The following is a 72,089-nucleotide window of genomic DNA, read 5'->3' as shown; positions in this document are numbered from 1 at the left end:
TGTCTGTTAGCTGCCTGAATATCTTCTTTAGTGAAGTGCGTGTTCATATCCTTTGCCCACTTTTTGATTGGTTGTTTATCTTTTTTGTGGTTGAGTTTTAACAGAATCATATAGATTTTAGAGATAAGGCGCTGGTCGGAGATGTCATAGCTGAAAATTTTTTCCCAATCTGTAGGTGGTCTTTTTACTCTTTTGGAGAAGTCTTTAGATGAGCATAGGTGTTTGATTTTTAGGAGCTCCCAATTATCTGGTTTCTCTTCTTCGTTTTTGGTAATGTTTTGTATTCTGTTTATGCCTTGTATTAGGGCTCCTAACGTTGTCCCTATATTTTCTTCCATGATCTTTATCATTTTAGTCTTTATGTTTAGGTCTTTGATCCACTTGGAGTTAGTTTTTGTGCATGGTGTGAGGTATGGGTCCTGTTTCATTTTTTTCCAAATGGATACCCAGTTATGCCAGCATCATTTGTTACAAAGACTATCTTTTCCCCAATTAACTGACACTGGGCCTTTGTCAAATATCAGCTGCTCATATGTGGATGGATTTATATCTGGGTTCTCAATTCTGTTCCATTGGTCTATGTGCCTGTTGTTGTACCAATACCAGGCTGTTTTGACTACTGTGGCTGTATAATATGTTCTAAATTCAGGTAGAGTGAGGCCTCCCACTTTCTTCTTCTTTTTCAGTAATGCTTTACTTATCCAGGGCTTCTTTCCCTTCCGTACGAAGTTGGTGATTTGTTTCTCCATGACATTAAAAAATGTTACAGGAATTTGGATCAGAAGTGCATTATATGTATAGATGGCTTTTGGTAGAATAGACATTTTTACTATGTTAAGTCTTCCTATCCATGAGCAAGGTATGTTTTTCCACTTATGTAGGTCCCTTTTAGTTTTTTTCACTAGTACTACAATTTGTAGTTTTCTTTGTATAGGTCTTTTACATCTTCGGTAAGATTTATTCCTAAGTATTTTATCTTCTTGGGGGCTACTGTGAATGGTATTGATTTGGTGATTTCCTCTTTGATGTTCTTTTTGTTGATGTAGAGGAATCCAAGTGATTTTTGTATGTTTATCTTGTAACCTGAGACTCTGCCAACCTCTTCTATTAGTTTCAGTAGTTTTCTGGAGGATTCCTTAGGGTTTTCTGTGTATAAGATCATGTCATCTGCAAATAGAAGTAATTTTGCTTCTTCCTTGCCAATCCGGATGCCCTTTATTTCTTTGTCTAGCCTAATTACTCTGGCTAGGACCTCTAGCACAATGTTGAATAAGAGCGGTGATAAAGGACGTCTTTGTCTGGTTCCTGTTCTCAAGGGGAATGCTTTCAGGCTCTCTCCATTTAGACAGATGTTGGTGTTGGCTTTATATGTGGCTTTGTATAGATGCCCTTTATTATGTTGAGGAATTTTCCTTCAATTCCTATTTTGTTGAGAGTTTTTATCATGATGGGTGTTGGACTTTGTCAAATGCCTTTTCTGCATCAGTTGATAAGATCATGTGGTGTTTGTCTTTTGTTTTATTTATATGGTGGATTACATTAATGGTTTTTCTAATATTAAACTAACCTTGCATAAATTTTTTTTTTTTTGCATACCTGGTATAAATCCCACTTGGTCACGGTGGATTATTTTTTTTGATATGTTGTTGAATTTTATTGGCTAGAATTTTGTTGAAGATTTTTGCATCTATGTTCATGGGGGATATAGGTCTGTAATTTTCTTTTTTTCTGGTGTCTTTACGTGGTTTTGGTATCAGGGATATGGTGGCTTCATAGAATGAGTTAGGTATTATTCCATCATTTTCTATGCTTTGAAATACCTTTAGTAGTAGTGGTGTTAACTCTTCTCTAAAGGTTTTGGTAGAACTCTGCAGTGAAGCCGTCTGGGCCAGGGCTTTTTTTTTGTTGGGAGTTTTTTGATTACCTTTTCAATCTCTTTTTTTGTTATGGGTCTGTTTAGTTGTTCTACTTCTGATTGTGTCAGTTTAGGTAGCGTAGCGTTTTTCTAGGAATTCATCCATTTCTTCTAGGTTTGCAAATTTGTTAGAGTACAATTTTTCATAATAATCTGATATGATTCTTTTAATTTCAGTTGGGTCTGTTGTGATATGGCCCATCTCGTCTCTTATTCGGGTTATTTGTTTCCTTTCCTGTATTTCTTTAGTCAGTCTGGCCAATGGTTTATCAATTTTGTTAATTTTTTCAAAGAACCAGCTTTTGGCTTTATTAATTCTTTCAATTGTTTTTCCGTTCTCTAATTCATTTAGTTCAGCTCTAATTTTTATTATTTGTTTTCTTCTGGTGCCTGATGGATTCTTTTATTGCTCAGTTTCTATTTGTTCAAGTTGTCGGGACAGTTCTCTGATTTTGGCTCTTTCTTCTTTTTGTATGTGTGCATTTATCGATATAAATTGACCTCTGAGCACTGCTTTTGCTGTGTCCCAGAGGTTTTGATTGGAAGTGTTTTCATTCTCGTTGCCTTCTATGAATTTCTTTATTCCCTCCTTAATGTCTTCTATAACCCAGTCTTTTTTCAGGAGGGTATTGTTCTGTTTCCAAGTATTTGATTTCTTTTCCCTGATTTTTCTGTTATTGATTTCCACTTTTATGGTCTTGTGGTCTGAGAAGATACTTTGTAATATTTTGATGTTTTGGATTCTGCAAAGGTTTGTTTTGTGACCTAATATGTGGTCTATTCTAGAGAATGTTCCATGTGCACTAGAAAAAAAAGTATACTTTGCAGCTGTTGGGTGGAGTGTTCTGTATAGGTCTATGAGGTCAAGTTGGTTGATTGTTGTAATTAGGTCTTCCGTGTCTCTATTGAGCTACTTACTGGAAGTCCTGTCTTTCTCCGAAAGTGGTGTGTTGAAGTCTTCTACTATAATTGTGGAGGTGTCTATCTCACTTTTCAGTTCTGTTGAAGTTTGTTTTATGTATCTTGCAGCCCTGTCATTGGGGGCATAAATATTTAATATGGTTATGTCTTCCTGATGAATTGTCCCTTTAATCATTATGTAGTGTCCTTCTTTATCCTTTGTGGTGGATTTAACTTGGAAGTCTATTTCGTCAGAAATTAATATCGCTACTCCTGCTCTTTTTTGATTGTTGTTTGCTTGATATATTTTTTCCATCCTTTGAGTTTTAGTTTGTTTGTGTCTCTAAGTCTAAGGTGTGTCTCTTGTAGGCAGCTTATAGACGGATCGTGTTTCTTTATCCAGTCTGAGACTCTCTGTCTCTTTATTGGTGAATTTAGTCCATTTACATTCAGTGTAATTATAGATAAGTATGTGTTTAGTGCTGTCACTTTGATGCCTTTTTATGTGTGTTGTTGACAATTTCATTTTTCCACTTACTTTTTTGTGCTGAGACATTTTTCTTTGTAAATTGTGTGTTCCTCATTTTCATAGTAGTTGAATTTATGTTTGCTGAGTTGTTATGTTTTTCTTGGTTTTTATTTTGATTTATGGAATTATTAGACCTCTTTGTGGTTACCTTAATATTTTCCCCGATTTTTCTAAGTAAAAACCTAATTTGTATCATCCTATATCACCTTGTTTTCCTCTCCATATGGCAGTTCTATGCCTCCTGTATTTAGTCCCTCTTTTTGATTATTGTGATCTTTTACATAATGACTTCAATGATTCCCTGATTTGAGCATTTTTTCTTTTTAAAATTAATCTTAATTTGTTTTTGTGATTTCCCTATTTGAGTTGATATCAGGATGTTCTGTTCTGTGACCTTGTGTTATGTTGTTATCTGATGTTATTGATTTTCTGACCAATTTCCTGTAGTATTTCTTGTAGCTTTGGTTTGGTTTTTGCAAATTCTCTAAGCTTGTGTTTATGTGTAAATGTTTTAATTTCGCCTTCATATTTCAGATAGAGTTTTTCTGGAGAAATGGTCCTTGGCTGGCAGTTTTTCTCCTTCAGTGCTCTATATATGTCATCCCATTGCCTTCTTGACTGCATGGTTTCTGCTGAGTAGTCTGAACTTATTCTTATTGATTCTCCTTTGTAGGAGACCTTTCTTTTCTCCCCGGCTGCTTTTAAAATTTTCCCTTTATCTTTGGTTTTGGCAAGTTTGATGATAATATGTCTTGGTGATTTTCTTTTTGGATCAATCTTATATGAGGTTCGATGAGCATCTTGGATAGATATCTTTTCATCTTTCATGATGTCAGGGAAATTTTCTGCCAACAGATCTTCAACTATTCTCTCTGTATTTTCTGTTATCCCTCCTTGTTCTGGAACTCCAGTCACACGGAAGTTATTCTTCTTGATAGAGTCCCACATGATTCTTAGGGTTTCTTCATTTTTTGAAATTCTTTTATCTGATTTTTCTTCAACTATATTGGTGTCAATTGCTTTATCCTCCTACTCCTCCACTCTGCATTCCAATTCCTCGATTATTCTCCTCTGACTTCCTATTGCGTTGTCTAATTCTGTAATTTTACTGTTAATCTTTTGGATTTCTGAATGCTGTCTGTCTATGGATTCTTGTAGCTTATTAATTTTTCCACTATGTTCTTGAATAATCTTTTTGATTTCTTGAACTTCTTAATGAGTGTGTTCCTTGGCTTTTTCTGTAGATTGCCTTATTTCATTTTTGAGGGCATCTCTGATGTCTTGAAGCATTTTGTAAATTAATTTTTTGTATTCTGCATCTGGCAATTCCAGGATTGTATCTTCATTTGGGAAAGATTTTGATTCTTTAATTTGGGGAGTTGTAGAAGCAATCATGGTCTGCTTCTTTATGTGGTTTGATATCTACTGCTGTCTCTGAGCCATCTATAAGATATTGTAATGATTTATTTTATATTTGCTCACTGAGTCTTATCTTGTTTTGTTTTCTTTCAATATACGTAGATGGGCTACTAGATTGCGCTGTCTTGATTGTTGTAGCCTTTGAATCACTTATGTCCTCTTACCAGCTGGTTTGGGCCATTACCGGAAATATGAGCCTAAGAGTCCATTCACTATTCTTGAGTGGAATCTGATGTTGGGTCACCAAGTGTGTGGGTTAGAATGTCACCTATTCACTTAGAGGAGTAATGGTGATAGTTGTGTGCACCAGATTCTAGTAGCAGCTGGGAGTCACATTCCGGGGGGGCAGGATGCTGACAGACTTCCCCCAAGTGCCAGTGAGGTGGGTGTGTCTCTATTCCTAAAGCACTTTGGTGGGTGGGCTCTGCAGCTGTCCCTTAGGCACCCAGTGTAAGTACCTCTACAGATTGATAGATGTCACTATCCTCAGACCCCTGTGGTAGGAGGTTAGGTGGTTTGGGTGGAGCTCCAGCCCTCAGGTCCCCATTGTGGGTCAGTGAGGGCTCTGTTTAATAGGTAGAGTTATCAGACCTGGGAAACTTGTCTTTCCAGTAATCTGCTAAAACAATTACAGTCGGATCCCTATCAAAATTGCCTTTGCATTATAATAGTCACCTTGTTCCCTGTAGGGATGAAAGCCCAAGACTTTGGATCTCATATGCTTGGCTGGAGCTGGTTCTGTATTTTTATTTCAATTTCGGGAAGTCAGGGTAGGATTCTTGGTCCCTGGGTTTTTTGTAGCTGCTTCTCTCAGGCCTAGAGAATGGGTTAGGAAAAGACAAAACAAACAAAAAAACTGCACAGCACTTCACTCTCTGGCCCAGGAAATTCCAATGTTAATGAAGCTGCCTGGGAAGGGGAGGGGAGGGTTCAGATAGGAGAGAGTAGCACCCAGGAATATAGACAAAGCGAGTTATCTTGCTTGGTGAGGACTGTCTTATCTGAGATTCCCGAGGGGCGGGTAGCCTGTGTGCGTTGGCTGCATCGAGATTGCCCCCGAGGTTCAGGCCTGCATCCTGTGCATGTGCTGTCTCAGAAGCCATGGTCAGTTCCTCCGCTCCCGGTCCAAAGCCCAGCACCACGGTTCCCCGGCTGGGATGCTGCACTCCCGGCTCCAAAACCAGTCGCTGCCTCATGCTGACTTCTCCTCCTTTCAGCCGCGTCACTGCGCTGCCTGCGTGCACTGCGCTGCCTGCGTGCACTGGCTGGGCTTTCCTCAAGGTCACTTCAGGGGGCTAGGGCTGCATCCTTTTTTTCGCCCTCTCAGGATGCCATGCTCAGCTCCCCTGTGCCCAGTCCGAAGCCCAGCGCCAAGGTTTTCTGACTGGGACGCTGACTCCAGGCTCCGAAAACAGTCGCTGCTTCCCCGTGGTTGCTCGTTGGTTCTCTCGTTAGCCCCGTTAGCGTGCAGCCTGCTTGCGCTGGCTGAGTCTGTATGGAGGTTACCACAGGGGGCTAGGGGTTAGGGCTGTGTCCCTTGCCTGCCCCACCTCAGCAAGCCACAGTCAGCCCCGCTACTCGGCACCAGGGAACCGCTAGGGCTCAAGGCTCTGGAGTGGGTCGCGGGTTCCAGAAGCAGTCGCTGGTTCAGGGCGCAGCTTTTCGCTCACCTGTCACTCAGGTCAACTCTTTAGATCTGTGTTTGATGATAAGGGTTTGTAGATTGTCATGTATGTGATTGATTCACTTGTTTTTCCGAGTATTTGTTGCAAGAGGGATCCGAGATAGCGTCTACCTAGTCAGCCATCTTGGCCCCCATTTTCCTCTTTGTTTATGATCCTCTGCTTTACTGAGCATGATGTCTTTCGCCAGGGACTGATCCCTCCTGATAACATGTCAAAATACCTCACTTCCAAGGAGCCCTCTGGCTGTACTTCTTCCAAGACAGGTTTGTTCTGTTCTGGCAATCCATGGTATTTTCAATATTGTTCTACAACATCATAATTTAAAGGTGTCGGTTCTTTTTCGGTCTTCCTTATTTGTTGTTCAGCTTTCACACTAACACTTTTTTTTTAAATCTATTAAAAAACAGAAGAATCAGTAGGACAAAAAAGTGTTAGTACACTATAGCCCATTTGCTGTTTTGGTTTTGAAAGATAAAAAACATATTATATAACTAGTATCTTTCCTTGGTATTCTTTAGCAAAGATATTGGTTGGTGTTTTCAAAGAATTTAAGTGGTAATAACGTGTATCCTAAGGATAGGTGGTTAAACAGCTTTCCACCCCTTGACTCTTTTTTAATAATGCCATTATTGAATTACAATGTTTGTGAATTTTCACACCACACAAACCCATGCCAACAACTTGGCAAATATTTCATACGCATCAAGTTAAATGTAAATTGTATTCAGTTTGCTCATAATTTGTATTCAATATCTTTGCTAAAGAATACCAAGGAAAACATGTTAGGTTATACAATGTGTTATTTGTTTATCAAAAATAAATGGGCTGTAGTGTACTAACACTTTTTTGGCCTAGTAACTCTTACGTTTTTCCACATCATATTATCAGAATAAAAATATTTTTGAGCATATAATAACTAGTAGGACTGGATACATATGGAAGGGTTAAGTAATATCAAGTATCTAAGTAGCTTTTGGAAACCCAGGTTGCGTAGTGGTTAAGTGCTATGGCTGCTAACCAAAAGGTCAGCAGTTAGAATCCACCAGGCCCTCCTTGAAAATTCTATGGGGCAGTTCTACTCCATCCTGTAGGGTTGCTATGAGTCAGAATTGGCTTGACAGCAACGTGTTTGGTTTTTTGGTAAGTAGCCTTTAGTGATTTCAGTAGCTCACTACTCACTACTGTTTGTATTGTTTGAATTACTCTAGGGACCCTCAGATATCACTGTTGGAAAGGGCACTAACACTGGCAGTTAGTATGAAAAATGTAAGCCTTCTAATAACAAATGTTGGGATGTATGGATGATCCTATGGTGATTATTGTTCAGTAGCAGAGAAATATTCAGGTAAAATTTAGAAGCCATGCAGGGTGAAACTAGGGATGAAATGTCTGCAACTTCAGGCTTCCCTGTTAAAGAATAACTCTTCCCCTTCTGCTTGGATACTGTCCTTGGGATTATGAGCCGTCAGTATGCAGACGTCATTCAGCTCATTTTGTTAAAGGTAGCTTCATAAATGATTCAACATATTTACCCAAATATCATGTAGCTTAAAATTATATTTAATTCTGACAAGCCTTCCATATGTAATTCTGTCAAAACACTTTGTTGAACTAAAATGTGTACAATTAAATCCTACACAAGGGGTCCTTAATGTCACCCCCCACTGCTTAATGCCACTCTATACTTCTGCCATCATTGTCAAGTGATATCGGTAGATAACAAAACAAAAAGATAGACTGCTAATAGCTACGGTTTTACTGTTCTGTAGATAATAGAAACATTATGTGATGATTCTTCTATGAATATTTTTCTGAAGTACACAAATGATATATAGAGTGGGTCACCTTTGTTGTATTGAGTTTGAAAATGAATTCAAATACAACATAGGTATACTTTCAGTGCAGTTAGTATTGCAAAACCTGCTAGATCAAGGTATAACATGTTAGCCTACATGTATATTCATTTTCCCCCTTTTTTCATCGTTCACTCTATTAGGATTTCTATTTTTCTGTTTTACTCTATTTAATTCAGGAATTTTCTTCCAGCCATTTTGTGTCATTTCCTTTGTTTTATGTCATGATTAAAAACGTGACTAACTTTTGCATTATGTTTATGTCCTTATTTTAAGGAGGTCGCATTCACTTGGAGATCAGACATGGCCCTGGTACTCCAGTGCATTTCCCTAACTGTTGGGAATTTATGCAAACTAGAACCGAAGGAGTCTCATAAGTAATTTTCTCTACCAACGAGATAAATGAAGGGCTGAGAGAAGGATATTGTGCTACTTCCCTGATGTTCAGTAAAGCTAAAGTCTATTTTAATGCAATAAATTGAGTTTGCAAAACCACAATATTTGATCTTAGCGGCAACTACTTTGTCATCTTCATGCTTTTCCTGTCTCTATTTGCAGCTTTTAGCATTATTCTTCCCACTTAAAGATCTACTTTAAATCTTGCTCTCATACACACAAATGGTCAGCACATTCTTATACAAAACACTTTTGCTCCTTCATATTTCCCATATTCCAATTCCATATTGTTATGTTTGATATTTGGTAAACGTGTGCAAAGATTTATGCAATGCCCTGCAAATGGTAATTGCTCTCTGTACGTTTGATTCTGAGTCCGAATTACTATGTATGGGCTAGCTCAGACAAGTAGGAATTGTTGTCCATGGGTGTAAGGAGAAATTACCTGGTCAACTCATTTGGATCCCCTGGAAAATGAACTCAAATGTCAGGTCTCCAATGTAATGGTTGAAATGACTTTTTAAAATCAGTGCTTAATAGGGAAAACTAAAAGGCTGGTTGAGGAAAACTGAAACCACACTGAACTAATGGAATGCACTGCATCCTCTTTCAGACCTGGTTGTCATGCATAAATGTATACACCTATATCAATCAGGTAGCATTGTAGGAATGTATGAAATAGAAACCAACCCAACGACTTATCAGGCCATTTTTCATTTCTCCTTCTCGGGGCATGTCTGCTTTTTTCAACATATCAAGTTTCTCTGCTAAGACCCCTAGCATCAAATCGTGTCTTTCTTATAGCTCCTGTGTTTGCATGCTACATGTCCAGCAGCACACAAAGACTGACTTCAGTCATGTGGCTATTGCTGTCAGGTTGATTCCAGCTCATGACTTCCCCATGTGTTTCAGAGTAGAACTGTGCTCCACGGGGTTTTCGGTGGCTAGAAGTAGATCACCAGGCCCTTCTTCTGCAGTACCACTGGGTGGATTCAAACCATTAACCTTTCAGTTACTAGTCGAGTGCAAACTGTACCACCCAGGGACCTGATTTCAGTCTTAGCCCTCATTTAAAATTTCACAGAGAAGAGTATCTGACTGGCCCACCTTTTGTCAGATAACTGGATATGCTCTGATCACCTCTGGTCAAGGCAACAGGGACCCACCAGTGTGGATTGCAGAAAAATAAATTGCTGGCTTGTTGGTTAGGCAGAAGGTCCTTCACTTGACTAGTAACCTAAAGGTTGTTGGCTCAAACTCACCCAACTGCTGTGCAGAAGAAAGGCTTGGTGATCTACTTCTGTGAGATTACAGCCAAGAAAACCCTATGGAGCAGTCCTTCTCTGCAACACACGGGGTCACCGTGAGTTGGAATTGCCTCTGCAGCAACTCACAACAATGACTTTGTTATAGTGATATTTTTGCTAATTAACAATGTCTTTTTACTAGCTATTTATTATGAAATTTATTACAAGAGAAGTTTCTCCTCCAGATCTCCCTATGGTTCTTTTATTTGCTTTGTCTTGTGGTTCTCAGTCATGACCTTGACTTTTTTTTTTCAAGCCCTAGATGTCCTATGACTTTCAATTGGAAACATCCCAGTTGATACGAAGAAGACCCGCTTCAAAGTGGTTTTAACAAAGAGGGATTTTTTTTTTTTAATCTTACCTGATAGAATGAGCCAACACAAAGGATGGGATTATCAAATCAGACTCACCCGTATCAGGGGTCTTACCCAGCATCGGCATTACTAATGAATTCAAGGACACAAACAATAAGGAGAATCAGACAGACCAGGTGGAAATCTGGGCCATCCTCTGCGACTCCCCATGTCTGCCTTCCTGCATTGAGCATGCACACTAGAAGAGGTTTCACATGAGGTTCACGTATTGTCTTACACAGGAGGAGTGATTAGGCTATGAAATATCTCCATTTTTAGATCCTGGCTTTAGTAATTATTCTTACGGGATACATGCTTCATAAGTCCATAGACTCTGGGCTTATTTATTATAAATAATCCTTAGCCTGGGACATCCTACCAAGAACATTCTGCATATTAGGGCTCTTCGTAGCAAATATCATTAGTCCATTTACAAAAGACCTAATTTACAAGATTAGACAGTGTTAATTTTTTACCTGCCTTCTTTCTTTACCCAGGAGCATCCCCTCAGTAAAGGGAGGAAACTAATACGAGTCCAGATGCTTTAACTTCTTCTTTCCCACAGGGCCTCCACAGTCATGTGGTAGGGTAGCTAAAGGGGTTAACTCAGGGACTCATTGGCACTATCAAGGACCCAAGTTCTTTCCAATCTCTCTCTCTGCAATCTTCATAGTATTCGTTCTTGTTTCTAGGCGACTTTCCCAAGAATGCTGCAGATCTAAGCATAATATCCTCATGCAACAGTGTCCCAAGGCCAGGATGCAAAGGAAACCACTCTCCGAAGCCCCCTCAAGAGATTTTCCTTTATATTTCATTTGTCAGTCATTATATGCCTTTTCCTAAACTAATAACCTTATAAACCAAAAGCCAAACTTGCTGCCGTTGAATCAATTCCAGCTCATACTGACCCTAGAGGACAGAGTAGAACTGCTCCATAGGGTTTCTAAGGCTGTAAGTCTTTCCAGAAGCAGACTGCCACATCTTTCTCCGAAGAGTGGCTGATGGGTTCAAACCACCGACCTTCTGGTTAGCAGCTGAGCACTTTAACCACTGAGCCACCAGGGTTCCTCAATAACCTAATACCCAGACCAAACCCATTGCCGTCGAGTCGATTTTGACTCATAATGACCTTATAGGACAGAGTAGAACTGCCCCATAGAGTTTCCAAGGAGCACCTGGTGGATTTGAACTGCAGACCTTTTGGTTGGCAGCTTGAGCTCTTAACCATTGTGCCACGAGGGCTTCATAACCGAATAAAGGAAATGAAGTTATCTTGATTAGAATGGACCAGTGATGTTCCACCTCAGATGTTGAGGAAAGGCTGCTGATACTTGAGCAAAATCCAGGTTTCATCAATGGGGAAAAGGAGGAGGTGTTGTAGTTTCTGGGTAGCCTGCCAAGAATGTCTTCCACAGTCTTTTACTTTCCTGGTGCCTGCACATATACACATGTGACAGTTGTTGATCGTTCTCAACTTAAATCTGCAATGAGTAGAGTTGAAGAACTTTCTAAGCAGTTGCTTAAAGTTTGGAGTTTTGCCTCTGAGTAGTAGAGTGACTGTTTCTAGTACATCTGCCATCTCTAATACGAGAGTTTATGCAACACAGAAACTTATGTTTCTCATAATTATTGCTTTAAAATTTAATGCAGGATCTTCCAGCATATTTCTCAAATACCTGCTGCTTAGGACTGCTGTCTGTGGCTGTCCTGGAGGAAGGTTTTATTTCTTTAAGTCAGTGACTCTCTAATTTTAGTTCACATAGAAATTAACACAATTACTTGTTAAAATGCCATTTCCTGGGCCCTACTTTTAGAAACTCTGGTGGGTAAGCCCAGGACTCTGCATTTTTAACAAAAAAACCTCTGGAGATTCGGGAGCACACATGTTCTTCAGACCACTTTGTGAGAAACACTAATGTGCTTGGGAGTAGGAAATGAGCCTTCTAGGCTGAGTGCTGACTGGAATACAGTTTTCTCTTATTCAAGAGCCTTTGCTTCTGAAGTTTTTAGTTGCCACTACAAATACTCCTTTTGAACACAACAGTTCCTAGATCATCCCTCATTAAAAGCATCATTGTCGGGTTACTTTGATATGGAATATGCCTTGCATATTCATCGGTTTTATAGTTGCAGTATGTGGATAGGGGCAGTCTGAGCCCAGCTTGCCACCTTTCCCTCAGACCCACAAATGAGTCGTGTACTTAGAATCAGATGTGTCAGCCTAGCTTCTTGGACAGGATAAGGGTGTGGACTGACTCACTTTTCTCAGGCATTTTGACCCAAAACATATCCCATGACAGCTGGTGGCCTATCAGCACATCCATCCCCTCTTGTTAACATTCTCATGAGCTGCTTAGCTAAACACATGTGTCATATGGCTCCTGGCCAACCTCACTTTTGTATCTGACCCAGCAAAGAAGGAATGAGGCCATTCTCTTGCATCATAAGAGGGGTGCTTGCAGACTACCTCTCTGCATTGGCTGCTATGGGGAGTGACCTGCTGGTCATGGGAGATGGATGCCTACTGTTGAAGCTGGCTTTTCCCTGTCTCATTTCTACGTGAGTAAAGCATAGTTCCATTCAGTACCTGTATGTGAGTTGTGCTTTTGCTGGCAACCCAACACCTGCAGCTATGGAATACGTTACTCTCCTCCATCTGATGGAACTTCTTCCCTGGAGGTGGTAGGAGGGGTCGTTTGCACGATAATTATTTCTCAGGACATTTGAACATGTATGGGTCCTTTTCTCCTTGCTCCCTCATGATGCATCCTGCTTTTTGATTTAGAAAGAATATGGTAAGGAAATAACTTCTAGAAAGCCACCAAATTTTGGCTTAAGTATACCTTTCAACTCTTTTTTAGACCACAACTGAATTCAAAGACAGCCACCCTTCAGATAGACAGAGTGCATGGATGCCAATAACTTGATCTTTCAGTGGTATCAAAATAACCTTGTCCATCTTTCTCATTCTTGAGCTTGAATCCAATCACTTCTGGAAAGTCAAGTCTTCTGTGATAAACTTAGTGGGTACTCACTCCCAGAACAAGCTCTGTGATGCTCAGTCTTTACTTTCCCCACCCTTTCCATGGTGCACCTATAACTCCTATTATCCTTATTGTCTATTATCATTATTTTGACATTTATTATTACATGGTAGCTCCCTCCAGGTAATAGACCTGTGTGTGTCCACTGCACATATCACATTGCCTTGAAAACCATTTAAGTGAAATAAGTAATGAATATGACCCAACCGAACTGCCTCACCTAACATGCCTCACTAATGCATGGCCCAATAGGTTCCCAACAACAAGCCATAAATCCCCCAGGGTAATCTGAGAAACTGAGGATTCATATGCAAACTAAATCATTGCCCACTGACTAAGTAATCCCTGACATTTATCATAGTATGTGTCTACATATGCATATATACATACATATACACGTTATACACACATATGCATACACACACATGCACAAACACATGCACACAGTTTTCACCATAGGGCTCAGTGGTTAAGAGCTACAGCTGCTAACCAAAAGGTCCACAGTTCAAATTCACCAGCCACTCCTTGGAAACCCTGTAGAGCAGTTATACGCTGTCCAGTAGGGTTGCTATGAGTCGGAATTGACTCGACGGCGGTGGTTGATTACTGATAAATGCAAATTTTTTTTAAAAATTCCCTGAATTAGTACAACTTTTTATAAACATATATGAATAAACATTGTAATAAATGACTATTATACATAAAACTTCTTGTAGAGCTTCTGAAATGCTTTGATATTAAAAAGATGTCCTGGTACTTAACATTAGAAACTACTGGTCCATACTATCCATCATTGTCCCTGAAAAGTTTTAGTTAAATACTGTATGACATCTGGAGCCCTGGTGGCACAGTGGGTTAAGAGCTCAGCTGCTAATCAAAAGGTCGGCAGTTCAAATTCACCAGCTGCTCCTTGGAAACCCTATGGGCAGTTCTACTCTGACCTATAGGGTCACTGTGAGTTGGAATTGACTCGGGGCAATGGGTTTGGTTTTTTGGTTGGGTTATATTAGATATAACTCAGTTCTATCTTCCTATATATATAGTTTAAGTTTAAATGATGTTGCATCTAAGAAATGGGATTGGGATAGGACAGATCGAGTAAGAAGACAGAGTAGAGGCAGCACAACAGCGGTCAGTCTTGAAGGCAAAGGAGGAGAAAAACTTCAGAGGGATATACACGCACGTGTACATACATACAGATATGTATATTTCTGCGTCTGTTTGCCACAACATAAGTTTTGCTTGATCTCAACGTAAGTTACATTATTTGCCAACATTAAAAATTTTATGTGTTTCCATAAAATTCAGATTTCTATCCCCTTTGAAAATTTGGCAGAACTGGCTACATTGTGCCTACCTTCTTACATTGTTCGATTTGATTGGAGCTGCCTATTTGCAGCTCCCTTTGAATTTTTTTTTTTTTTTTTGAATTGGGCAGAAGTGATCTACCCCATAGTCCCCACCACTCTGCTAAGGCAGAATGTCCATCACCATTTGTCATTGTATTTGAGCCCTTCTGTTTATTAAACTCAATTTGTTACGCTCTTTTATGTAGCTCCCTGAGCCCTGAAGGCTCTAGCCCTTGGACTATGGGAAGGCAGATGCCATGAGGTGCTTGTGGCTACATTTGCTAATGAGTATATACTATTTAAGAGCATGAACTTTGGGGGTAGTAGCCTTCGTTCTCAGTTCCAGCTCTTAACTGACACAGTGATTCATAATGTCTTTAAGGCTTTAAGATCTAAAAATTACATTAATAGTAGTGGCTAGCTTAGGGTTTTGAGAAGAATAAATGAGATAATGCATGCAAAGTACTTAACAAAATGCCTAACGCATAGTACGTTTTATGTAAATGTTAGTTATTATGATAACTGATATCATAATTAGTTTCTCCCAATGTTTGCCTTTCTGGATATAGTTTCTATTAGATTTCTTTATATGTCATTAGCAATCTTATCAAAGGAGATAACTGACTGGGGAAAAGAAAGGAAAGGGAAGAAAACTAGCCAGTGTTGCACCCCTTCCTATTGTATTCCAGGTACTCTTTCTCTTTGATTTACTCACAATCTTTCTGAGGTGGGCATCATTCCTCACCCCCATTTTACAAGTAAACAAAGCCAATCCTAGGTGACCGAACAAATTCAGATACCAAACAGGTGAATAAAATGGTTTTCAAGCACAGGTCTATCGGACTCTAAAACTCACATTTATTCTGCTGTAGGGAGTTGCCTCTCGAGGCTTTGCCCCAAGTGCCCTAGGATCCGAATGAATGTATGATAATGTCTCAGAGCCACCAAGCAATTATCAAGTCTGAGATTCCCAGCTTGTACATCTACATATTTTGTATTATCAAGTGTGCCACATATACATTTTGTTGAGGGGAAAGTTACTTAGCTGAATTTCCTCTGAGGTAACTCTAAGGTTATTTGAAGGGCTAAGAGGACAACCGAATTTCCAGAACTCAGCACTATCCTCCAACTGCAGACACATGAAGAATGATCATTGTGGAAAAGATCAGAGCATGAGGATGTCAGAAAACCAAAGATTCTCAGAGATACCCAAGATTTCATATTAAATGTTCCTCGTAAACTGTCTGAAATTTTTAATGAAAGCCGAATAGAAAACCTTCATTTTTTGTAAGAGGAATAGTTTAACTATACTATTTCAGTCAACAGTGCGGCATGATAGCCATGAAAAAAAAAGTTTGCTGTCCCTGTGAAGGGAAACGTAAAATGTTTTAATGTGATGTGTAAATGTGTACTTACATTTCAGTGATTTTAAGAACCTCATCCAAAATAAGTTTTCAATTATTCTTTGTTAACATTGATTAAAAATTCGTTGTTTTACAATTACAGTTTTTGGAAAAATAAGGAGTACTATTTAGTGGAATTCAGAGATGGCTGTATATACATAAGGGAATTTTAATAGTTCTGAAATCAAGATAAATAGACTCAAGAATGAAAATATTAACTTTGCTAACTGTTGCAAAAGTAATATCCTGTCCAATTGTGAGAAGAACCCAGCATTGAGATCAGGTAGGCCTATGTTGCCTAGGAGATACTTTGTAACTTCTCTGAGCCTCATTTTTCTCCCAAATAGGAATATAATGTATTTCATACTGCGTGAGGATTATATGAGGTAATAATAAAGGCTGAGATTTGATAAAGACTTCTTGCCAGGGTCATCTCATTTAATCTTGTGTGGCCGCAATAGTTTAAATAACTTGTGCAAGATTACACAGCCAAGAAGCATGAAGGAGGAATCAAGCGTGGGCAGACTGACTCAAGTTCATGTGCTTTTGACAACACTGTCTTTGTACTATTGTATTGTACTTCTCTCTGTGACTGATCAATAAATGGATTTAAAAAATTATGCAGTGAATAAATGTTCTTGAAGATTAAGTTATCATGAAAATCTCTCTTTCATATATTTGCTTGGAATAAAAATAATCTCTTTTTCTCAGCCATAGAAGGATGTAGATATCCCTTGATTTTTCTCTCTCCCTATCCAAAAAAAAAAAAAAGTGAGCCCAGTTTACCTTGATTTGTGCTTAGTGAATCGATTACTCCTGTTTCTAAGTTCACTCAGATCACTTGTTCATCATATTACTGCTTCTTGAAATCAATTCCTCTGCTGTGTCTTTTTCTGCTTTAAAAGTTAGACAATTTTTTTCATTTCTAGAATTGATGTAAAAACTTCATGCTTTCTTAAAGATTACCAATAATGAACTTGCGATAATGTTTAGTAGTTCCTTTGTGCCCTGAAGTTTAATTAATGAAGACCTGAACGTCTGGCTTATTTAAAGAGGGTGAGTGCCCCTTTAATAACTTGGATATCTATTCCCACTTAATTTTATTTGTTCTAGCCTCTTGAGTTTGATGTTTGCTCTCAGATGAAAATAGATAAATCAAACAAGGGTTGAAGACTCCTCATTAGCTTTGTCATTATTAGAATTTAACTGTCTTTCTTGGATATTTGATCCAGTATATTCTTGTTCATTTCCTTGTTTGATACGTAACTTTTTATTCCTTCTGTCATGCTGCTCTGGGTGCTTCAATCACTTTATGATGCTAATATTATGATGTATTTACCCTATTCTTACTTGCATTTCTCTCAGGTCATTTGCTCCTCCTCCTTTCTGGTGTCTTAAAAATCGAGAAATCTAAGAATAGCTATATTGTTTCCTATTTTTTTATAGATGTCTTTTACTTTATTATTTTTTTTCCTTTATGGGATCTTTCCTAAATATGCCATTAGCGTTTTACTTTTTTTTTCTTCTAAAAAGATGTATACATATATTTCAAAGTCCCTATTCATGGTACCACACCTGCCTATTTATGTTTTCAAATCCATCTTCTATCTGACTTTTTCAGGAATGTGCTTTCTTCGTCTTTTTAGTATACATCTGCTTACTAACATTTTATTCCTTCTTAATACACAGAGTTTTCCAAGACTCTTATAGGTTTCATAACATGCTGTCTGTCAATTTTTACTTTTGTTTTGAATCATAATTAAGTTGAAAACGGAAGTTTTCTCTGTCGATTCCCTTAGCTTCTGAGTTGAAATTTTAGCAAAGTAAGTAAGACTTCATAAAATGCTCTCATCTTAGCAGAGCGAGGTTTCCATTATACATAAATGAACATTGAAATCCCCGTTGTGCCTAATACACATTTTATTGCATGCTGAGTGTTGAAATCAATATTCCATGGAAATGAAAGTCAGAGTCAAAGCCACATATCTCTATCTTAGAATATTCTTTTTATGTATTTATCAAAAATTAGTTATATAATTTTATTAAACATTGCAGATGTCAATTTTATAGTTTTGATATTATAATTCTCAGGCAGGGCTTTGAACTGCTTCATCCCAGTTTGAACTCTTGGTGAAAATTTGCATTTCTAACAAGTTCCCAGGAAGTTATATGTAAGAATCATCAAGGAATCTTGTTAAAATGTAGATGCTGATTTAGTATATCTGGGGTAGAAATGCAAATTTCAGCAGAGAACAAAAAAACCTAATAAAAAAACAAACCTGTTGCTGTTTAGTCCATTCCAACTTGTAGCGACCTTATAGGACTGAGTAGAACTGCCCCATGGGGTTTTCAAGGCTGTAATCTTTACTGAAGAGACTGCCACATCTTTCTCCTGCTCTCAACAGGGAGCTTGTCAGAAACGCAAATTCTCAGCAGGGAACTTGTTAGAAATGCCAATTTTCAACAGGAATTCAAGCCAGAAGGAAGGAGTTGGAAGCCCTGTTGTCAGGACTGTTGGCTCCTATATTGCTTCTACAACCCAAACCAAACCCATTGCCCTCTAGTCAATTCTGACTCATAGCAACCCTATAGACAGAGTAGAACTGCCCCACAAGGTTTCCAAGGAGCAGCTGGTGGATTCCAACTGCCGACCTTTTGAGTAGCTGCTGAACGCTTCTATAGTCATTATAATTCACCTTTATAATGACAAATAGATATTTACTTTCAACCAAGAGCAGTGGAGGAGGAATATATTTTTGGGCTACCTCATTTCTATACAACATATTCTTTGTATTCATTATGTCTGGATCAAAGGCAATTTTTTTAGGAAATTGTGTATAATTTGGAGATAGTCTTCCTTCATTTTGAGTGGATAAAGTTGACAGTGTGTGTTTAATTTATCTTTCAAAGATATGAAGTATTGAACAGGACTTTTTCTTCAGATCCATGGCCTAAATGTGATAAAATAGTTGAAAAGTAAATTCAGTCTTTAAAATATATATTTTAATGCAACGAATACTAGCACACCAGACAAGTCTACAAAATTAGAGTTAGGTTAGAATTTGATCTCTGTTTTCTTCCTTCTATTTATTAAATGTTTGTAAACATTTACCAGCTACCCAAAGTCACCTAGGTAATACAGTTTCTTAATATGTATATTAATTCACGATCTATTTCCTTGTTGTTCAACTATTTGAAAAAATTAAAAATTTGTTATGTACATAAAATCAGCAGCTTCATATCTATCATTTATTGTTTCAGCATTATATTTTGCAACAATTACATTTATACTATTGGTGAAGAATATTGAATATCCCATAGACTGCCCGAAGAACAAACAAGCCTGTCTTGGAAGAAGTACAGCCAGAATGATCCTTAGAAGTGAGGATGGTGAGACTTCACCTCACATACTTCGGAGGTGTTATCAGGAGGGACCAGTCCCTGGAGAAGGACATCATGCTTAGTAGAGGGTCAGCAAAAAAGAAGAAGACCCTCAACAAGGTGGATTGATACAGTTGTTGCAACGATAGGGTCAAACAGCAACAGTTGTTAGGATGGTGCAGGATCGGGTAGTGTTTTGTTCTGTTGTTCATAAGGTCTCTATGAGTCAGAAACAATTCAAGAACACCTACCAACAACAACATACTATTCATAGTATACTTACACTTTAACTGACGTAAGAAGACATGTACGACAACTTTCATCTAGAATATTTATATTTGAAAGTGTATATGCAGATATGGAGGAGCCTGGTGGTACATTGGTTAAGCTCTCAGCTGGTAACCAAAAGGTTGGTGGTTCGAACCCACTGGCCAGTCCACTAGACTTTAGAAGGAGGCCTAGTCAAAATCAAAACTGATTTATGAATTTCTGGGGAGGGAGGAAGCTTGTCACAAACTCACTGTACTTTTTTTCTTCCTACTGGTATTCCTCATGCATTGTTTTTGTTTGATTTATTTGTCTATTTTTTAATAACTTGAATTCACCCAGTGTTTTACAATTCAAAAACATTTTACATATGCTATCTTATTTCGTCTTCAAAGGCCCTATAGGTATTAAAATACAAGATTTCAAACCAAGGTCTTAAGAAATAAAATCCAGTCTGCTTTTTTTTCTTGTCTTTTTTTTTTAATAAAGGTGTGCCTTTACATCATAGTAATTTAATCCTTTTAAGTCAGTGATAGTTTTATGATCATACTAATTTTTCTTGGGCTAAAACTCAATTATATTCATGATTTATTTCACACATTTATATTATAAAGGCACATAATTAATATTTTATATAACTGTGTATATCTGAAGTAAATATAATTGCTTACCTCCTCACATACACCCTGAATAATTTCTGAAATAATTTGAGACTGTAAAAAATAATGTAAACTCATTGCCATCGAGTCGATTCTGACTCATAGTGACCCTATAGGACAGAGTAGAACTGCCTCATAGGGTTTCTAAGGCTGTAAATCTTCACAGAAGCAGACTGCTACATCTTTCTCCCATGAAAGGGCTGGTGGGTTCGAACCACCGACCTTTCATTTAGCAGCCAAGCGCTTAACCACTGCTCCACTAGGGCTCCAGATAAAATGTGTTATTAGTAGAAAGCTAAAGTTAAAGCAAGAAAATTGATAAATCTGGCCGTAAAGTTTAGCAGAGATTCAAAACAGCGTCTAGATGTGGGCTATAAATTAGTCTTTGAGTTTCCTAAAAATCCCATTGCCCTCGAGTCCATTGCAACTCATAGTGACCCTATAGGACAGAGTAGAACTGCCCTCTAGTGTATCCAAGGAGTGGCTGGTAGATTCAAACTGCCAACCTTTTGGTCAGCAGATGAGCTAGCAGCCAAATAAAGTAAATATCCATAGTTAAGAAGTTAACAATATCCAAGAGGTTAAAAAGAATTCCTCATGTGGGGCATAGCTTATGTAGGTACTGAGGCTTAGGTGTGCTATGTGTTGGATAATGCCACTCGACAATGTTTTTGTTTTTAGTTTTCCTCGAGTTGGCTCTGAGTCCTGGTGATCTCGTATATAACTGAAGGAGTCATTGCCTGGTCCTGCACCATCTTCATGATCTTTGATATGTTTGAGCCCATTGTTGTGGTTACTATGTTGATCTGCCTCATTGAGGATTTTCCTCATTTTTGCTGACCCTCTACAACCACTCTGTAATAATCGCAGTTGTTGTTGTTAGGTGCCATCGAGTCAATCCTGACTCATAATGACTCTATAGGACAGAGTAGAACTGCCCCATGGGATTTCCAAGGAGCAGCTGGTGGGCTTGAACTGCCGATTTTTTTGGTTAGCAGCCCGCTAGCAGCCGAGCTCTTAACCACTACACCTCCAGGGCTCTAAATAATCACAGTAGTATATGGCTGTTTCTGACCATGCAAGCTCATAGTGACTTAGAATGAAATTGCTTCTCTGAGAAGCCAAAATGCAGTGTTTTGAGTGTACTCAACTTCAAAATATTTAGAGCAACAATCTTCAAACTGCATTCTATAGAATATTAATTATGTGGGATAGTTATTGAGAAATCCTCTTTCCAGAATGGTAGAAATACAGAGGGAGAACTGTTGATTCAGGCCACCTCAGCACTGGTTCTAGTTTCTGCCAATGAGAAAGTGACCTTCTATATTTTTTAGTTGATTTGAAACAATAAGAAAGCCAAATATTAGTAGATATTCCCTGAGTTGTCAGAACATGTTGTTAGTTCTGTTAGATTGATTCTGACTCATGACAACCTTATGTATAACAGAACAAAACATTGCCTGGTCCTATACCATCCTCACAGTTGTCAGTATGTTTGAGCCCATTATTTTGGCTATTATATCAATCCATCTCATGGAGGATCTCCTTCTTTTTCACTGACTATCTGCTTAACCAAACGTGTTGTCCTTCTCCAGTGATAGTTCTCTCCTGATGACATGTCCTAAGTAAACAAGTCAAAGACTCACCATCTTCGATTCTAGGGAGCATTTTGGCTGTACTTCCTCCAAGACTGATGTGTTTGTTCTTCTGGCAGTCCATGGTATATTCAATATTCTTTGCCAACACCAAAATTCAAACATGTTAATTCTTTGGTTTTCCTTTTTTAATGTCCAAATTTCGCTCAGTGCATATGAGGCGACTGAAAAGACCATGGCTTGGGTCAGGCTCACCTAGTCCTCAAAGTGACATTTTTTGTTTTTTAACACTTTCAAAAGGTCTTTTGCACCAGATTTTCCCAATGCAATGTGCCGTTTAATTTCTTGACTGCTGCTTCCATGGGCATTGATTGTTGATCCAAGTAGAATGAAATATTTGAGAACATTAATTTCTTCACCATTTGTCATGACTTTGTTTATTGGGCCAGTTGTGATGATTTTCATTATGTTCGGGTGTGATCCATGCTGAAGGCTGTAGTCTTAGAAATTCTCGAATTGCTGCTGGATGTATGTTTTGTTGTGTATATTTTCATCACAATTAACAACAACAAAAAAGGTAACCCTAAAATATTTAGCTCCTGAATTTTTTTTAACTGTATTTCTGGTGAAAGTTTACACAGAAAATGAGATTCCCATTTAACAATTTCAATACATACTGTTCAGTATCATTGGTTGCATTTTTCAGAATGTGTCAGCATTCTCATTATTTCCATTCTGGTAGTTCTGTTTCCATTAATCTAGCTTTTCTGCCCCCATTACCTTCTCTTCTTTGTTTTAGGGTAAATATTGACTGTTTGATCGCACATAGATGATTATTTAAAAGGAGCACAGTACTCAAGAGTGATATTGTTTATTTTATAAGCCAACCTATTATTTGGCTGAAAGGTATCCTCTGGGAGTGGGTTCAGTTCCAAATTTAAAGGGTATCTCAGGGTGATAGTCTTGGGGGATCCTCTAGTCTCTACCAGTCCAGTAAGTCTAAACTTTTTTTGGAATTTGAGATTTGTTCTACATTTTTCTCCCATTTCTCTCCAGGACTGTCGTGTCCCTGGTCAGAACAGTTTTTAGTGGTAGCTGGTGGCACTGTCTAGTTCTTCTGGTGTCAGGATAGATGAATTTGTGGTTCATGTGAGCTGTTAGTTCTGTGGACTGGTTTCTTCTTTGAGTCTTTGGTTTCCTTCTTTTGCTTTTGCTCCAGACGAGTACAGACAAATACTGGTATCTCAGATCGACACTTGCAAGCTTTTACTCACCAAACTAGGATGTAGAACGATATCTTTATGAACCATGTTGTTCTAGTTGACTGAGTTGTCCCCCAAGACTATGGTCCTAAGCTTTCAAATCCAGTAAACTAAATGCACGAGATGTTTGTTTATGTCTAGAAAGTATCTGCAACTATGCCCCCATGTGCTTTATTATATACATGAATATACATGCAGCACACACAAATATTTGCCTACAGATACACCTATACATGTGCACCCGTATACTCCCATGTGCCTTCCTATACTCATATATGCATACATCTCTATCTGCATAACCACACACATATTTTTTGGTTGTTATTACTGTTGCATAATTGTGTATCTTATAGCATTTACCAAAATTGTCTTTCTTGTGTATATTTTCATCACAATTAAATGTGTCATCATTTACCTTGGTAAAATTGTGCAGACTTCGCCCATATTGGGTATTACCTTTCCATTACCAAAAATAACATGTGTCTACTATCTAGAAAGTGATTCCCCCTCCCACCCCTGTCTTGCTTTCTGTGTGTATACCTATTCTTGTCCTTTTTATAAAAGTGAGACCATGCGATATTTGTCCTTTTTTGATTGACATATTTCACTCAGCATAAGGTCTTCCAGATTCATTCATGCAATAATGTTTTGAGAACTCTTCATTATTCTTTGTAGTTGCATACTTTTCCATTATATGTGTAGCACAATTTGTTTATCCGTTTATCCATTGATGCACACTTAGGTTGTTTATTTTTGCTCTTGTGAATAATGCTGCCATGAACATGAGTGTGCATGTCTATCCGTGTCACTGCTATTAGATCTCTAGGGCATATACCCAGAAGTGATATTGTTGGATCATAAGGTATTTCTATTTCTAAATTTGTGAGGAAGCACCATATTGTTTTCCATCGTTATTGTACCATTTTAAAATTCCACCAGCAGTGTATAAGAGTTCCAATGATCCCTACAGAATTTGTCGTTTTCTGTTTTTTGATCAGTGCCATTTTTGGAGGGGTGAGAGGGTATTTCATGGTGGTTTTGATTTGCATCTTTTTTTAATAGTTAATGATCACAAGCATCTTTTCATGTGTTTGTTAGATGTCTGAATGTCCTCTTGGGTGATTTTTTGTTTTTAAGTTGACTGAAATTCTCCTAAAATCTTACTAAGGTTGAACTCCATTTTCTGTTATGACATACTCTCAAACCATCTAAAAATATGTGAGTATATTTTCTTAAATAATGTATTTGACAATTAACATTGTGTTTCGTACTTCAGAATATCTCTGGCTTTTATCATTTTAATGAAATTCATATTGACTTTTCTAAATTTGAAAATTAAAACCTGGTTTATATTCTTTAACTTGATCAGTGTCATAATTCTTTAATGTTATCTGAGCATCCACAGGTTTATATAACTCTGACCTCTCATCTATTGGTGAATTGTGCTCATTTATCTTTAAAACTCTTCTGAGAGTTTGGCAGTAAGTACTGAGACCTGAAATGATTTTCTCAGGTTTGCACAGTCTATCAGTTGTGGAACAAGGTCTCCCACACCAGGTCTCTTGCTGTCTGCTCTAGTTGACCTGCCCATTACACTATGTAACCTTGCTAAGATTGAAGACTTAGTGTTTGTTAGGTTAAAATTTATGGAATAAAATCTGTATTTCAGTACCTCAGATGAGGTAGCAACTTCACCGACATCTTATATGAAAGGTTTCGGTTTTCAGTTTTTGTTTTATTCCTGAAATTATTTTAACAGGAAAACAGAATTTGTGGTGAACACTAACCCCATTTAAGCGTTTTGATGAGTTGTGTTTGCTTTTCATTCTTTCCTGTGAAATCACAAAGGTAATATTCTACAACTTACCCTGAGATAAATGTTCCTCATTTACCAGCAGAATGAGATTCTAGTAATGCTACCAGCTACTTAATAAGAAAAGGTATTTAGCTACAGGCGGGGAAAATGAGTGTTAAGACATTAGGTTGCTGCTCCTGTTGATCGTGTTTTGATTGAGCGTTTCAGTTTAAATGCTTCTTTGTTTAGTTGTTTGGCAATTCTTAATAGCTTGGTCGTCTACAAAATGAAGAAAAAATACAGGTTTGAAGAGATGCATCTCCTTTATTCACTGTGGATGGGGAAAAGCAGAGACGAGTTTCTCACTGGTGGTTTTTTTTAAATGACTGAATGTATAAATGTATACCATGCAATACCTCAGGATATAATTAGTTTACAAATATAAATTATTTATATGCAAATTTTTTGCTTTAGCCATGTGACCTTTTAAAGAACCTACAGGCAGTCCCCAGGTCACAAACAAGATCTGTTCCTGTGTCTTTAAGTCGAATTTGTGTGTAAATTGGAACAGGTGCATATGGTTTTATTTAGCCTTACTTAGGAAACCCTTGTGGTGTAGTGGTTAAGTGCTACGGATGCTAAACAAAAGGTCGGGAGTTCAAATCCATCAGGTGCTCTTTGGAAACTGTCGGGCAGTTCTACTCTGTTTTATAGGGTCACTATAAGTCGGAATCGACTCGATGGCAACGAGTTTGGGTTTTTTTTTTTTTTCTGGTGTTAGTGCAAGAAAAGTCTCCAAGCCTTTTCAATGATTTAAAAGCCACACATACTGCAAGTAAAGGTGGTTGTGGTGAATAATTTGTTGCATGTAGGGGCTGGTTCATTCATTTCAAAGTGAGGGCAAATTTATATCACATTAAAGGGCAAGTAGGAGTTGCCTGTAAGTGGGACATTTGAAATGTGGAGACTTGCTGTATTACTGCATTACATATGTGTTAGGCAATATACATGCTCTTCATGACAACTTTTAAACTTATATAATGCCATAGCATGCCACATTAATTATTAATAATTAACTAGATTACTTACTACCAGCCTGACAAGATTCTAAATGCTTTCTTCGTATTAACTCATTTAATCCTCAAGATAATCTATGCCCTTTTGTCAGATGAAGAAACTAAGTCACAGGTGGCAATTGACTTTCCCATTTATAAATGGTGGAGCAGTCTGTGTCCAGAGCCTACACACTTAATTATTGGGATATACTGTCCTTATTTGTCTTTGTATTAGATATATAACATTTGTAAAACAGTGGTGATTATTTATCTCTATGAAATGTTTCCAGATAACATTTTAGTTAATAAATGCATTCCTCCAGTTTTCTTTATTCTTTTAATAGAACACTTCACAAAAATATCACAACACGGCTGGCATCAGAGCCCATGGTAATAAATGTATGGCCCAAACTGGTTAAAATGACCAAACATTTGCAACATCAGCATTTTAGGCTTTATGGACAGGTCTTTGTGAAATACTATCCTCCATGGATTCTTCCGTTGCTCTCGAGTTGATTCCAACTCATAGTGACCCTATAGGACAGAATAGAACTGCTCCATAGGGTTTCCAAAGCTGTAATCTTTAATCTTCACAGAAGCAGACTGCCACATCTTTTTCCCACGGAGCAGCTGGTTGGTTCGAATCACTGACCTTTCAGTTAGCAACTGAGCTCTTAACTACTGCACCACCAGGGCTCCTATGGGTTATTCAAGCATGGCTAAATCCTTGGTGGAATTACTTATCCCACCTAGATGGCAATTCATAAAGGGGGGTGCATGTTGGAGAGGAATGGGAGAGGCAAGATAAAGGTTAACTACCAAGCCTGTGGGCCAGTTTGTCATTTCTTGTTGTTGTTAGGTGCCATCAAGTTGGTTGTAACTCATAGCAATCCTGTGTACACCAGAGCGAAACACTGCTCAGTCCTGTACCATACTCACAATTGTTGTTATGTTTGAGCTCATCGTTGCAGCCACTGTGTCAATCAATCATGTTGAGGGTCTTCCTCTTTTTCGCTAACCCTCTACTTTTCCAAGCATGATATCCTTCTCCAGGGTCATTACTTAGGGTCAGTATTCTTGTTTTTTTGAACCAAACACCTTAATTAAAGTGTTAAATACTTTAAGAAATCAGGCTGTTGTTTCCTAGTGAATCCTTAAAGACCGAGAGTGATTCTGCATCAGTATACAGTTCTAAAATTGTCCTTATATGTGGGACAAACCTGCATTCTGTGTAAAGTCTTTGGACTCTAAGTTTCTGAATCAAAAATGAATAGTGTTCTAATTTTGAAGGGAATTTTATTAATACAAGAAGAGTTCATTAGGATAATAGAAATAGTTGATCTTATACAATTAATAACATCTATAGTCACAGATGTATGACTTTTTTAAATAAACATATCGTTTAAAGAGAAAAACTGACAAACAGGAAAAATCAATAAGTTTTTTTTATATAATGTTATGATGCTACAGTGAATATTTTGTGAAGAACAAGCATCTTGGTACTTTGAAAAATAGTGATTTCATTTATATATAATCATTTTATACAGTTTTTTTTCTCCCCAGGACGAAACAAATTGATGTATCTATTCAGGAGGAGCTAATGCAGCTTTATGTAACCAGTCTAATAAGTACATGTTCTTAAAAATAAATGTTGACATACTCTGCATGTTTTCTTCATGAATAATAATGTATAATTCCCTAAAAATGGTGTATATAGAAGGAAATAATGTCATTTAAGTTGCATACGTGTTGTGATTTCTGCCTTTCTGCCTTCCTCCTTTAAACATAATGGGAGTTTATATTTTAGAGCTAAAATACTAAGATTATTTCTGTAATGTAAATTTTTATTTTCTGGAGATTTAATTATATTGTCTTTATTAGGCAATTTAAATCAATGTTTTATTATAGCAGTGTCTCAGAATAAGTCTACACATTCCACTGTGTTTTTGAATTTTTTTTGATGAATACGAACTGCTTAAGTTGTGATATTTACTTACATTTGCGTAATTGAATTACTAGCTTCAGAGTTAAAATAATATTGCTTTGGCTATAATTAATTTTAGTAACTTGCTGTAAAGACTCTGAGTATTTCAACAGTCCTGTACTCTTCTGTTTTATACAAATTTTATGTTAGTAAAAGTATTTCTTGGGAAGGAAAATAGTGCATAATTTACTAAACAATTTCAAGTTTTTATAATATGTTTTTCTGACTTAATTAGCAGCCTGACTGCCAGTTACTTATTAAGTTGTACTAGATGTAGGGTTTTGAAGTCATGAGTCTAAGGGCTTAATATTACACTTGCCAAAGATCATCAAGATCAAGACCATCAAGTGATTTAAGTATGACAGTAGGTTGCCAATTTGTTGAACTTTAAGAAGCTGGAAGAATTGAGTGGGTTTTACAGAATCCATATATTGGGAACTAAATTTTCACACTAATATAGCAAAAACTGAGAATGATAGATTTAGGTTGGCAGAGTTTCAGCTACCAGCTGTCTCTTAATGACTTTCCCAGCTGTGATAGTTGTAGGATTGAGTTTTAGACTGTATCCTTAATTTTAAGTTGTTCATTTATTTATGTAAAGGTAAATATTTTATCTAATGCTTTTTTTTTTCTTTAGTGAGTGGGCAATAAATTAGACTGATTACAGGATTACTTTAGCTGGTTAAAAAAAATTCTTTGAAGTTTACACACTTCTTTGTAAAATGTGAACATATTCTAAATTTGTCTTGCATTGAAATGGAATGCTTTATATAGCTAATTTTGAATTGGATAATGCCCCCCATTATGCCTTTTTTCTGTTAAAAATCTATGTGGCAGAAAAAGAGCAGAACTAGTATAGTGCTAGTCAGGGAGTCAAAATGGCTCTCTGTTGCAGGAGGAGTGGCTAATAGGAGAAAGTGTGCCAGCCAGGCCCTGGACACTGCTGTTCCTGTCGACACCAATGCAATACACTGCCAGACAGAGGAGAGCACATGGGAGAATTCCCTGAAAGCCTCAGCTTGTGAGAGGTGATGCAGGGACTGGTTGACCCAGATTATGTATCCAGAGGCATTCTACCTTGAGCTATATGTTCAGACCTATGCCGTAAACTTACCAGGAAGAACACAAGCATGGGACTAGCTTTAGTTCTTTTTCCTGAATAGTTAAATCATTACCTTGAGGTATAAATATAATAGGAAGAATATCAGCCCATAGAGGAAAACAACAAGACACATGAGTAGTATAAGCATTAAAAAGACAACAAAAGGAACATCTTACATTAGACAAATATATTTAATGGGACAGATAGAACAAGAATGTAAGAAAAGTGTTGAGAATACACTCAGACAAGGGAGGATGATGATAACATGAAGCAGAAACAAGCAAATTATTAAAAAAGAAAAGTGAATCAATTAGAAATGCCTATATCACTTGTTCAAGTCAAAGAACTCATTCGATGGGTTTGATAACCAAATAGATATTTCTGAAGGACCAGTTTCTGAAGAACTAGTTAGCTGGCAGGAGCTCTGATGGCACAATGGTTAAGCACATGGCTGCTAACCAAAAGATGGATGGTTCAAACCCACCCAGAGACTCTGGGAGAAAGACCTGGCTGTCCGCTGTAGTAAAGATTATAGCCTAGAAAACCCTATGAGGCATTTCTACTCTGTCACATGGGGTTGTTTATGAGATGAAATTGACTCGATGGCACCTAGAAACAAGTTAGCTGGAGGAATAGATTAAAGAAATTTCTCAGGATTTGGGAGGCATAAGTAGAATGATAAACTTTTCTAAATTACATAGTTTCCAAAATAAAGAGGGAAATAAATGAATGGGAGAAAACATTTGCACATGTGTAGACCAAGAATTTCCCCACTTTAAAACTTGACATAAGAGTAAATTAGATGCTAAGTGAGATAGATAAGAAACTTATGTATACATTATAATGAAATTTATAGGAACAAAATTATATAGATCTAAAAAAGCAACAAGCAGAAAAACAAAGATGGTAGTAATATTTTAATATACAAGGAACTTTTAAACATGTAAATTTGCTGCATTCAACAATCGTGTCTTCTTTCATGTCCTTTAGTAGGTTTTAAACATTTTTCTATGAAGATATCACGAATTTTGTGTTAGAGTAGTTCCTAGATAATGTATTTTTTAATCCTTTCATCAATTATAAGGATGATTACACACACACACATATATATATCTTAGTCATCTAGTGCTGCTATAACAGAAATACCACAAGTGCATGGCTTTAACAAAGAGAAATTTATTTCCTCACAGTAAAGTAAGCAGAAAGTCCAAATTCAGAGCGTCAGCTCCAGGGGAAGGCTTTTTCTCTGTTGGCCCTGGAGGAAGGTCCTTGTCCTCAATCTTCCTGTGGTGGGGGAGCTTCTCAGGTGCAGGGACCCTGGGTTCAAAGTACACTCTCTACTACAGGCACTGTTTTCTTGGTGGATGAGGTCCCCAACTCTCTGCTTGCTTCCCTACCCCAGGGAAACTCCCTTTACATTGGATCAGGGAGGTGACCTGAGTAAGGGTGCTGGTACAATCCCACCCTGATCCTCTCAACATAAAATCACAATCGCAAAATGGAGGATGACCACACAATACTGGGAATCATGGCCTAACCAAGTTGACACATATTTTTGGGGGGACACAATTCAATCCATGAAAAAAAAAATATATATATATTTTTTATTTTAGTGGGTTATATATATATAAAACAACATAATTTTATAAATGTATAAAACTCTCTTGATAGAACTTCAAAAGGAAAGGAACATAAATATTAATTGTAGTTGACAAATCTAACAAACCCCTCCTACTAACTAAAAGATTTAAACAGACCAAAATAAGCAGTTATGAAAGATTTGAGTAACATAATTAATAAACTTGAACTAACAGATATGTGTAAAATTTTATTTCCAAGATACAGAATAAACATCAATTTTAGCATCCCCGCAATATTGACAAAATATAAATGCAGTGCTTCATATTAAATTCAAAAAAGAAAGAAAAGTTTTCTTTAATTGATGAATAGTTTGCTTAGCAAAAATGCTGCCTAGTAATGACAGAAATATTTCTTCTCTTCCTATGCTTATTATAACCCTTATTTCTCTCAATTTTCTTTTTGCATTGACCAGGACCTTTAGCTACATGTATGCACCTTAGTAGAGATAATATGAATCCTTGACTTTTAGCCAATCTTAAAAGGAATGCATCTAAGATTTTCTATTTTAAATATAGTGTTTGTTGTAGGGTTTTTCTTATATTCTTATATAGACTTTATCAAAATAAAGAAATTCCTTGTATTCTTTTTTTTTTCTTTTAGCAGTTTGTGAACTATATAAGAGGAGCCCTGGCGGAGCAGTGGTTAAGCACTCAGCTGCTAAACAAAAGGTCAGAGGTTCGAACCCACCAGCCACTCCATGGGAGAAAGATGTGGCAGTCTGCTCCATAAAGATTAATGCCTTGGAAACTTTATGGGCAGTTATATAGGGTCAGTGCTGTAGGGTCACTATGAGTTGGAATTGACTCAATGGCAATGGGTTTGGCTTTTGGTTTGAATTATATAAAATTTTTATGTATATTTTGAAATCATTCTATGATCTTTTCTCATATTTATTTAATTGATATGATGGATTATATTAATAGATTCCCTGATGTTAAGCCATCTTTGCATTCCTGGTATAAAACCTGCTGATCATAGTGTGTATTTAATATATCATTGTATTCATTTAGCTAGTGTTTTATTTAGGATTTTCATATCTATGTTAATGAGTACAAGGGGCCTGTTATTTTCTTCTCTGTCTTGCACTCTTGGCCAATCTAGCCTCATAAGTGAGTTGAATAATTTTGTCTTTTTCTATTTTCTTAAAACTCTTCTGTAAAATAAGAATTTTTTGTATTCCTTCACTTTAAATATAATGGTGTTCTTCTGTATTCTTTTTGAAATAGAGTGTGTAAATGATTCTATTTCCCAGAGGTTCATTATAAAGTTTTATAAAACACATAATTTTTTGTTGAGAGGGATGGGAATGCCTGCATTATACCCTGGAGTGCCTTCTTCCAAAGCCTTTCAATTTGGGTATTAGATTCCAGTTTTCTGAGATAACTAGAAGGACACAGAAGATGGTTAGCCATCAAACTAAGAGCTCATTTAGGGAGCCCAGAAACAAGATTCCTGAAGATTTCATCTTTATTAAGCACAACAGTATTTTTAAAAGGTTTCATTGTGCCCTGGTTAATTTGTTAATGTATTTTCACTTACTTTCTGAATACGATTGAATGCCTAAACTTTTAAAATTGCAGGACAAAATATGCACATTTTGTACATATTCTCTGAGTCAAAATAGATGTCAACATTTATCACCAATTTGTGGTTTTATATTTAAATATTCTCTATTTTTGACTCATCCAATCATAATGCGTTAATTTTTAGGACATCTTAGAGAATTTAATGCTGCTGACAGTATCAAGAATGGATCTATGATATAATAATTTATTAATTACTACATATATCTCATCACTCACCATATAATATAATCTGTTGATGTTTGCTAACATTTCAGTATTTGAAACAAAGACTCAAGTGTGAGTAATGTAAATGATAAATAATAGTTCAGAAAATCCTGAATTATTAGGAGTACTAAAAAATGAGTATTTCCGATGGTAGAAAAGATAATCTTGTGAACACAGTGTAGGAATTATCACATTTACACTAATACTTCCCACACATGGTTTATAGTTGAGTGCTGCAAGTAGACATAACAACTGATGGGACCTTTGTTACAAGAAGCTATGCTTCTGAGATTAATACTCTAAATTTCTAAGCATAAACTTTGAATCCTATCACTTCTTACCCCCTTATAAAACCTGCATCTTTAATTGTTCTGTTTGCTTTCTTTTTTTGGTAGAACAATCTACATTGGCTTAATGCAATTCATCACTTTTCTTTTATTCACAATTGCACTAAGCAAGGCATTGTGGGTATATCCCACCTTCACTGCTAACTGCGTGGTAAGGATCATCATGAATCCAGTTCTCAAAGTGTGGAAATAGATCCAGTCCTCATTTTCCCACTTCTTCATCCTTGTCACCAGCCATTCATTTGGCAGTCTTTTTTTTTTTCCCCCACAGTTATGGGGTTTATTAGGGAAATAACACTTTCTCTCTTAGTCCCAGCCACCTATAGCTAGGTAAGCGCTCACACGTTAGAGGAGCACCTTATTTCACACTGCCAAAAGGGCAAATGCCAGCCCTTGCTGGCTCTCACTGCCCTGTGGGTTTATTAATTCGATGGAATGATTCACAGAATTCATGGACAGCATGCCATACTTACTACAGATTTATTACAACCAAAAATGGGAGAAATGAAGAGACACTGTCATGGATTGAGTTATGTTCCCCCAAAAATGTGTGTATCGGTTTGGCTGGGCTGTGATTCCCGGTATTGTGTGGTTGTCCTCCATTTTGTGATTGTAATTTTATGTGGAGAGGATTAAGGTGGGATTGTAACACCACCCTTACTCGGGTCACCTCCCTGATCCAAGGTACAGGGAGTTTTTCTGGGGTGTGGCCTACACCACGTTTTATCACTCAATAAATAAAATGAAAGGGAAGCAAGCAGAGACTTGGGGACCTCATACCACCAAGAAAGAAGCACCAGGAGCAGAGTACCTGTTTTAGACCTGGAGTTCCTGTGCAGAGAAGCTCCTAGTCCAGGGGAAGATTGGTGAGAAAGACCTTCCTCCAGAACCGACAGAGCAGTAAAGCCTTCCCCTGGCGTTTACACCCTGAATTTGGACTTTTAGCCTACTTTACTGTGAAGAGAAAAATTTCTCTTTGTTAAAGCCATCCACTTGTGGTATTTCTGTTATAGTAGCACTAGTATGACTAAGAAAGACACAAAGGGAAGGGCCTGGGAGGGATCATAACATGGAGCTTCCATGTTCCAAGGAGGCACACACTTATCTCTCCCATGCATGGCCATTGACCAGGAAGCTCCATCTGAACCTCCCTGTTCAGGGCTCTTATCAGTTTCACCATATAGCTGTGATAGATGACATCATGCCTCTAGTGAGGTTTAGTCAGCATCAGCCCCCAGGTGGTCCTCAATCTGGTCAGCACCCATTCATAGCTTGAAAAACACCTAGAACAATGGCCAAGTGGCTTTCTTTAAAGTGATTCCACATCTCCCAACAACATTCAATGAAATTCCCTGGCCAAGTTTACAAATAACTCCTTTTTGCTAAATAAGTGTCTGCATATTTTCTGATTTTTTTTTTAATTTGTATTCCACACTCTGGAACATTCCCTTGTATACTGTGAATTCTTTCCTTTTTCAAGTGACAAAAAAGAAAAATAACAAACACTGACTTATACAAAATTTTAATTTATTGATTCCTGTTTTGGCTCCATCTGGTGGTTCCCAGAAGCAGCAAAATCTCTACTTAAATTACAAAGTTGCAGCAGTATCCTTTGTCCAAAAATTACAAAGTTGCAGCAGTATCCTTTGTCCAAAAAGTCTCAGATAAAGACTCATGATATTTTTGTTGGCTTTGATTATGTCACATGGTTATTCATAAACTAAAATCTCTGACAGGAAAAAATAGGTTTCTCAAATAGTCTTAACCAAATTGAGCACATATCCTGTGTCTTGACTTAGAGGCAATGTCAACAAAAAACATGGCGTGAGAATGAAAAGTGGTAATTTCCCAAAAGAAATTGTGTGCTTTTTTTCCAGAAGGGGAGGGTTGAATACACACTGGGTAGCAAAATCACCTTTCGTACTCAACCCACCTTGAATTTTCTTTTTAATTTTTATTGTGCTTTAAGTGAAAGTTTACAGATCAAGTCGGACTCTCATACAAAAATTTTAACACCTTGCCCCTTAATGAGACAGCACATTCCTTCCCTCCATTCTCTCTTTTCGTGTCCATTCGGCCAGCTTCTGACCCTCTCTACCCTCTCATCTCCCCTTCAGACAGGAGATGCCAACGTAGTCTCATGTGTCTACTTGATCCCAGAAGCTCATTCTTCACCAGTATCATTGTCTATCCTGCAGTCCAGTCCAATCCCTGTCTGAAGAGTTCATTTTAGGAATGGTTCCTGTTTTGGGCTAACAGAAGGTCTGAGTACCATGACCCCCGGGGTCATTCTAGTCTCAGTCAAAACATTAAGTCTGGTCTTTTTACGAGAATTTGGGGTCTGCATCCCACTGCTCTCCTGATCCCTCAGGGTTTCTTTGTTGTCTTCCCTGTCAGGGCAGTCATCAGTTGTACCCGGGCACCATCTAGTTCTTCTGGTCTCAGGCAGATGTCTCTGGTTTATGTGGCCCATTCTGTCTCTTGGGCTCATAATTACCCTATGTCTTTGGTGTTCTTCATTCTTCTTTTCTCCAGGTGGGTTGAAACCAATTGGTGCATCTTAGATGGCTGCTTGGTAGTATTTAAAACCCCAGATGCCACTCTCCAAAGTGGGATGCAGAATGTTTTCTTAATAGATTTTATTATGCCAGTTGACTTAGATGTCCCCTGAAACCATGGTCCCCAAACCCCCACCCCTGGTACACTGGCCTTCTAAACGTTCAGTTTATTCAGGAAACTTCTTTGCTTTTGGTTTAGTCCAGTTGTGCTGACCTCTCCTGTATTGTGTATTGTCTTTCCCTTCATCTAAAATAGTCCTTATCTACTATCTAATTCGTGAAAACACCTGTTCCTCCCTCCCTCCCTCCCCCCTCTAGTAACCATCAAAAAATATTTTCTTCTCTGTTTAAACAATTTCTCAAGTTCTCATAATACTGGTCTTACACAATATTTGTCCTTTTGCAACTGACTAATTTAATTCAGCATAATGCTTTCCAGATTCCTCCATGTTATGAAATGTTTCATTTATTATTTTGTGTTTTTTGGTTTAATGCCAGCCTTGTTGGAGTGAGATGGAATCTCATTGTACTTTTGATTTGCATTTCTCTAATGGCTAATGATTGTGACCATTTCCTCATGTATCTGTTAGCCAACTGAATGTCTTCTTTAGTGATGTGTCTGTTCATTTCCTTTGCCCAGCTCCAAAATCTAGATTTTAGAGCTCAGACGCTGATCGGAAATGTCATAGCAAAAACTTTTTCCCAGTCTGTAGGTAATCCTTTTACTCTTTTGGTGAAGTCTTTAGATGAGCATAGGTGTTTGATTTTTAGGAGATCCCAGTAATCTAGTTTCTCTTCTGCATTGTTAGTAATGCTTTGTATGCTGTTTATGCCATGTATTAGGGCTCCTAGCATTGTTGCTATTTTTTCTTTCATAATCTTTATTGTTTTATATTTAGGACTTTGATCCATTTTGAGTTCATTTTGTGCGTGGTTGAAGGTATGGTCTTGTTTTCATTTTTTGTAGATGGATATCCAGTTATGCCAGCACCATTTGTTTAAAAGACTATATTTTCCCCATTTAACTGACTTTGGGCTTTTGTCAAGTATCAGCTGCTCATATGTGGATTGATTTATGTCTGGATTCTCCATTCTGTTCCACTGGTCTATGTATCCATTGTTGTGCCAGTACCAGGCTGTTTTAACTACTGTGGCAGTATAATAGGTTCTAAAATCAGGTAGAGTGAGGCCCCCCACTTTGTTCTTCTTTTTCAGTAACGCTGTACTTATCCGGGCTTCTTTCCCTTCCATGTGAAGTTGGTGATTTGTTTCTCCATCTCATTAAAAAATGTTGTTGGAATTTGGATCGGAATTGCATTAAATCTATAGATCGCTTTTGTTAGAATAGACTTTTTTATAATGTTAAGTCTTCCTATCCATGAGCAAGGTATGTTTTTCCACTTATTTCAGATCTTCGCTGAGCGCTCTGTGTCCATTCTTGCTCTCCTTATGCTATTTTTCTACTAGGTTTATCTTTCGAAAACACACACATGGTCTTGTCACTTTGTTACGTAATGTTTTAGTGACTCTGCATTGACACATGGATAATGTTCAAACTCCTTAATATAGTGTAAGATCTGCTATGGCCCCAGGATCATGCTCTAGTCTCAAATTTTAGCATTATCCACCTCAAACCACAAGCTCCCTATATTAAGCTGCTTAACGTCCCTTGAATATGACCATCTTATTTCATGCCCCATGCCTGTTCATGACCGCCTGTTTTCTTTGGCTCTCTGGCTTGCCTCGTCAAGTTTTTTTTTTTCTTTCCTCGAATAATGCTTATTTATCTTTCAAGATTCAATTCGACTTTCATACCTTATAAGTTGTTGCTTTTGGTTGCTGCTGAGTTGATTCTGACTCACGGTGACCCCACATGTGCAGAGTGGAGCTGCTCCATAGAGTTTCAAGACTGTGACCTTTGGAAAGTAGGTTACCAGGCCTTACTGCTGAGGCACCTCTGGGTGGGTTTGAACTGCCAACCTTCTGGTTAGTAGTCCAGCGCTTAACCATTTTTGCCACGCCGGGACTCCTCAGAGGACTTACTAAATACCCATCACCTCTGAAACTTTGTTAGCTGCTTCTTACATGGTTTCTCTAGGACCCTGAGAATAGCCCTCAAATAGTGTTTATCATCTTGTTAGTAATCATGTTTATTTTTTCATCCTCCTTACAAGTCTATATTTATCTGAAAGGAGTGCCAACACCTAGCACATTACTTCATTAAATATTAATGAATAACGGAATTCATTAATGCTGTCACAACATTGAAAAATATTTCTTAAACATTTCCTTTTCTGGTGAAGTTTCAGTAGTCCTATGCCTTAAAAATACACATTAGGAACTATTGATTAACTCACTATTTATTCATATGTTGACATATGGTATATTTTATTTCTAAAGTTTCTTATTTTGCAAAACCTATTTGTATTTTTTTTTATTTGTATAGTATTTTGAGTATTGGCGTTGTCAGAATGCAACACTTTTTCATTTATAAATTTCCATAGAAACTACATTTTAATTTAAATATTTTTGGTATTATATGTATATTAGGTATTCCCATCTGCCTCATCCATTCAAAACAACCAATTTTGCATTACTCTAAGTATCTTGAAATTTGTATTTATTTTTGTTACTTTGATGGTTTAATAAAGCCCCAGAAATCATTTTTTTTAAATCATTTCATGTGTAATAGTGCTCTCATTTCATATATTTTTGGTATAATTTAAGGAAGACTAGAATTGAGCGATACTGAAGAAAACTAAATTTTTGTCCTGGATCTGATCCTAATTCTGTTTGTGGACCAATAGTTTTATCTCTCTGTACCTCAGTTTTTTCTCTCCAGTGCTATATTGTCATGATTTTTTTATTTTGTCCTTTTATGATATTGTGATACTTTCATTTTTTCCAGGCATAGCCTATACGACTGTGATACACTTACAGGTTACCGCAAAATTTTAAGCAGCGGTAAGATTGCTGGTATGAAGATTCTACCCAGTAACTTAAACAACTCTACAGGTGCTACATTCATCAGATCAGAGCCTGAAAACACTCCCAGAGTGTTAACACAAGGAAAGTAACTTTCATTAGTTAAAAAAAAGCAGCAGACAGCACACCAGTTGAACTCGTCCCTCCTATGACTCCAAAAGACTGCCCAGGCTGAGATGACAGCTCTTCTATGTGTACCCTACCTTGTACCATAGATATGGGACTCAAGGGAGGCTTCCCTTCAGCTGATCCCCCCAGTGTTGTAGGCTTAGTCAGGGGGGACTGGAAAATTCTGCTATGCTCCCACCTAGCAGCATGGTGAGGAACACCAAAATCCCTCCCCCACTGTTTTTTTTATATCCCAATTCTTCTGTGATTGGCTACATGGAGTGCAATGTAGATTTGCCCACCTGACAGCCCAAGGGGAGGAGTGGTTAGACATTTTGGCACCAACTAGGGATGGTATCTCTTTAATCCTGCTGACAACTATCAGGCCTTAGATGGTGGTAGTGGTGTGGTTTGTTCAGAGGCCTACTATATCACTCCCCACTCCCTTCCTGGGGCCTACTGTCAGGTGACGAGTTGGGGATGCCCAACACATTTGCACAGGCTTAAGTGTTGCCTGGCTGTTTCAGAAAAATCAAAGGCACCTGATTACTTGAAATTCCAAGGGCTATTTTCAGAAACCAGAGACAAAAGGCCAAACTGAGTTCTTTGTACCACAAAAACATTGTACCCAAGGACAAGATTCCATTCTCATATGGCTAAAGGTCCAGTAGGGAGGACACATATAAATAAATATACACTATAAAAAATATATATAAATAAATAATATATATATTTTTTTTATGTGAGAGGTTCCCCACGTGTCTGTCAGTTTGTCATACTGTGGGGGCTTGCGTGTTGCTGTGAAGCTGGAAGCTATGCCACCGGTATTCAGATACCAGCAGGGTCACCCATGGAGGACAGGTTTCAGCTGAGCTCCCAGACTAACACAGACTAGGAAGAAGGACTCGGCAGTCTACTTCTGAAAAGCAATAACCAGTGAAGACCTTATGAACAGCAGCGGAACATTGTCTGATATAGTGCTGGAAAATGAGACTCCCCAGTTGGAAGGCACTCAAAAGATGACTGGGGAAGAGCTGCCACCTCAAAGTAGAAAATCAAAACAAAACAAAATGAAACAAAACAAAAACCTCAAAGTAGAGTCGACCTTAATGATGTGGATGGAGTAAAGTGTTCGGGACCTTCATCTGCTGATGTGGCACGACTCAAAATGAGAAGAAGCAGCTGCAAACATCCATTAATAATCGGAACCTGGAATGTATGAAGTATGAATCTAGGGAAATTGGATATCATCAAAAATGAAATGGAACGCGTAAACATTAATATCCTAGGCATTAGTGAGCTGAAATGGACTGGTATTGGCCATTTTAAATTGGACAATCATACTATCTATGCTGGGAACACAACTCAAAGAGGAATGATGTTGCATTCATCGTCAAAAAGAGTGTTTCAAGATCTGTCCTGAAGTATAATGCTGTCAGTGATAGGATAATATCCATACATCTACAAGGAAGACCAGTTAATACGACTATTATTCAAATTTACACACCAGCTACTAGGGCCAAAGATGAAGAAATAGAAGATTTTTATCAGCTGCTGCAGTCTGAAATTGACTGAACACGCAATCAAGATGCATTGATAATTACTGGTGATTGGAATGCGAAAGTTTGAAGCAAAGAAGAAGGATCAGTAGTTGAAAAATATGGCTTTGGTGATAGAAAAAATGCCAGAGATCGAATGATAAAATTTTGAAAGACCAACAACTTCTTCATTGCAAATACCTTCTTTTACCAACATAAACGGCGACTATACACATGGACCTCACCAGATGGAACACACAGAAATCAAATTGACTACATCTGTGGAAAGAGATGATGGAAAACCTCAATATCATCAGTCAGAACAAGGCCAGGGGCCGACTGTGGAACAGACCATCAATTGCTCATATGCAAGTTCAAGCTGAAACTGAAGAAAATCAGAGCAAGTCCACGAGAGCCAAAATATGACCTTGAGTATATCCCACCTGAAATTAGAGACCATCTGAAGAACAGATTTGATGTACTGGACACTAGTGACCAAAGACCAGACGAGCTATGGAATGACATCAAGGACATTATCCATGAAGAAAGCAAGAGGTCACTGAAAAGACAGGAAAGAAAGAAAAGACCAAGATGGATGTCAGAGGAGACTATGAAGCTTGCCCTCGAACGTCAAGCAGCTAAAGCAAAAGGAAGAATTGATGAAGTAAAAGAACTGAACAGAAGATTTCAAAGGGTGGCTCGAGAAGACAAAGTAAAGTATTATAATGACATGTGCAAAGAGCTGGAGATGGAAAACCAAAAGGGAAGAACATGCTCGGCATTTCTTAAGCTGAAAGAATTGAAGAAAAAATTCAAACCTCAATTTGCAATAGTGAAGGATTCCATGGGGAAAATATTAAACGACGCAGGAGGCATCAAAAGAAGATGGAAGGAATGCACAGAGTCATTATACCAATAAGAATTAGTCGATATTCAACCATTTCAAGAGGTGGCATATGATCAAGAACCGATGGTACTGAAGGAAGAAGTCCAAGCTGCTCTGAAGGCATTGGTGAAAAACAAGACTCCAGGAATTGATGGAATATCAATTGAGATGTTTCAACAAACAGATGCAGTGCTGGAGGTGCTCACTTGCCTATGCCAAGAAATATGGAAGACAGCTTCCTGGACAACTAACTGGAAGAGATCCATATCTATGTCTATTCCCAAGAAAGGTGATCCAACTGAATGTGGAAATTATAGAACAATATCATTAATATCGCACGCAAGCAAAATTTTGCTGAAGATCATTCAAAAATGGCTTCAGCAGTATATCGACAGGGAACTGCTAGAAATTTAGGCTGGTTTCAGAAGAGGACGTGGAACCAGAGATATCATTGCTGATGTCAGATGGATCCTGGCTGAAAGCAGAGAATACCAGAAGAATGTTTACCTGTGTTTTATTGACTATGCAAATTCATTCGACTGTGTGGATCATAACAAACTATGGATAACACTGTGAAGAATGGGAATTCCAGAACACTTAATTGTGCTCATGAGGAACCTTTATATAGATCAAGAGGCGGTTGTTCGGACAGAACAAGGGGATACTGATTGGTTTAAAGTCAGGAAAGGTGTGCGTCAGGGTTGTATTCTTTCACCATTAAAAAAAATTTATGTATATATATTTTTATTCAGTCTATATGCTGAGCAAATCATCCGAGAAGCTGGACTATATGAAGAAGAATGGGGCATCAGGATTGGAGGAAGACTCATTAACAACCTGTGTTATGGAGATGACACAACCTTGCTTGCTGAAAGTGAAGAGGATTTGAAGCACTTACTGATGAAGATTAAAGACCACAGCCTTCAGTATGGATTGCACCTCAACATAAAGAAAACAAAAATCCTCACAACTGGACCAGTGAGCAACATCATGATAAATGGAGAAAAGATTGAAGTCGTCAAGGATTTCATTTTACTTGGATCCACAATCAACAGCCATGGAAGCAGCAGTCAAGAAATCAAAAGATGCATTGCTTTGGGCAAATCTGCTGCAAAGGACTTCTTCAAAGTGTTGAAGAGCAAAGATGTCACCCTGAAGACTAAGGTGCCCCTGACCGAAGCCATGGTATTTTCAGTCACATCATATGCATATGAAAGCTGAACAATGAATAAAGAAGACCGAAGAAGAGTCGACGCCTTTGAATTGTGGTGTTGGCGAAGAATATTGAATATGCCATGGACTGCCAAAAGAACGAACAAATCTGTCTTAGAAGAAGCACAACCAGAATGCTCCTTAGAAGCAAGGATGGCGAGACTGCATCTTACATACTTTGGACATGTTGTCAGGAGGGATCAGTCCCTGGAGAAGGACATCATGTTTGGCAGAGTACAGGGTCAGCGGAAAAGAGGAAGACCCTCAACGAGGTGGATTGACACAGTGGCTGCAACAATGAGCTGAAGCATATAAACGATTGTGAGGATGGCGCAGGACCGGGCAGTGTTTCGTTCTGTTGTGCATAGGGTCGCTATGAGTCGGAACCGTCTTACGGCACCTAAGGACAACAACACAAGAACAATGTGAGAGGCGATAAATGGAGTGATTGCCCTATGTGCGCATCTGCCATAATGTTAAAGCGTTCTTTAGTCCACAAACATAAATTGCTCCTAGGACTAAGTAAGTAGTCCCTGGGTGGCAAAAACAGCTAAGCATTCGGCTGCTAAGTTGGTGGTTCAAGTCCACCCAGAGGTGCCTTGGAAGAAAGGCCTTCCAAAACATCAGCCCTTGAAAACTTTATAGATCACAGTTCTACTCTGATGCACATGGGGTTGCCGTAAGTTGGAATCAACTTGATGGCAGCTGGTAGGAATAAGTGAAATCATTTTCTTGACTTCCTTAAGGCCTTTATAGACTGACCCACAGAGCAGAACCATCTCCACTCTGGTGATTGCTTCTGGGAGAACATATATGGCTCATTAAAGGTGACTTGTCCAGTGTACAATCCCCCTTTGTAATTTAGGCACCTTCAATCATTGTATTTCAGCAAAGTTTAGGAGCTTTGTATTCAAGCTAAGCAAATAATTCTACATTTTCCTGTGGTTTCTCTGATCCTTTAATTATTTATCTTATGCATTACCTGCTGGGTTTGTTGATAGATAAATAATTGTAATAATCCATTATATTCTATGTCTGTAATAGTTGAGGCTTCCCAAAATTAAAACCGCAGCCAAACATTAAAACATAACATTAAATTAATGCACTGTGCTAAATAACATTTTTAATCTTTAATTACCCTATATCTTAAAATTGATACATGTCTACTCTTTAAATTCAGAAAAAAAAGATAGCTCTTGGGAGGAAAATATGTAACTGGAATGCTTTTTTTCCCTTTTAAAAAGAACTTGTTAAGAGTCAAACAAATCAAGCAATATACATCTGCAGGTGGTGACTGAAATAATGTATGGGGATTTCACGAAATACAAGTGGCGTGATCAATGCTGTCATCAATGTGTGGCTTATAGAAAGTACATGATTCATAACTGACTTATGTCCCCCTGATCATAGCATTTCTATGGTCTACATAATGCTTCATGGAAGCAGAAGTCAAGAAATCAAATGACATATTGCCTGGGCAAATTTGCTGCAGAAGACCTCTGTAAAGTGTTAAAAAGCAAAGATGTCACTTTGAGGACTAGGGTGCACCTGACCCAATCCATGTTATTTTCAGTTGCCTCATATACATGCAAAAGCTGAATAATGAATAAAGAAGACTGAAGAAGAATTGATGCCTTTGAATTATGCCCTTGGTGAAGAATATTGAACATGCCATGGGCTGCTGGAAGAATGAACAAATCTGTCTTGGAAGAAGTACAGCCAGAATGCTCCTTAGAAGCAAAGATGGTGAGCGAGATGTCATCTCACGTACTTTGGACATATTGTCAAGAGGGATCAGTCCCTGGAAAAGAACATCATGCTCGGTAAACTAGAAGATCAACAAAAAAGAGGAAGACCCGCAACGAGATCGATTGACACAGTGGCTGCAAAAATGGGCTCAAGAATAGCAATGATTGTGAGGATGGCGAAGGACCAGGCAGTGTTTCATTTTGTTGTGCATAGGGTTGCTATGAGTTGGAACCAACATGGCAGCACCTAACAATAACCTAATGTTTTAAGTCTGACTGTGTTTGTAGAATTGAAGCTCCTTTTAACATGAACCCTAGTGGGCCAAATGTTAGAAAGGAAAATCTGGTGTACACACAAAAAATGTGTACAAGTATTTTAGGGTAAAAGTAAAATATTGCCATTCTGTTTTTTTTTTTTTTTCATCTTAGATCAGAAATTTGAGAGTTGGTTGTGTTAACTATGAGGTAAATATTGCATGCTTTTAGATGACTGTAATTTTATTCATTCATGCTTTTCATTTTTTAAAAATGATTACTTAGAGCCTATTCTTTACTAAAGAACTTTGCCATACATAAAGGATTATATAAATTAGAGATCATTAACAGGGGTGTAGAGGTTAGAGGTAAGATATTACTGGCTTCATATCCCAGCTCAATCATTTTTCAGCCGTGTAACCTTAAGCCATCCTCTACAATTTTTAGTTTCCTTCTTGTATTCATCAGCTATTGCTGCAATAATACTGCATAACAATAACCAATAACGTCAGTGGTTTACAACAGACATTACTTTTTCATTCAATTGTTTCTGTGAAGGCAATGTCTTAGGTGGACTTGGTTCAGCTTCACTCCAAGCTCCATAGAATTCTCCTTTCTGGAAACTGGAGCTACTAAGGGAAAGCGCTTTCCATATTAGAGGATAGAATTGCAAGATATACAATCAAACTGTGCAAGACATTTAAAGACTGAGCTTACATTTCATTGGCCAAAGTAGGTTACATGGCCAAACCCACTCTCAAAGCTGCAAGGAAATACAATTTTCACACAGAGAAGGAGAAGAGAATGAGTATTTGCTAGACAATCAACCATACATTTCTAAATTTTAATCGATTACATCTTCTATAAGATTTTGCAAGGGATAAATGAAATAAAGTATTAAAATACTTAGAAGACTATACGCCCACCCAGTAAAATAACGGTCACTGTTGTCAGGTGCCGTTCAGTCCATTCTGACTCATAGCAAGTCCATGTAAAATAAAAGAGAAGGAAACACTGCCCGGTCCTGCGCCGTCCTCACAATTGTTGTTATGCCTGAGCCCATTGTTGCATTGTTGTGTCAATCCATCTTGTTGAGGGTCTTTCCCTTTTTCGCTGGCCCTTTACTTTACCAAGTATGATGTCCTTCTCCAGGGACTGATCCCTCCTAACAACGTGTCCAAAGTACGTGAGACATAATCTCACCATCCTTGCTTCTGAGGAGCATTCTGGTTGTACTTCTTCCAAGGCAGATTTGTTTATTCTTTTGGCAGTTCATGGTATATTCAGCATTCCTCACCAACACCATAATTCAAAGACATCAATTCTTCTTCGATCTTCCTTATTCATTGTCCAGCTTTCGCTGGCATATGATGCAATTGAAAACACTATGGCTTGGGTCAGGCGCACCTTAGTCTTCAAGATGATATCTTTGCTTTTCAGCACTTTAAAGAGGCTTTTCGTGGCAGATTTGCCCAATACGATATGTCTTTTGATTTCTTGACTGCTGCTTCCGTGGGTGTTGATTGTGGATCCAAGTACAATGAAATCCTTGACAACTTCAGTCTTTTCTCCATTTATCATGATACTGCTAATTGGTCCAGTTGTGAGGATTTTTGTTTTCTTTATGTCGAGGTGTAATCCATACTGAAGGCTGTAGACTTCGATCTTCATCAGTAAGTGCTTCAAGTTACTCTTCACTTTCAGCAAGCAAGGTTGTGTCATCTGCATACATCAGAGGTTGAATGAATCTTCCTTCAATCCTGATGCCCCTTGCTTCATATAGTCTAGCTTCTCAGATTATTTATTCAGCATACAGATTGAATAAGTATAGTGAAAGGATATAACTCTGATGCACAGTTTTCCTGACTTTAAACCACGCAGTATCCCCTTGTTCTGTTCGAACGACTGCCTCTTGATCTATGTACATGTTCCTCGTGAGCAAAATTAAGTGTTCTAGAATTCCCATTCTTTGCAGTGTTATCCATAATTTATTATGATCCACACAGCCTAGTGCCTTTGCATAGTCAATAAAATGCAGGTAACCATCCTCCTGGTATTCTCTGCTTTCAGCAAAGATCCATCTGACATCAGCAATGGTATCCCTGGTTCCACATCCTCTTCTGAATCAGGCTTGAATTTCTGGCAGTTCCCTGTCAATGTATTGCTGCAATAAGTTTTGAATGATCTTCAGCAAAATTTTACTTGTGTATGATATTAATGATATTGTTTGATAATTTCTGCATTTGGTTGAATCACCTTTCTTGGGAATAGGCATAAGTATGAATCTCTTCCAGTCAGTTGGCCAGGTAGCTGTCTACCAAATTTCTTAGCATAGACGAGTGAGCATTTCCAGTACTGCATCTGTTGGTTGAAACAGCTCAACTGGTATTCTGTCAATTCCTGGAACCTTGTTTTTTGCCAATACTTTCAGAGCAGCTTGGACATCTTCCTTCAGTACCATTGATTCCTGATCATATGCTACCTCCTGAAATGGTTGAACATCGACCAATTGACCAATTTTTTTGGTATAGTGACTCTGTGTATTCCTTCCATCTTCTTTTAATTCTTTCTGCATCATTTAATATTTTCCTCTTAGAATCCTACAGTATTGCACCTCGAGGCTTGGATTTTTTTCTTCATTTTTTTCAGCTTGAGAAATGCCAAGCGTGTTCTTCCCCTTTGGTTTTCTACCTCCAGGTCTTTCCACATGTCATTATAATACTATACTTTGTCCTCTTGAGCCACCCTTTGAAGTCACCCTCTTGAGTGTCAGTTTGTTGTACTGTAGGAGCTTGTGTGTTACTGTGATGCTGAAAGCTATGCCACCAGTATTCAAATACCAGCAGGATCACCCATGGCAGACAGATTTCAGCTGAGCTTCCAGACTAAGATGGACTAGGAAGAAGGGCCTGGAGGTCTATTCCTGAGAAGAATTAGCAGTGAAAACCTTATAAATAGCAGTGAAACATTGTCTGATATAGTGCAGGAAGATGAGCCCCTCACATTGGAAAGCGCTCAAAATATGACTGGGGAAGGGATGCCTCCTTAAAGTAGAGTCAACCTTAATGACATGGATGGAGTCAAGCTTTCAGAACCTTCATTTGCTGATGTAAAAAAAAAAAAATTTGTGGCGTGCCTTAAAATGAAAAGAAACACCTGCAAACATCCATTAATAATTGGAACGTGGAATGCATGAAGTATGAGTCCAGGAAATCATCAAGAATTAAATGGAACACATAAACCTCGATATCCTAGGCATTAGTGAGCTGAAATGGACTGGTATTGGCTGTTTTTAATTGGACAAGATAATTGTTTACTGTGCCAGGAATGACAAATTGAAGAGGAATGGCGTTGCACTCACTGTCAAAAAGAACATTTTAAGATCTATCCTGAAGTACAGTGCTGTCAGTGATAGGGTAATATCCATATATCTACAAGGAAGACCAGTTAATATGACTATTTTTCAAATTTGTGCACCCACCGCTAAGGCCAAAGATGAAGAAATTGAAGATTTTTTTACCAATTTTGCAGTCTGAAATTGATCAAACATGCAATCAAGATGCATTGACAATTACTGGTGATTGGAATGTGAAATTTGGAGACAAAGAAAAAGGATTGGTAGTTGGGAAATATGACCTTGGTGGTAGAAATGATGCCAGAGATCACATGATAGAATTTTGCAAGACCAATGACTTCTTCATTATAAATACCTTTTTTCACCAACATAAACAGCGACTACACATGTGGACTTTACCAGATGAAATACAAAGGAATTAAATCGACTACATCTGTTTAAAGAGACAATGGAAAAGCTCAATATCGTCGTCAGAACAAGGCCAGGGGGCCAACTGTGGAACAGGCCATCAGTTGCTCTTATGCAAGTTCAAGTTGAAACTGAAGAAAATGTGAATAAGTGCACGAGAGCCAAAGTACGACCTTGAGTATACCCCACCTGAATTTAGAGACCATCTTCAAGAATAGATTTGACATGTTGAACACTAATGACCAAAGACCAGACGAGTTGTTGAATAACATCAAGGATATCATACATGAAGAAAGCAAAAGGTCATTAAATAGACAGGAAAGAAAGAAAAGACCAAAATGGATGTCAGAGGAAACTCTGTAACTTGTTCTGGAATGTCAAGTAGCTAAAGTGAAAGGAAGAAATGATGAAGTAAAAGAGCTGAATAGAAGATTTTCAAAATAATGGTAGCTTGCAATATTTTTTATTAGAGACACCAAAATGATGGAAACCAGGAGTCAGTCTAGAAGGGAAGATATGTAACCCAATGACTACAGAAATGTGATAAGATCTAGGGCGGTGCTGTTAACAAGCATCTGTGGGCCTGCAAAGATAGGTCAGGGAAGGCTTTTTGGAAGGTCTCTATGTGGCACAGATAATTTGAGCTCTACTACTAACCTAAACCCTGGAAACCCTGGTGGTGTAGTGGTTAAGAGCTATGGCTGCTAACCAAAAGGTTGGCAGTTCGAATCCACCAGTTGCTCCTTGGAAACGCTATGGAGCAGTTCTACTCTGTCCTGTTGGGCTGCTATGAGTCGGAATCGACTTGATGGCAACGTGTTTGATTAACCTAAAAGTTACTGGTTTGAACCTGCTCAGCAGCACTGTGGAAGAAAGTCCTGGCAATCTGCTTCCGTACAGATTACAGCCAAGAAAACTCTATGACCATGAGTCCTTGAAGAGTTGCCTCTTGAAGTGTGACTAAATTGCTGCAAGGTATATGAGAGAGGAAGTATATAACAAGAAAATAGAATCAGATATGCAGAAAAAGCATTGAAGAAAGAAAGAAACAGGATCTGCAAGCATTTTTATTTGACTGTGTTGTAAGAGATGAGGTTAAAATTTTATTCCTAGCTGAGGAGAATGTTGAATAGTTTTAGCACGAAAGTGACCTTATTGGATTTTGAATTATAGAAAATGCTTTTCTCTGGCTGTGTGGCCCACTCTGACGGAGTCCAATTTAATTATTCTGGATATAGTGTGAACATCAACGTGTTTAAATAGTTCTTCAGGTAATTCTAATATTTAGTCAAGTTTGAGAATAAGTTGAACAGGAGAAACTGATGTAGAGAAAAGTGCTGGATAGTTTCATATAGTATGAGTTCTAAGTAAACTCAAGAGGCATTGAAATTGAAATGAAAGAAACTGGAGATGAGGGTGATCAGAAATTTCGAGACTAGTTATATCAAGTTTTTTGGTATTGATGACATTTAAATGTAAGATTTTGCCAAGTTCTTGGATTATTAGTATGACTGCAATTCAAGTATCAGAGACTTAGGAAAGTTGGAGACTAGAACTGATAAAGTAGAATAGCATGTTGACATCAGCCTCAAAGGAAGATGAAGTCTGACATGAGTTGGGTTTGAATGTAGCAGAGGGATGCCAAGAGAAGGCAGCCCTCCAGGTCTGCCTCTGGTGAATACTGAAGAAGAAACCTAGGAGATGGTTAGAAGAATAGTATTGGCTTCACAAATGAGTTAGGCATATTTAAGTTAAGGTGTTTGAAAGAGTATCCTGCTAAAGGTTGAACCTATAGGAGAGGTTACAGGAAAACAAGGATAGCAAATTCACCCAAAGAAAATATTGACAAGAGGATCATGAAGGAGAAAATATAGACTGAACCGGGGTGAGGATATGGGAGAAGAAAGGGGACTGCTGGAGACTCAGGATTGCATGGAAAAGCAGTTAAATTGGCAGTTTTTATTAGTATTCTATTGCTTAACAAATTATCTCAAACTTAGATGTTTAAACAATCCATATTTATTATGTCAGTTTCGGTGGGTCAGCACTGCTTAGCTGGGTCCTCTGTGTAGCTTCTCACAAGGCTGCAATCAAGAGGTTATCCAGCCTGTGTTCTTATTCAGTGCTCCATGTTCTCTTTCAAACTCGTGATTGTCAGCAGAATTCGGTTTCTTGTGGTTGTAGGACTGAGGGCCCCACTTTCTTACAGACTGTTGACTGGGGGCCCCTTTCAGTTCCTACAGCCCCCCACTCTCAGTTCCTTTTCACATGACCCATTCATAGTCCCTCTCACAATATTATTTCTTCAAGGCCCATGGAGTTCCAGTCTGCGGAGATAGAGTTTTATATAATTTAACATAATCAAATTTTTGACTATTCCATCACCTTTGCCATATTCTGTTGGTTAGAAGGAAGTCACAGGTTCTGCCTGCCCTTAAGGGGAGAGCATTATACAATGGTGTGACTCATTGGGGGTCATCTTAGAATTCTGCCTTCTACAACAGTGTTAAAATTAAATTTTCCAGGTTTGGCAATGTCAGAACTGGATGTGGGGCACAGGGTGTGTGTCAGAACTGGATGTGAGGCACAGAGGTGGTGTGGGCGACCATGGAGAATGATTGTCTTCTATCACAGGGCTATATCACCTTGGCGAGGGTATTCTAGTTTAGGTATGGCATTACAGGGTTTTCAGAAGGATATAAAGTAGAGAAGCACCATAAAATCAGTGCCAGCAAATGCCTTGTTCTGAGCAAATGCTAGTCCACTGTAGTCCCAGATCTGGGCATGAAGCAGCCAGAGTCAAACCTTGTTCTGGCTGGGACCTGTTTATTTTTAAAAGTGAGTGAATGGATATACAAAGAAACAAAGGAGCTTGTTCAACAGTGGGCACTTCTGTGGCAGAACTTTTTTTTTTTAATTATACTTTAGATGGAAGTTTACAGAACAAACTAGTTTCTCACTAAACAGTACACACATTGTTCTATGACATTGGTTAACAACCCAACGACATGTCAACACTCTTCCTTCTCAATCTTGGGTTCCCTATTACCAGCTATCCTGTCCCCTCCTGCCTTCTAGTCCTTGCCCCTGGCCTGGTATACCATTTTAGTCTCGTTTTGTTTTATGGGCACGTCCAATCTTTGGCTGAAGAGTGAACCTCAGGAGTGACTTCATTACTGAGCTAAAAGGGTGTCTGCGGGCGATACTCTTGGAGTTTCTTCGGTCTCTGTCAGGCCAGCGAGTCCGTTTCTGTGGCAGAACTTTAACCCAATTTACAGTTTCCGTAGCTTGCAGGCTCTAGTCCTCTAGTAAACCATATGGACTCCCTCTTGTCTCTGTTGCTCTTCAGAGACCCGCTCCAAACATTCATTGCACTTCAGAAAATACAAAGCTTTACCATAGATCATACACTATTATGAGAACTTGGGAAAATTATGGACTATAACAATGTATCTTCTATGCTTGGATTCTTTAAAACTCCATAAGGTTAAAACTTAGAAAATTTGCCATTTTTGTTCAAAAAGGGTCTAATACTGGCAATTTCATAAGGTTCCAACTTAATGAAGTTTCTTGTGATTTTTAGATTTTTGACTTGATGTTAAATAAAGCCCTCTATTACTAGACACAAATTGCATCACTATGTCACTGAATTTCCATAGAGAAGCCCCAGGCCTGTTTAATTCAAATCAGAGATAATTTCCAATACAATTAGGATCTATGGTAAACGATGATGACAGGTTGGAATAATTCCTTTGTGTTAATTTGATTTTAAGGAAAAAATTAATAAGGAATTAGTGGAAGTCTTTGCAGTATTTCGATATGTGTATATGTAAGTAAAGAGCCCTAGTGATGCAGTGGTTAAGGACTAGGCTGCTAACTGAAAGGGTTCAAACCCACTAGCTGCTCCGTGGGAGAAAGGTGTGACAGTCTGCTTTAATAAAGATATACAGCCTTGGAAACCCTATGGGGCAGCTCCACCCTGTCCTATAGGGTTGCTATGAGTTGGAATTGATGGCAATGGATTTGTTTTTCTTTAGTTTATATGTAAGTAGACACACATACAAACATGAATACAAATGTATGTATATGATTTATATATTCCTATCTTTGGTTTTGATGCAAAAAATGTATGTAAGGAACTTCCAGGGGTGTCAGTGCAGTTATCTTTCAAACAAAGATGTGTTTAGAAAGAATGTGTCAGAGAATATTGAGTAATATCTTCTCCTCTTGAAAAGAAGACTATAGACATAATTGAAGAAAGTTTAGTGCAATGATTTTATAATTGCTTATATCAATAGAAAAAAACGCTTCCACGAAGGATTTATAGTTTTTTGCCGCGTGAGATTAAGGCAGATAACACTAAAGCATTGAAAATAAAATCAGAATAACCTTGTGACTATTAATATTTAGAGATTTATGCCCATAGATAATTGCATGGGTAATTAAACAAACTTGATGTGATGTATCAATGAGCAGTAGTTAGAAAGAAACCTCATTGCATAAAATCATAGCTGAATAGCAAGCCAGCATGAATCTTAAACACTTTGAAGCAAGTCAGCCTTTAAAAAACTCAAGATAATACTAAGGTCAATTTTGGCTTTTCAAGATGAAAAGGATTGTGTGTAACATATATACAGAAAATGTTTGGAAACTAGAAAACACCTTTCAGTCTGTGATTTGAATTGTACACACATTTTTTTTCCATTTCAGAATATTGCTGTGTATATGTCATTTTTCTAATAAGGTTAAAATATATATATGGCAAAAACTTAAAGGCTTGAAGGACTATGATAGCACAGCTCCTACCTTGTTTTTGATAGTTGAGTATGTATAAGAATTTGTAGATTTTTTAAAAATTAATTTTATTTATTTTGCCTAAAACTTATGATTCAGAAGTTGAAAATGGCATTATAATTATTGTATGAGCATTAACTAAATTTTCATGTCTTCCTTAGATCTCTAACCAAATTGATGTACTTTTCTTGATATTTTAGTAATTAATGTCTTTGTTATTTTCATTTGTCTATTAATTCATTAAGGAGCCCTGGTGGCACAACAGTTAAGAGCTTGGCTGCTAAATGAAAGGTTGGTGGTTCAAACCCTCCTAAAGGTTCTGTGAGAGAAAGACCTGTTAATCTGCTTCTATAAATGTTGTTGTTGTTAGGTGCTATTGAGCCAATTCCAACTCATAGCAACCCTATGCACAACAGAACAAAACACCATCTCATCCTTTGCCATCCTCACAATTGTTGTTATGCTTAAGCCCATTGCTGCAGCCACTGTGTCAGCCCATCTCGTTGAGAGTCTTCTTCTTTTCCTTTGACCCTGTACTTTACCAAACATGATGTCCTTCTCCAGGGACTGATCCCTCCTGACAACACGTCCAAAGCATGTAAGACGCAGTCCTGCCATCCTTGCTTCTAAGGAGCGTTCTGGTTTTACTTCTTCCAAGACAGATTTGTTTGTTCTTTTGGCAGTCCATAGTATATTCAATATTCTTCTCCAGTAACACAATTCAAAGGTGTCAATTCTTCTTTGGTCTTCTTTATTCATCGTCCAGCTTTCATATGTATGTTATGTGATTGAAAACACCATGGCTTGGGTCAGGCGGACCTTAGTCTTCCAGGTGACGTCTTTGCTTTTCAACACTTTAAAGAGGTCTTTTGCAGCAGATTTGCCCAATGCAATGTGTCTTTTCATTTCTTGAAAACCCTATGGGCCAGTTCTACTCTGTCACATGGGGTCACTATGAGTCAGAATTGACTGGCCGCACCTAACAACAATGACATAATTCATTATTTTCTAAGCTGTCTTAATGTGTAATTGTTCTTGCCCTTTCAAATGAGTAATTTACAAACTTTTAACAAGCCATGTTAGTATAAGGAATGGGAACAAAAACAGTGTGTTTCTTGCCATTTTAGTGCCAAGTCTTCCTTAAGTATTCTTTATAAGATCTTGTTCATCTATTTTTAGCATTATACATAAATTCCTAATATGTATGCTTATCTCAAAGATAAATTGCCTGAGTGTCTATTACTTGCAGAATTCTATACCTCATCATGTAGCCCTTAATTATTTATTAATCACATTATTATCCAGTTGATTCATATTCTAGGAATCTCTTATCACAGAAGGATTTTAAGCACTTCAAGGTAAGGACCAAATCTTATCTTCCTTTAAAAATATCCAAACTATACTAACTAGGCTCTGTGCTATTCATTTTCACCTGGAAACTGTCAGCGAAACCTCATTATGTTAGTAAATAGCAGAGGTAGTATTTAAGTCTAGATTTTTTGCTCTTGGTTCATGTCTTGGTAGACCAAGTATTCATCAGAGTCATAGTCTTATCTACTTTCACCAACTTTCCCAGGCACTGATGTATGTCAGAATAGGCTCACAGATTTAGAATATGGTTTTGGAAGTAAAATCAGAATAATCCTATAACTTTAAAGATTTGCAGATATTGACATGTGTCTGGTGGTGCAGTGGTTAAGAGCTCATGCTACTAACTAAAAGGTCAGCAGTTCAAATCCACCAGCCACTTCCTGGAAACCCTATAGGACAGATTACTCTGTCTTATAGGGTCCCTATGAGTCGGAATCAACAAGACGGCAATGGGTTTTTTTTGGGGGGGGGGTCATAACATCAGTAGATAATGGCATGGGTAATTAAACAAACTTGAAATGTTCAATGAATTAGTAGTAGCTAGAAACAAACCACGTTGCCCAAAATCATGGCTGAATAAGCAAACCACCGTGAACCTTAAATGTGTTGAACGTAAATATACCCAGCTGTGGTTCTGAGATTAGAAATTCCCACTAGTTTTTGAGGTAAGGTTGTTTAGGAGAATCATGTGATAAATATTTAGCAGGAATCTAGACAGACCATAGAACACAGTTTCCAGAAAAGACAACAGTATGTAGTAGGAAGAGAATCAACATAGATCAGAAAAGACCAGAAAAGAATAGTAGGAGAGCATTCTGTCAGGTAACTCTTTCAAGATCCAGTTATTTTCTGCTTTGAATTTTTTATTGATACCATGTGTTTTCATTAATGGAAGAATGCTGAATCATTGTTGTTGAATTTTTTTTCTTGCCCCTCCCATGAGCCTACCCTTAGAGTTCAAAGGGACATACTTTTTACCACTAATTCTACCCCCAGAGATCCCCTGCCCCAAGTCCCCTGGGACATATTTGTTCCAAAAGTTTTTTCAAAATTTCTATTTTTCCTATAAATATTGTACACACCTCATACAACATTTTATAGAAACAGTAATTTGTGGCACACACCCGTTTTTTCAGGTTCAAACAATCATAAAGGCCTCTGACTTTCAGCAGCATGCACTGTCAGTAGGAAAGTAGCTTCCCAATGAACCTGAGAGCCAGAAAATGTTGGTAGGCAACTGTATATTCCACCAGTCATGAAAAGGGTAAGCAAAGCATGTTGACATAGGAATTAGGAATATGAGTAGCAACTGAGGTCAGGATCCCAAACTCAGTATTGGTATTCAAATCCTTGTCTCGAGAGAAGTGGCAAGGAAAGGCCACAGGTTTGTAGGAACTGGAAATTAAGGTGGGTTTCTAAGACCCCTGGAGGAACAATCCAAGTTCTCCATTAGAGGAGTCAAAATTAAAGGAAAAGGCTTGAATTCTTATATCTTTGCTGCCTATTCCACCCTACCTCACCCCGCCACCACTGCCTAACAATACACTGGATCAGATTCTATTTTCTAACACATCATGTTAGTGACACAGTTTTGGTATCTACCCAGGTTACAATAAGACGTGTGTCACTTAATCTTCTCAAGAGTTCTCAAAGAAGCCATTATTTTCCCTACTTTTTATATAAAGTAAGTGGCACTCAGATATTAAAAAACCCAAGGTCTCAAAACTAGTCAGGCTGGAAAGTGATTTTATAACTTACATTTTTTGGGTGCTCTAATGCTCCAGTTGTTCCACTTTTTGAGACATTGTTTTATACATGACATTGTTTTACATGAGGAGTCTTGCCACAACACATTTACAGACAAATCTGCATCACTGGTGGATGATGAATCTCATGCATTTTATATTGAGAAATATTTCTTTAGTTTCAGGAGACATTTAATGGCCTCATCTTTGTATTCTGGTGAAGTACATTATGTGAGACACCCATGTCTCTTATTGTATGATATTCAAATGAGCATGCATACTATTCCCTTGCAAGCTGCCATTCACATTCAGGTGAACATTATGAGTACATGTGTTTTATTTATAATTTTTTATTCAGCATTGCACAAAATAATTCTGAACATAGTTGATTTACTTATTAACATAAATTATTTGACTCTATAAAATTTAAATGCATTGGTGTCAGATACTGGAAGGCGTATTCTTTTGGTTTTTGTGCAACTTATTTTCCTTGATTCTCATTCAAAGGCTTTTAAGTTTCTAAGGGATAAAAATGCTATAGAATTTATTTTGAGGACCTATGCTTAGAAAATATTAACAAATGTCTGCCCTTTTGTAGTTTAAATGGCTCTTAAAAATAATACTTTAAAAAAAAGTAATGCTTTAGACTGAAGAAATCTATCTAAAATGATCATTTTCTTGTGTACAATGAGCTATAATAGAGTCAGAAAACACCGTTCAAAATTTGTAAGTAGTAATATAGCATAATCTCCTATGACTGAGTTCAAAAAATGTATGCAGTTAATGACATGTATTCATGTTCATATACAATGAATTAGGGCATGGTATTTGGTGCATAACATCAAAAGATGAAATGATTGTTACGGTAATTTTCTGTGAACTAAACTGTTGAGCTTATGTGTAGAAGAAGGGATGATGAGCCTGTGTATCATTAAATAAAAAATCCCTCTTCTGTGTTTGCAAAGAGAATTCAACCTGGTCAAATAATGTATATTTCCATAGGGGCATATTGTAATTTATATAGCTGAGCTTTGGTAATAAGGGGTGGGAAGTATTCACCCTACCCAGGAAGTAGCCAGCAAAGTGTCTACTGAGCTCTAATTTAAGAGAGAGATATGGAGTTTCCCACCCTCTGTTCTTTTCTCCATCACCTTTGTCTTGCTCCTATCCCCTGACTGGGGTAAAGAAGATGTATATGTGTATTTTCAAAGGGGTGAGTGATCGCCAAAGATTAAGAACTCCTGACCTATAGAACTCTTAAAGTTTAAACTACTTAACGATAAAAATGATATACAAAGCAAATTATATTCAACTATACATAGTACTTTAATTATTAAAATGCTTAAATATGCTTAAAATAACAAATTGTGTAGTTTAATTTCTTCTTAGTACTGCCCATGTATGTTCTTGTGTGGAAGAGTAGAAAAGCAGACTGAGCCACACTGAGCCCAAAATTGCAAGCTAAGCACACTGGAGTTTTCCTTCAGATAATGCAGTAGATGTACATGATAAGTTAGATGTTATTTACCATTTTATGTTATGTATCTTTTGTTTTGCTTATTAAGATCAGGGAAAACTAAAGCCAGATAACTCAGTTAATTCATATGTAACATACTACAGACATGGAATAGTTGGTTTGTTTGTAAGATGCAGTTCATAAAGATAGCAAATTCTAAGCAGTTTAACAAAAATTGAGTCTGACAATTATTTTGGGATACTTCTAATTGTGAGAAAGTATTCTAAGATATGGGATTTACAGCCAAAATACTAGAATTTCTAAGATATATTTTGCTTCATTTGTTGTAATGTGACAGAAGTACTAAAAACAGAGAATTCCTGGGAAGCCAGAGACATGGTCCGTTTAGGTCATATTTCAGTGTTCAACAAAACACTGAGAAAGGCAAAAGAAGGGCCATAAAACCAAAAGTGAAGATGTTAAGAGGTTCCTTTTGCATATTTTATTTATTCCTTTTAGTCTTTTAAGTTGTCTCTGGTTTTCTTTCTGTTATTCACTTATTTAGCACTCAGTTGTATCTTAATTTATTACAAATAAGAATCCACACACACCCATATATTAATATTATAAACTAGCCTGCTTTTGCTGGGTTATGACTTGTAACAAGCAACCGCGGTATCTCAGTAGCTGGACTTCTGGGAAGATGGTGGAATGAGTAGGTCTAAGATCCCAACCTTCCCACATGAAAACCAAGAAAACTAGAAATCATAATCTCCACTCTGTAAGAGCTCTGAAAGTTATATGGAGGATTGCACCAACAAACCACAAGCTGAAACATGAGAAAGGAGACTCATAAATGGAATTTTTTTCCAGCTGTGTCTGCCCCTCCCTTTTTCATTGTAGTAGCCACAGCTGCTGCTGCAGTGGAGGCAGACCGGGGTTCACGTTCTCATTGATGGAGCTGATCTTTGGCTCTGAAGTGAACAGGGCAGAATTTGCTAGTGGACTATTCAGTATGTCTGTTATGATATGTCTGGGAGCTGCCTGAAGGTCTGAAGCCTCAGTCTAGCCAGAATCTGAGCTTACACAGGATAGGGCAGGAAGTGGCCAACAAAGACTGAAGGCTGGGACCATCTGACAGATTCCTGCTGGAATTAGCACTACCAAAAGCACCGTGTATTTGGTGGAATTGAAAAAGCAACATGCCTGCCCAGAGAAAGCATATTACAATATTTTAATATCCTAGCTTCAACGAAACATCACAAGGCATGTAAAGAAACTGTTCTGAGATGAAAAATAAAACAGAGGGACTAAACATCAGATTTGAGCTGGCAAACTTGAGGATAAGGCAATAGAAATTATTGAATCTGAAGAGCAGAAAGAAAAAAAGGATCAAGAAAGCCAAGCAAAGCCTAATGGAATTATGGGACACGAGCCCTGGTGGCGCAGTGGTTAAGCACTCCACTGCTAGGCTATTAACTGAAAAGTCAGCAGTTCGAACCTACCAGCCACTCTGCAGTAGAAAGATGTGGCGGTCTGCTTTCCTAAAGATTACAGCATTGGAAACCCTACAAGGAAGTTCCTCTCTTTCCTATATGGTCCCTGTGAGTTGGAATTGATTCAAAAGGAATGGGTTTATCAGGCAAACTAACATGTGCATTATAGGAATCCCAGAGAAGAAGAGATAAAGAAAGGGACAGTATAACAATAAGAATTAAAAATATACACAAAAGGAAAGGAGAAGGTAATCATAAATGGTACACTACAAAAACTCAGCTAAGCACAAATGATAGCAGTATTAGAAGAAATAAGGGGCTAAAAAAGGTATAAGATGTACAAAAAGAACAAACAGGAAAATAGCATAAGTAAGTCCTTTCTTATCAGTAAGTAAATGGATTATATTCTCCAATCAAAAGGCAGAGAGACACATCTTAGACCTAGAGATACAATTAGTGTGCAAGTAAAAGGGTGGAAAAAAAATGTTCCATGCAAACAGTAACCAAAACAGAGCCGTGGAGGGTATATTAATATCAGAAAATAATAGACTTTAAGTCAAATCTATTATAAGAGACAAGGAATGACATTGTACAACGGTAAAATGGCAAATTCAAGAAGATAAAACAATTATGAATATATACACACCTAACATTCAAGCTGTCCCAAAATATATAAAGCAAACACTGACAGAATCGAAAGGAGAAACAGACACTTCTAAAATAATAGTTGAAGACTTCAGTGTTCCACATTCAATAATACACAGAACATCTAGAAATAAGATCAGTAAGGAAATAGAGCACCTGAAGAACATTATAAACCAACTAGACCTAACAGACATGTAGAACACCTCAACCCAGCAATAGCACAAAACACATTCTTCTCCATTACACATGGATCATTCTCCAGGATAAACCATATGCTAGCTCACAAAACAAGCCTCAGTATTATCTAAAGAGATTGAAATAATAGAAAGTATCTTCTCTGACCACAGTGGAATGAGAATAGATATTAATAGCAGAAGGAAAACTGGAAAATACCCAAATATGTGGAAATTAAACAACAAATGGAAAAAAGAAGAAATAAGGAGAAAAATCAGAAAATACGTATAGTCAAATGAAAATAAAAGCACAATATGCCAAAACTTATAAAAAAAAAACTTATAGGAAGCAGCAAAAGCAGTACTCAGGAAAATTTATGGCAGTAAATACCTACATTAAAGAAGAAGAAAGGCATTAAATCAATAACCTAACTTTACAACTTGAGGAACTAGAAAAAGAAGAGCAAACGAAGCCCAAAGTACCAGGAGGAAGGAAGTAACAAAAATTAAAGTGGAAGTAAGTGAAATAGAGAATAGAAAACCAGTAGAGAGAATCAACGAAACCAAAAGTTGGTTCTCTGAAAACATCAAGAAAATCAACAAACCTTTAAATAGACTAACAAAACCAACAAACAGAAAGAGAAAAGATACCGAAAGCTAAAATCAGAAATGAAAGTGCAGATACTACTATCAACCTTTCAGAAGTAAAAAGTACCTTTGAAGAGAATACTGGGAACAGGTGTATGCCAACAAATTAGATAAATGAAATGGACAGATTCTCAGAAACAGATTCCAACTCATAGCAACACTGTAGGACAGAGTAGAACTGCCCCATAGGGTTTCCAAGGGTGTGATCAGACTGAAGATGAAGCACACTGCCACATCTTTCTCCCATGGAGCAACTAGTAGATTTGAACTGCTGACCTTTCAGTTCTCAGTAGAGCACTTAACCACTGTACCACTACAATTCTTTCAGAAACACATAAGCAACCTAAATTGACTCAAGAAGAAATAGAAAATCTCAACAAACTCATAACGAGATTGAATCAGTGAACAAAAACATTCCAACAACAAGAAAAGTCTTTGACCAGTTTATTTCATTGGGGAATTCTTCCAAACAGTTAAAGAAAAATTGACACCAATCCTTCTTAAACTTTCCAGAAAATGGGAGAGAACAATTTCTGACTCATTCTGAGGCCTGCATTACCCTAATCCTAAACCTAGACAAAGATACTGCAAGAAAAAACAAAAACTATAGGGTAATATCTCTCATGAATATAAATGCACAAATCCCCCCAAAAATCCTAGGAAACTGAATAAAACAGCATATTAAAAAGATAATAACCTTGACCATGTGGTATTTATTCCAGGAATTCAACAGTGGTTCAACACTAGAAAATTAATCTCCATGTGATACACCATATTGATTTAATGAAAGGAAAGAACCACATGATTATCTAAGTCAATGCAGAAAAAAAAAACATTTGACAAAATCCAACACCCTTTCATGATAAAAGACATTTAACATACTAAGAATAGAAGGGAAATTCCTCAGTTGATAAAGGGCATTTATGAAAAACCCACATCTAGCAACAATTTCATTTTTTTTATTAACTTTTATTGAGCTTCAAGTGAACGTTTACAAATCAAGTCAGACTGTCACATATAAGTTTATATACATCTTACTCTGTACTCCCATCTGCTCTCCCCCTAATGAGTCAGCCCTTCCAGTCTCTCCTTTGGTGACAATTTTGCCAGCTTCCAACTCTCTTTATCCTCCCATCCCCCCTCCTGACAGGAGATGCCAACACAGTCTCAAGTGTCCACCTGATATAATTAGCTCACTCTTTATCAGCATCTCTCTCCTACTCAGTGTCCAGTCCCTTTCATGTCTGATGAGTTGTCTTCGGGAATGGTTCCTGTCCTGGGCCAACAGAAGATTTGGGGACCATGACCGCCGGGATTCCTCTAGTCTCAGTCAGACCATTAAGTATGGTCTTTTTATGAGAATTTGGGGTCTGCATCCCACTGATCTCCTGCTCCCTCAGGGGTTCTCTATTGTGCTCCCTGTCAGGGCAGTCATCGATTGTGGCCGGGTACCAACTAGTTCTTCTGGTCTCAGGATGATGTAGGTCTCTGGTTCATGTGGCCCTTTCTGTCTCTTGGGCTCTTAGTTGTCGTGTGACCTTGGTGTTCTTCATTCTCCTTTGCTCCAGGTGGGTTAAGACCAATTGATGCATCTTAGATGGCCACTTGTTAGCATTTAAGATCCCAGACGCCACATTTCAAAGTGGGATGCAGAATGTTTTCATAATAGAATTATTTTGCCAATTGACTTAGAAGTCCCCGCAAACCATGTTCTCCAGACCCCCGGCCCTGCTCCGCTGACCTTTGAAGCATTCATTTTATCCTGGAAACTTCTTTGCTTTTGGTCCAGTCCAATTGAGCTGACTTTCCATGTATTGAGTGTTGTCCTTCCCTTCACCTAAAGCAGTTCTTATCTACTAATTAATCAGTAAAAAACCCTCTCCCTCCCTCCCCGCCTCCTAACCACAAAAGTATGTGTTCTTCTCAGTTTATACTATTTCTCAAGATCTTATAATAGTGGTCTTATACAATATTTGTCCTTTTGCCTCTGACTCATTTCGCTCAGCATAAAGCCTTCCAGGTTCCTCCATGTTATGAAATGTTTCACAGATTCGTCACTATTCTTTATCGATGCGTAGTATTCCATTGTGTGAATATACCACAATTTATTTACCCATTCATCCGTTGATGGACACCTTGGTTGCTTCCAGCTTTTTGCTATTGTAAACAGAGCTGCAATAAACATGGGTGTGCATATATCTGTTTGTGTGAAGGCTCTTATTTCTCTAGGGTATATTCCGAGGAGTGGGATTTCTGGGTTGTATGGTAGTTCTATTTCTAACTGTTTAAGATAATGCCAGATGGATTTCCAAAGTGGTTGTACCATTTTACATTCCCACCAGCAGTGTATAAGAGTTCCAGTCTCTCCGCAGCCTCTCCAACATTTATTATTTTGTGTTTTTTGGATTGATGCCAGCCTTGTTGGAGTGAGATGGAATCTCATCGTGGTTTTAATTTGCATTTCTCTAATGGCTACTGATCGAGAGCATTTTCTCATGTGTCTGTTAGCTGCCTGAATATCTTCTTTAGTGAAGTGTGTGTTCATATCCTTTGCCCACTTCTTGATTGGGTTGTTTGTCTTTTTGTGGTTGAGTTTTGACAGAATCATATAGATTTTAGAGATCAGGCGCTGATCTGAGATGTCATAGCTGAAAATTCTTTCCCAGTCTGTAGGTGGTCTTTTTACTCTTTTGGTGAAGTTTTTTTTTCTCAGATGAGCATAGGTGTTAGATTTTTAGGAGCTCCCAGTTATCTGGTTTCTCTTTGTCATTTTTGGTAATGTTTTGTATTCTGTTTATGCCTTGTATTAGGGCTCCTAGGGTTGTCCCTATTTTTTCTTCCATGATCTTTATCATTTTTGTCTTTATGTTTAGGTCTTTGATCCACTTGGAGTTAGTTTTTGTGCTTGGTGTGAGGTATGGGTCCTGTTTCATTTTTTTGCAAATGGATACCCAGTTATGCCAGCACCATTTGTTAAAAAGACTATCTTTTCCCCAATTAACTGACACTGGGCCTTTGTCAAATATCAGCTGCTCATATGTGGATGGATTTATATCTGGGTTCTCAATTCTGTTTCACTGGTCTATGTGCCTGTTGTACCAATACCAGGCTGTTTTGACTACTGTGGCTGTATAATAGCTTCTGAAATCAGGTAGAGTGAGGCCTCCCACTTTCTTCTTTTTTTTCAGTAATGCTTTACTTATCCGAGGCTTCTTTCCCTTCCATATGAAGTTGGTGATTTGTTTCTCTATCACCTTAAAAAATGATATTGGAATTTGGATCGGAAGCACATTGTATGTATAGATGGCTTTTGGTAGAATAGACATTTTTACTATGTTAAGTCTTCCTATCCGTGAGCAAGGTATGTTTTTCCACTTAAGTATGTCCTTTTGAATTTCTTGTAGTAGAGCTTTGTAGTTTTCTTTGTATAGGTCTTTTACATCCTTGGTAAGATTTATTCCTAAGTATTTTATCTTCTTGGGGGCTACTGTGAATGGTATTGATTTGGTTATTTCCTGTTCGATGTTCTTTTTGTTGATGTAGAGGAATCCAAGTGAGTTTTGTATGTTTATCTTATAACCTGAGACTCTGCCAAACTCTTCTATTAGTTTCAGTAGTTTTCTGGAGGATTCCTTAGGGTTTTCTGTGTATAAGATCACGTCATCTGCAAATAGAGATAATTTGACTTCCTCCTTGCCCATCTGGATGCCCTTTATTTCTTTGTCTAGCCTAATTGCTCTGGCTAGGACTTCTAGCACAATGTTGAATAAGAGTGGTGATAAAGGGCATCCTTGTCTGGTTCCTGTTCTCAAGGGAAATGCTTTCAGGTTCTCTCCATTTAGAGTGATGTTGGCTGTTGGCTTTGTATAGATGCCCTTTATTATGTTGAGGAATTTTCCTTCAATTCCTATTTTGGTGAAAGTTTTTATCATAAATGGGTGTTGGACTTTGTCCAATGCCTTTTCTGCATCAATTGATAAGATCATGTGGTTTTTGTCTTTTGTTTTATTTATGTGGTGGATTACATTAATGGTTTTTCTAATATTAAACCAGCCTTGCATACCTGGTATAAATCCCACTTGGTCGTGGTGAATTATTTTTTGGATATATTGTTGAATTCTATTGGCTAGAATTTTGCTGAGTATTTTTGCATCTATGTTCATGAGGGATATAGGTCTGTAATTTTCTTTTTTTGTAATGTCTTTACCTGGTTTTGGTATCAGGGAGATGGTGGCTTCATAGAATGAGTTGGGTAGTATTCCGTCATTTTCTATGGTTTGAAATATCTTCAGTAGTAGTGGTGTTAACTCTTCTCTGAAAGTTTGGTAGAACTCTGCAGTGAAGCCGTCCGGGCCAGGGCTTTTTTTTTGTTGGGAGTTTTTTGATTACCGTTTCAATCTCTTTTTTTTGTTATGGGTCTATTTAGTTGTTCTACTTCTGAATGTGTTAGTTTAGGTAGGTAGTGTTTTTCCAGGAATTCATCCATTTCTTCTAGGTTTGCAAATTTGTTAGAGTACAATTTTTCGTAATAATCTGATATGATTCTTTTAATTTCAGTTGGGTCTGTTGTGATGTGGCCCATCTCGTTTCTTATTCGGGTTATTTGTTTCCTTTCCTGTATTTCTTTAGTCAGTCTAGCCAATGGTTTATCAATTTTGTTAATTTTTTCAAAGAACCAGCTTTTGGCTTTGTTAATTCTTTCAATTGTTTTTCTGTTCTCTAACTCATTTAGTTCAGCTCTAATTTTTATTATTTGTTTTCTTCTGGTGCCCGATGGATTCTTTTGGTGCTCACTTTCTATTTGTTCAAGTTGTCGGGACAATTCTCTGATTTTGGCTCTTTGTTCTTTTTGTATGTGTGCATTTATGGATATAAATTGGCCTCTGAGCACTTCTTTTGCTGTGTCCCAGAGGTTTTGATAGGAAGTATTTTCATTCTCGTTCCATTCTATGAATTTCCTTATTCCCTCCTTGATGTCTTCTATAACCCAGTCTTTTTTCAGGAGGGTATTGTTCATTTTCCAAGTATTTGATTTCTTTTCCCTAGTTTTTCTGTTATTGATTTCTAGTTTTATTCCCTTTTGGTCTGAGAAGATTCTTTGTAATATTTTGATGTTTTGGATTCTGCAAAGGTTTGTTTTGTGACCTAATATGTGGTCTATTCTAGAGAATGTTCCATGTGCGCTAGAAAAAAAAGTATATTTTGCAGCAGTTGGGTGGAGAGTTCTGTATAAGTCAATGAGGTCAAGTTGGTTGATTGTTGTAATTAAGTCTTCCGTGTCTCTATTGAACTTCTTACTGGATGTCCTGTCCTTCTCCGAAAGTGGTGTGTTGAAGTCCCCTACTATAATTGTGGAGGTGTCTATCTCACTTTTCAGTTCTGTTAAAATTTGATTTATGTATCTTGCAGCCCTGTCACTGGGTGCGTAAATATTTAATATGATTATGTCTTCCTGATCAATTGTCCCGTTTATCATTATGTAGTGTCCTTCTTTATCCTTTGTGGCGGATTTAAGTCTAAAGTCTATTTTGTCAGAAATTAATATTGCTACTCCTCTTCTTTTTTGCTTATTGTTTGCTTGATATATTTTTTTCCATCCTTTGAGTTTTAGTTTGTTTGTGTCTCTAAGTCTAAGGTGTGTCTCTTGTAGGCAGCATATAGACGGATCGTGTTTCTTTATCCAGTCCGAGACTCTCTGTCTCTTTATTGGTGCATTTAGTCCATTTACATTCAGCATAATTATAGATAAATGTTTAGTGTTGTCATTTTGATGCCTTTTTGTGTGTGTTGTTGACAATTTCATTTTTCCACTTACTTTTGTGTGCTGAGACATTTTTCTTAGCAAATTGTGAGATCCTCATTTTCATAGTGTTTGACTTTATGTTTGTTGAGTCGTTAGTTTTTCTTGGCTTTTATCTTGAGTTATGGAGTTGTTATACCTCTTTGTGGTTACCTGAATATTTACCCCTATTTTTCTAAGTAAAAACCTAACTTGTATTGTCGTATATCGCCTTGTATCACTCTCCATATGGCAGTTTTATGCCACCTGTATTTAGTCCCTCTTTTTGATTATCGTGATCTTTTACATATTGGCTTCAATGATTCCCTGTATGAGCATTTTTTTTTAATTAATCTTAATTTGTTTTTGTGATTTCCCTATTTGAGTTGATATCAGGATGTTCTGTTTTGTGACCTTGTGTTGTGCTGGTATCTGATATTATTGGTTTTCTGACCAGTTTCCTTTAGTATTTCTTGTAGCTTTGGTTTGGTTTTTGCAAATTCTCTAAGCTTGTGTTTATCTGTAAATATCTTAATTTCGCATTCATATTTGAGAGAGAGTTTTGCTGGATATATGATCCTTGGCTGGCAGTTTTTCTCCTTCAGTGGTCTGTATATGTCATCCCACTGCCTTCTTGCCTGCATGGTTTCTGCTGAGTAGTCTGAACTTATTCTTATTGATTCTCCCTTGAAGGAGACCTTTCTTTTCTCCCTGTCTGCTTTTAAAATTTTCTCTTTATCTTTGGTTTTGGCAAGTTTGATGATAATATGTCTTGGTGTTTTTCTTTTTGGATCAATCTTAAATGGGGTTCGATGAGCATCTTGGATAGATATCCTTTCATCTTTCATGATGTCAGGGAAGTTTTGTGTCAGGAGTTCTTCAACTATTTTCTCTGTATTTTCTGTCCCCCCTCCCTGTTCTGGGACTCCAATCACACGCAAGTTATCCTTCTTGACAGAGACTCACATGATTCTTAGGGTTTCTTCATTTTTTTTAATTCTTTTTTCTGATTTTTTTTTCAGCTATGTTGGTGTTAATTCCCTGGTCCTCCAGATGTCCCAGTCTGCATTCTAATTGCTCGAGTCTGCTCCTCTGACTTCCTATTGTGTTGTCTAATTCTGTAATTTTATTGTTAATCTTTTGGATTTCTACATGCTGTCTCTCTATGGATTCTTGCAACTTATTAATTTTTCCACTATGTTCTTGACTAATCTTTTTGAGTTCTTCAACTGTTTTATCAGTGTGTTCCTTGGCTTTTTCTGCAGTTTGCCTTATTTCGTTTCTGAGGTCATCCCTGATGTCTTGAAAAAAAATTGTCTTGAAGCATTCTGTAAATTAGTTTTTTATATTCTGTATCTGATAATTCCAGGATTGTATCTTCATTTGGGAAAGGTTTTGATTTTTTTTGGGGGGGCTTGTAGAAGCTGTCATGGTCTGCTTCTTTATGTGGTTTGATATCGACTGCTGTCTCTGAGCCATCACTATATAATAGTAGTGGTTTATTCTATAATTGCTCACTGAGTCTTATCTTGTTTTGTTTTCTTTCAATATACGTGGATGGGCTACTAGATTGTGCTGTCTTGTTTGTTGTAGCCCTTGACTTACTTATGACCTATTACCAGCTGGTTTGGGCTGTTGCCAGATATATATGCCTGAGTCTATTCACTATTCTTGGGTAGAATCTGATTTTGGGTCATCAAGTGTGTGCTGCACCCTAATACCTATCCACCTCAAGAAGTAGTGGTGATAGTTGTGTGCACCAGATTCTATTAGCAGCTGGGGTTCACCCTCCGGGGGGGGGGGCAGGATGCTGACAGGCTTCCTCCAAGTGTCAGTGAGGTAGGTGTGTCTCTATTCCTATAGCACCTTGGTGGGAGGGCACTGCAGCTGTACCTTAGGCCCCCAATGCAAGTACCTTTACTGATTGGTAGGTGTCACCCTCCTTAGACCCCTAAGGCAAGAGGCTAGGTGGTCTGGGGGGAGCTTCAGCCCTCAGTTCCCTGTTGTGGGTCAGTTAGGGCTCTGTTGAATAAGCAGAGATATCAGACCTGGGAAACTTGTTTTTCCAGAAAATCCGCTAAAAAAAAAAAATGCAGTCAGATCCTTATCAGAACTGCCTTTGGATTATAACTGCCACCTTGTTCCCTGTAAGGATGAAAGTCCGAGATTTGGATCATATATGCTTGGCTCTGGCTGGTTCTGTGTTTTTAGTCCAATTAGGGATGGATTTTTGGTCCCTGGGTTTTTTGTGGTTCCTTCTCTCAGGCCGGAAGAATGGGTTAGGAAAAGACCAAAGGAAAAAAAAAAAAAGGGAAAAGCAAAGCTGCCGCGGAGCCAGAGCCGTTCTTCCTCTGGCTCAGGAAATTCCAATGGTAATGAAGCTGCCTGGGAAGGGTGGGGGAGGGTTCAGAGAGATAGGAGAGTAGCACCTCGGAATACAGCCAAAGTTGCTTATCTTGCTTGGAATGACTATTTTATCTGAGATTCCCAAGGGGCGTGTCGCCTATGTGTGCTGGCTGTGTGGAGATTGCCCCCGAGGGTCTGTCCCGCTGAAGCCACGGTCAGATCATCTGCTGCCAATCCAAAGCCCAGCGTCAAGGTTCCTCTGCTGGGACGCTGCACTCCCGGCTCAAAAATCAGTCGCTGCCTCCCAGGGACTTCTCCTCCTGCGCCGCCCCCGCGGACCGGCTGGGCCCCCTCCCGGGGTTAGTTCAGGGGAGTAGGGCTGCACCCCATGCTTGCGCCGTGACAGCGCCCAGTCAAAAGCCTGGCGCCAAGTTTCCCAGGCTGGGATGCTGCACTCCCGTCTCCAGAACCAGTCACTGCCTCCCGGGGACTTCTCCCACCAGCCACGTCGCCACGCCGCCTGCGTGGACTGGCTGGGCCCCCTCCCGGGGTCAGTTCAGGGGGGTAGGGCTGCGCCCCTTGTTTGCACCATCACAAGATTTTTGAGTTCAGCTTCCCTGGGCCCAGACCTAAGCCCGGCGCCAAGGTTACCTGACTGGGATGCTGGCTCCAGGCTCCGAAAACAGTCGCTGCTTCCCCGTATTTGTTCGTTCTCTGTCTCTAAATCTGTGTTTGTTGTTCAGGGTTCGTAGATTGTTATGTATGTGATCGATTCACTTGTTTTTCTGAGTCTTTGTTGCAAGAGGGATCCGAGGTAGCGTCTACCTAGTCCGCCATCTCAGCCCCGCCTCCCCAACAATTTCATTTTAATATCAGGAAAAAAAACAAGGTTGCCTCCTCTCACCACCACTATTCAACATTGTACTGGAAATTCTAGCCAGAACAATTAGGTAGGAAAATATATAAAATATCTCCAAATCAGGAAAAACCCATTGCCTTCGAGTCATTCCCTTGATTCTGACTCTGTAAGACAGAGAAGAACTGCTCCATAGTGTTTCCAGGGAGTACCTGGTGGCTTCAAACTGCCAACCTTTTTTTGGTTAGCAGCCAAACTCTTAACCACTATGTGACCAGGGAGTCCCCAAATCAGAAAGGAAGAAGTAAAATTATCTCTATTTGCAGATGATATGATCCTGTTTGTAGGAAATCACAAAGAATCCACAAGAAAGCTTCTAGAAATAATAGAGGAATTCAGAAAAGTTTTAGGGTATAAGATCAGTACATAAAAATCAGTTGAGTTTTTATATATCAGCAATGAGAAAGCTGAAAAGGAAATTAAGAAAACAGTCCAATTTTGTAGTTGCATCTAAAAGAATAAAATACTTAGGAATACATATAACCAGATAGACAAGACTTATACACTGAAAATTATAAAACATTACTGAAAAAAATTTAAGAAAATTAAAGAAGCCCTAAATAAATAGATGTCCCGTGTTCATGGATTGAGAGCCTTAATTTTGTTAAGATGTCAATACTACCCAAAGCAATCTGTACATTCAGTGTAATCCATATCATGATATCAGCAGCCTTCTTTGCAAAATTGGAAAAGGCAATCCTAAAGTTTATGTGGAATTAAAAGTGGTCCCGATTCAGAGGGGTAGTGAAGGGAGGCAGAGAGGGGAACTTGCCTCCTGGCACAAGTCCAAGGGGGTGCCAGACAATGAAGCCCAGCAAATCACCTCCTCCCCCCCACTAATGGACAAGGTTGGCAGGGAAGGGGCACAAAGAAATCTTGAAAAAGAACGGAGTAGGAGGACTTGAAATTCCTGATCTCAAAACATGTGGTATAATGTTGTTAGGTGCCATCAAGTCAGTTACAACTGATAGAATCCCTACATACTCTAGAACAAAATGCCGCCCAGTCCTGCTCCATGCTCACAATCTTTGTTATGCTTGACATTGTTGCAGCCACTGTGTCAATCCATCTTGGTGAGGGTCTTTCTCTTCTTCACTGTACTTTACCAATCATGATGTCCTTCTCTAGGGACTGATCCCTCCTGACAATATGTTCAAAGTATGTAAGATGCAGTCTCGCCATCCTTGCCTCTAAGAAGCATTCTGGCCGTACTTCTTCCAAGACAGATTTGTTTGGTCTTTTGGCAGTCCATGGTATATTCAATATTCTTTGCCAAAACCACAATTCAAAGTCGCCAATTCTTTTTTGGTCTTCCTTATTCATTGTCCAGCTTTCATGTGCATATGATGCGATTGAAAATACCATGGTTTGAGTCAGGCGCACCTTGGTCTTCAGGGTAACATCTTTGCTCTTCAACACTTTGAAGAGGTCTTTTGAAGCAGATTTGCCCAATGCAATGCATCTTTTTATTTCTTGACTGCTGCTTCCAGGGGTGTTGATTGTGGATCCAAATAAAATGAAATACTTGACAACTTCAATATTTTCTCCATTTATCATGATGTTGCTTTTTGGTCGAGTTTGAGGGTTTTTGTTTTCTTTAAGTTGAGGTGCAATCTGTGCTGAAGGCTCTGGTCTTTGATCTTCATTGAAAAGTGCTTCAAGTCCTCTTCACTTTGAGCAAGCAAGGTTGTGTCAGCTCCATAATGCAGGTTGTTAATGAGTCTTCCTCCAATCCTGAAGCCCCGGTCTTCTTCATACTGTCCAGCTTCTTGGACTATTTTCTCACATACGGATTGAATAGGTGTGGTGAAAGGATACAATCCTGACACCCATCTTTCCTTTCTTTAAAACAGGCAGTATCCCCTTGTTCTGTTCGAACAACTGCCTCTTGATCTATGTACAATGCAAAGTGTTCAATGCGTCAAATCTATTCTTGAGATGGTCTCTAAATTCAGGTGGGATATACTCAAGGTATTACTTTGGCTCTCGTGAACTTGTTCTATGTTTCTTCAGTTTGAACTTGAACGTGCATAAGTGTAATTGATGGTCTTATCCACAGTTGGCTCCTGGCCTTGTTCTGACTGATGATATTGAGCTTTTCCATTCTCTTTCCACAGATGTAGTCAATTTGATTCCTCTGTATTCCTTCTGGCAAGGTCTGTGTGTATAGTCACTGTTTATGTTAGTGAAAAAAGGCATTTGCAATGAAGAAATCATTGGTCTTGCAAAATTCAGTCACGTGATCTCTGGCATCATTTCTATCACCTTAAGGCCATGTTTTCCAACTATTGATCCTTCTCTGTTTCTCACTTTTGCATTCCAATCACCAGTAATTATCAGTGCATTCTGATTGCATGTTCTATTAATTTCAGACTGCAGAATTGGTAAAAATTTTCAATTTCTTCATCTTTGACCTTAGTGGTTGTTGCATAAATTTGAATAATAGTCTTATTAACTGGTCTTCCTTGTAGGTGTATGAGTATTATCCTATCACTGACAGCATTGTACTTCAGGATAGATCTTGAAATGTTCTTTTTGATGATGAGTGCAATGCCACTCCTCTTCAAGTTGTCATTCCCAGCATAGTAGACCATTTGATTGTGATTCAGAGTTACCAATATCAGTCCATTCCAGCT

Source organism: Loxodonta africana, chromosome X, assembly GCF_030014295.1.
Source record: "Loxodonta africana isolate mLoxAfr1 chromosome X, mLoxAfr1.hap2, whole genome shotgun sequence".
In the NCBI taxonomy this organism is placed as follows: domain Eukaryota; kingdom Metazoa; phylum Chordata; class Mammalia; order Proboscidea; family Elephantidae; genus Loxodonta; species Loxodonta africana.
This window is presented reverse-complemented; position numbering follows the sequence as displayed.